Raw genomic sequence first — 71,469 nt, 5'->3', positions numbered from 1 at the left:
AGTGGGGCAGGCTAACGGCCGCACAGCACTTGCGTTGGGCGAGCGAGAAGATATTTTTAAGAGAGATGGGAGAGACGTATAGAGGAGGAGGAGATAGGCTTGTTGGACCGATAGCCTGCGTGTAGGCCAAGAAGCAGCGTCCGATCGAACGGACGTCCGGCCCTGAGCATTACCGAGTAAAAAAACAAACAAAAAAGTGAAAAACAAGTTTACGAGGAACAAACAAAAACAAACACCCTATGTGTGTTCTTTCATGCACCAATTATTGCGTTCAGTAGTTCCGGTCTCCGTGACCCCGCATGGTTGAGCAACTAGTTCAGTAAAAGGGAGCATGTTCGGCTGAATAAACAATTACTTCAGGCTGTAGTATAGTACTCACTCCATCTCAAATTATTTATGATAGGTCCAAATAAGTACTATTAGATTCTTTATTAATTATATGTTCAATATACTTATTTAATATCATAAATTTGTGTACTCTATAATTTTGGTCAAGCTTAAGATGTCTTGACTTTCTAAGAAAGTTAGAATGCCTTATAATTTAGAATATGAAAGGATCAAGATGCCCAAGAGGGGGTGAATTGGGCTAATTCTAAATTTCTTTGCAATAATTAAATCATATGGTTAGCCCAATTAACCCCTTGTGCCTAGAAAGTGTTTCTAATTGTTCTACTGCACAAAAGACTTGCAACCTAAGTTTCAATCCTACTCTAGCATGGCAATTCTATGAATGTAAAGACAAGAATTAAATTGCTTAAAGTAAATGCTCAAAGTAAGTGCTCAAAGTAAATAGAGAAGGAGAAACGCGGTGATGTTTTGCCGAGGTATCGGAGAGTCGCCACTCCCCACTAGTCATCGTTGGAGCACCCGTGCAAGGGTGTAGCTCCCCCTTGATCCGCGCAAGGATCAAGTGCTCTCTACGGGTTGATTCTTCGACACTCCGTCGTGGTGAATCACCCACAACCGCTCCCAACTTGAGTTGGGTCATCTACAAGCTCTCTGGATGATCACCAAGCTCCCAATCACCACCAAGCCGTCTAGGTGATGGCGATCACCAAGAGTAACAAGCACGAACTCTCACTTGACCACGACAAGCCTAATGAGAAGGTGGATGCACACTTTGGTACTCTTGATCTTCACTAATGAGGGCTCTCTTTGGGATTTTCAAATCTCAATCACCTCACTAGGACCTTGCTCTTCTTGACACTCTCTAAGATGTTTCTCAGCTGTTGGAATGAGCAAAAGTACCCACACACACGAGCGGAAGCTGTATTTATAACACCGACTGAAAAACAAACCGTTATGTGCCTCTACGGGGTGACCGGACGCTCCGGTCATGTTGGCTGGACGCACCGATCAGTACACCCCGAACTCCAGTGGTTAAGTGTTGACCGAACGCTGGCCAGCGTCCGGTTAGCACTGACTGGACGCGTCCGGTCATATTTTCCCTTCACTGAAACCTTACTGATATCGACCGGACTCTAGACCCCTAGCGTCCGGTCACTTGCTAAGCAGCGTCCGGTCAGTAGCCGAAACCTGATCAGCGTCCGGTCAGCATTGACCGGACGCGTCCAATCAGGATTCTCCCTCTCTGGGACCTTACTGGAGTCGACCGAACGCTGGCCCTCAGCGTCCGGTGACATGACCTCGCAGCGTACGGTCACTTCTAGACGCTTTCACCTTGGTCAAATGAACTGACCGGACCCTAAGCCAGCGTCCGATCACACTGAAGCTAGCGTCCGGTCAGTATTTGACTCTCCATTCACTTCCAACTCTCGAACATATGTGAATAAAGTTTGCACCACACCTAACTCACTAGACTCATCTAGGTCAAGCTACCCGTCCATACCCCCCTTAATAGTACGGCCAAAGGAAAAACAAAGTCCTAAACTACTCTAAGTGTCTCTCCAACTCCAATCGACACTTAGAACTAGTCCACCCTTAACCTTGTCGTCCATCCTTTGAAAACCGAAATGATTTCCATCGTAGGGACATGACAACCATAATTGCCCAATCGATCTCCATTACCGTGACCTAACTTAATTGCATCTGCAAAACACACGTTAGTCACAGTAATTATGTATTGCCATTAATCACCAAAACCCAACTAGGGGCCTAGATGCTTTCAATCTCTCCCTTTTTAGTGATTGATGACAATACTATCTCGAGTACATGAAAGAGATGAGGTTTTTAACATGCTCGGTTCATGTAAGCTTTTGGCAATAAGAACAAAAGTGTTAGACAAGCTTATACGACTCAAGCCAACATGATGTACTCAAAAGATATGAAATAAGCATGAGTATAAGTAATGAAGCTCATTTGCATCGGAGTAAAACGTGAAAGCAAAGGCAAAAGAGCATAGCACAAGTGATATGACATATAAAGAATTCAAAGTAGAGAGCACACATATCATATATCACGATCACATAGATAGCACTATCACATAAATATAGTAGTAAACATGAATGCATAATGTATCACACACACAAATGTATAATAGTGTATCTCACATATAAAAACTCCAAATGTAATAGATAAGCTAATATAATAACTAAGCTCCCCCTAGATAAGTAGCTCCCCCTAAGCCTAACATACTTGAACCATCTCCTCCTTTGGCGTCAAACACCAAAACCTAAGGGTCGGTCGGCGGGGCTGCAGCGGACGAGTCAGGCGCTGAGGTACGAGGAGCGAGGTGGAACTGGGTGCCATCATCATCTGATTCAGAGCTCTGAGCTATCTGACCCTCTGAAGCTGGTAGTGATGCTGAAGCAGTCTGGGTCAAATCAGGAACTGGTGCTGCTGTAGGCTGGGTTGGTATAACTAAGGCAGCCGGCTCTGATGATACCACTGAGGAGGGGAGCGTCTCTGTCGTCACTGTGATAGGTGCAGCCATAGGACCTGGAGCATGTAGGTATGGAGTGGGCTGCCCTGCCAACTCACTGAAGGAAGCTCCAAGACTCCTGAAGACTGAAGTGTCTGGCACTAGCAGCGATGACGTCTGTGCCGGTGTGAAGCTCGTCTGAAGTGGTGTGAACTGTGGGGCTACCACTGGCGAAGCAAACCACTGGGATACCTGCTCTGTAGGTGAAGCATACTATGCTGGTGGCTGTCCCTGACTCTGAAGCCCACTAGGCTGTAACGCTGGAGTCATCAAAGTGGTGGCAGTCTGACCAAGCTAGGGCGAAGCCTGTGGCGGTGGGGCCCCAATCGCTGTCACTACATGCTGCATGAATCCGAGAAGCTGCTGCTGCATGAGGATTTGCTGCTGATGCATGGCCTGCTGCTGCTGCTGTAGAGCCTGTGTCTGCTGCTGAATAACTAGCTATTATCGTTGGAACTCGTCCTGCCGAGTCTAGAACTGAGCAAATGTAGCAGTTGTCTCCTGAGCCTGTCGTGCCTAGTCCTGCCTCATCCGCTCAAGTACAGCCAGAAGAGCGGGGTCTGTCAGCGGGGCAGGTGGCGCTGAACTAGAGCTACCGGCCTTAGCATCATATCGTCATGGAGGCATCTGAGGAATAGGCTGGTAGTCATCATCAGAACTGTCACTGGGCTCGCTAGTGACCAACCCCTCCTGCTGAGCAAGCTGCTCCTCCTCTATGACTGCAATACCCCTGATAATATCATCCTACTAGGCTGCAGTCTCTAGCACCTCTAGGCGATGACGCGGCTGGCTAGGTGCCTGTGGTGTACTGTGGTGAATCATCTGAGTCAGGTTATAAGTAGGAAACTCTGTAGTGGCACCACTGTACTCAGCAATCATCTCAGTCGACCAAACTGTAACTGCTCTATGGATAAGGAATACGATCCAGTGAGCATAGGGTAGCTGCCTGTGACCTCTGAAGCCCTCAGCTATAGTGTCCTCCATCTCTGACAGAAGAAGATCCCAAATATCAAAGACTGTCTGCTGCATTAGAGAGTTGAGAAGCCATAGCTGTATTTGAGTCAATCCCTCTCTATATCCCATCCTCAGAAGTAAAGTCCTCATGATAGCCTCAATCACGCGAGCAGTGGGAGTGAGATCACTGGGGTTCCTCCGCGATCCCTCGCCAAATGGCTCTGTGAAATAGTGACGAACCAAGTCCGTAGGAGGTACCATACCACCATGAGGGCGTCTAGGGGGTGCGGTCTGTCCATAGCACACCTCATGGAGCCTGACTGGATGCTCCTAAAGCCTAAGAATCTCCCTGACCCTAGTGCTCGTTAGCCGATAGTCTCTGCCACTGAATGCAAAATGTATGAACCTGTGCTGGGGGTCAATCTAGAGAGTAGCATAAAACTATCGAACCCAAGATGGAACATACAGCCCTGTCCGTCCAATAAGATCTGTCAGCCCTAGTAAATAGGATAGGTACGGACGAATGTGCTCTTCAGTTGCTGCTACTATAGACTCTATGTTGCACACTCTCTATGATCTAAAGACTGCTCCACTATTGAGATAGGCATTATAGAAGTCCTCCTGTAAGGGTGTATAGAATCTCTCTGATGCTCTCTCATCCCTCCTAGGTGGAAACCACACCCCAAAGTCCACGAACCTCAGCTGCTGCACCTGCTTGGCCGTGGCGGCCCTTAGGTCAAGATGGGTCACTAGAGGCGGACCCTGTGGTCTAGGCGGTGGACGAGAACCCCTCCTCTGAGTGTCTGCCCTTGGCGTGACTGGAACATGAGTATGACCAGAGCGACGTAACTGTGGCTGTGGTGCCAGCTCTGTCTCCTTGGCCTGCTCGGCTTGCTCACCCTCCTGAGTCTGCTGAGCTGGCTGTGCCTCCTATGTCTGCTCTGCTGCCTGAGGCTACTGCTGTGGCTGCTACTGTGGCTCCCCCTGAGGCTGAACCTCATCAATGGCAACACGTCATCTGCCAATCATGAGAGTCCTAGCTGGACCACTATGAAGGCGCTCAACTCGCTCAAGTGAAGCCCTCGCTTCTGGTGAAAGCTGATCAGCAATCCGGACTCCACTGCGAGCACCTCCTCTCTCGACATGCTCTGTGGCCTCTGCAACTGTGGCGGCTCTCGCTGTATCTGTATCTGTATCTGCATCTGGATACTTGTGCTTCCTTATTGCCAACTTCTTTGTCGCCTTGCCTTTTGGTTCTGTAGGCTGGCGAGGCGGGGGCCTCGGATCCTTGCCACTGGGAGCACCTCTGATATTCTTCGTATGAGCCATCTGATGGATCTGAGATGAATCAACTGCCGCTGTCAAAGATCAACTATCACTTTCGAGGCTTGGCCTCATTCCGTACTCACAAGCTTGGCCCCGAGTTAACTGATAACTACCACTGACACCTCAACAGAACCGGCTCGCTGCACGATGGAATAGATAGGATATACAAATAATTTAGATTATGCATCTAGAGATACGAAACCCTAATAGAGTAAGCAATTAGGTACGAAATTGAAACGTGCGGCTTGCTACCTGACGAACCGGCGAAACGACGAGACGAGGAAAGGATCGGGGAACCACCGAGTCGGCAACGAAGCTAGGGTTCCGGTGAACTTGAGACGCGAAGGCTGAGCGATGCAATGGCGGTGAATCGATGGCTAGGGTTAGCACTAGGCGGCTGGAGGCACAGGGAGAGCGCGGGAGTGCTGCGGTGATGCGGCAGCTCGGCTCAGTGCAGCACAGGCGAGGCTTGCGGCGACGGGGGGGCAAGAGCAGTGACGGCACGTGGGCAAGAGCAGCGGCGGCGCGCGGAGCTGTGGTGGCGCGTAGGCAGGAGCAGTGGCGGCGCGCGGGCAAGAGCAGCGGCGGTGCTGGAAGCTGCAGGGAGGCCCGCGTGCGGCGGCGCGGTGCGGCGGCGGCGTGGCGCTCGGGCGGCATGGAGGCCAGGGCGTGCGGCGGCGTGGAGGCGGAATAGGACAATGCGGCGGCGTGGATGCGGGAAACAGGATACGACGTGGTGGATTAGATTAATATAGGGTTCCCCAACGTGATAGAATAGGAAAGGAGAAAAGAGTCCTGAAAACGCACGTTCCCTATTGACCGGACGCTCCGATGGCAGCGACCGGACGCTGTCACCCCGCGTCCGGTCGATTCCAGAGAGGTCAAATCCCTCTGGAATCACGACCGAACGCGTCCAGTGGACACCGACCGGACACAGCCAGAGTCCAATCAATACAGCCTTCGTCTTCTTCCACATGACCGGACACTGAAAGCCTTCTGACCGGATGCTGAAAGCCAGGGTCCGGTCACTCCTTCGCAGCAAGTTCACCTCCTATGAACTGACCGAACGCTGGACTCTAGAGTCCAATGCAGCGTCCGGTCACTCTTTCTTCAGCAAATCTTCAAAGTCCTTCGTGCTGCCTGTTCCCAATCAAGTTCCAACTCGAATAAGATCCAAATAAACACCAATTATGACTAATATGAGTGACCTCTCTCAAACCCTCAAGTTTTTCAAAATATTTTGCCTTAGGCTGTAATTCTTTTTAAGAAAATAGGCAATAAGAGGACAATTTGAAGACAAACGACAAAACAACATTCATGCATATGCAATGCAATACTTGTAAATAAATCTAGTTGCTTGTCAAGTTTGATCCAAGGTTAAGCTTCTTCACACGCTTTTCGACGGTTATCTTAACCATGATAAACAAGCCCTATATGCATTACGAAACATTAAACATGTTGTATATTACAATGCAATGCAAGGGACAACATAAGCTCATTTTTTAGTGAAGTTACTAAAATCAAGCACATTGAGCTCATTCCGTAATCTATAAAATGTTGCCTCATCTAGCGGTTTAGTGAAGATATCCGCCAACTGATCCTCGGTCCTTACACCTTCTAGTGATATATCATTTTTAGCAACATGATCTCTAAGAAAGTGATGGCGGATATCTATGTGCTTGGTGCGAGAGTGTTGAACCGGATTATTTGCAAGTTTTACCGCACTTTCATTGTCGCACAATAGAGGTACTTTATCTAAAACTACACCATAGTCTAGCAAAGTTTGTTTCATGTAAAGTATTTATGCACAACAAGCACCTGCGGCAATGTATTTCGCTTCGGCGGTGGACAAAGCCACACTATTTTGCTTCTTGGAGGACCAAGACACAAATGATCTACCAAGCAAATGGCACCCTCCGAATGTGCTCTTTCTATCAACTTTGCAACCGGCATAGTCCGAATCGAAATAGCCAACTAATTCAAATATAGCTCCTTTGGGATACCAAAGGCCAATACTTGGTGTGTGCTTAAGATACCTAAGGATTCTTTTTACGGCAATTAAATGAGTTTCCTTAGGATTAGCTTGAAACCTAGCACACATACACACACTAAACATGATGTCGGGTCTAGATGCGGTCAAATATAATAAGCTACCAATCATAGAGCGGTAGTGTTGATGCGGGACCCACGGGATACCCCCGCAAGGAAGAGAGAAGATCTAGTCTAACTAGGTTTCCTTTCATGTAATCCTAGTAATAGTATTATTCTGTAAATCCTACTAGGAACTCTCATTGTAAACCGACTAGGACTCTGACCTCCTGACTGTATAAAGGTGGACGGGGTTCCTAGCGGAAGGGAGGACTTTTGGACAACAACACACAATCAATCCAACGCAAGGCAAACACCGACTGGACGTAGGGCTATTACTCAATCACGGTCGAGGGCCCGAACCAGGATAAATCGACCGTCTCTTGCGTTCGCCGTCGAGTTCCGCATACACTGAAGCCCGAACATACTGCCCCGGGGACCCCCATGGCAGGCTATCGGTGGTCAAACATCAACAGCTGGCACGCTAGGTAGGGGCTTTCGGCGAATTTGCATCCGAGAGCTCGATGGACCTCGACAACATGATCTTCTCAACAGGATCAACCTTCATCTTCGGTTCGTGGATCTGCGAGGCAGGCGACGATGGCAAACTTCAAAGACGTCTTCTTGAAGATTCGGTTCACCATGAAAACTTTCCTATTTCGACGACTATGACGGATCAAATCACCGGAATATTCGCACAGCTCGTGATGTCCGATTCAATTCAGGTTCCGCGGCTTTGCGCATCTGACTCGAATTCAGGCTCCACATCCGAGATGGCGTATGGCCCGAGTTCTTTCAAGAATCTGAGTTCTTTTCCAATGGGGCTCTAGAACGCAGCCTCGGCATATCAAGAATACAACTCGAAGTGCACTCAGAATCTTTCCAAGAAGTCGGATCTTTTTTTGTTTGGACTCCACAACATGGCAAGGGCTTACCAGGCACAGCTCGAAGGGTCCCTCGATTTGGTGCTTAGAATGCCACTAAGAGGAGCTCAGGAAGGTCTCGTGCTAACTATAACATCTCAAGACTGCATTGTCCACTGGCCAGGTTCTATTCCTGAGGATAGCAGTACGCGACTGGTCGGCACGACGACAATAGCAATTCTACCCTACCAAGAAGGAGACTCAATCTGCGACCTTGAAGCCTCTATTGAAGTCATCAGCAACTCCGACAGCGTGGAAACCAACGCCAATAACAGAACAGTTCATGCATGGGAAGTACTCATGGTTCGCCGTCCTCGATCACCATTGATCCCTCTAGAAGCACCCGACGTCAGGTCATCAGATGAGTCTGAGTCCAACATATCACCCTTTGCCTAGGGCTACGATGGTGAGACCGAGAATCAGAGACAAGCCAGAGAAAGAAGAAACAAATTGAAACAAGGACACCAGCGACGTGCTAGGCAGCGCAAGGAAGCTTGGATCAAATATGAGTCAGATCTGGCCGAGTACAATAGAAGAAAATTAGATCAAGAAGTCAAAGAAAGACGTGCGGCGAACACACCCTATAACAGGATCCGAGAAGCAGTTGAAGAACTCGGAACGACCTCGCATCCCAGTGAACAGCAGGAACAGCTCCGAGAACTTCTCCGGACAGCATCCCTAAAGACACACGATGGAAGAACCCGTTCAAGACTACCCACCAGGTCAGCATCTCATAGGAAGGAAGATCAAAATCAAAGGAAGTCCGTATTCGAGAGACTTGGACCAAGTAGAAGTCACAACAGAGAAAGTAGAAGGGACCACAGTCAAAACTACCGAGCTGAACAACCAAGGCAGATCAGAAGCGAAGCACCCATTCGGACAGCCCCGCAGAACTACTCTCACCAAAACGACAGTTGGCTGGAAGGAGGTGCCGAATCAGAATACAGAGAAGCCGAAACGCACGATAGATTCTCCTGTTTTGCAAGTAGACTTGCTTCAATACGACTACCTCACAAGTTCAAGCCGTCCAACCACTCTAAATACGATGGCAAGACCGAACCAAGGCAATGGCTCAGAATCTACTCACAATCGATTGAACTAGCTGGAGGAGACGACGATATCAAGACCTTGTTCTTTCCCATGGCCCTAGAAACCATGCCCCTCCAATGGTTCGATAAATTAAATCCAGGATCAATCAGAAATTGGGAGGACTTGCAAAGGGCTTTCTGTGAAAATTTCGCGGGTATCATTACGCACTCAATCACCCACGCAGAACTAAAGGGACTCAAGCAGAAAGGAGGTGAAAGTCTCAGAGATTACTATCGACGATTTGGCGAATTACGTGCCCAAGTACATGACATCACCGAACGAGAAGTAATCGAAGCTTTCTCTCACGGAATCATGGCTAGGTGGCAATTTCAGGATTTCTGCAAAGAGAACCCGAGAAACAATGAAGACTTCAGACGCACAGTAGAAAAGATGATTACTGCAGAGGAGAAGACACGAGAAAGGTTCCCGGAAAGAAGCAATCGAGACAACCCGGACAGACAAAATCATCGAAACACCAGACATCAGGAAAGGAAACGTGGGTCAGACAACACCGTAGCGATGGCTGACAAGTCAAGAAAGTTTTCCAAACCCAGAAGATATGACGACATTGAAAATATGCAGTGCATCTTGCACCCCAAAGCAAATCACACCATCAGAAATTGCCACACCTTCAAGGAACGATACATAAGAAAAGATAGTAAGGGAGACAATAAAGAAGACAATCAGAAAAAAGATGAAGACAACCACGAAGACAAAGGATTCTAAAAATCCAGGGGAACGGTAGCAGTGATCTTCGCTGGGGTCCCAGATTCCAGAAGCAAACATCAAGAAAAGCTAGCTCTACGAACCATCATGGCAGCAGAACCGGCTACTCCAAGATATCTCAATTGGTCACAGTATCCAATCCAATTTTCAAGAGAAGACCAATGGACTAGCGTGGGAAACGTAGGCCATTACCCACTGGTTCTAGATCCAACTATCGCCGGTATGACTGTCACGAAGGTGCTAATCGATGGAAGAGCCAGACTCAACATCATTTTTTTAGAAACGCTAAGGAAAATGGGACTACAACTCGCCGGAATGATTACACCAACGAGCACTCCTTTTTATGGAATAGTACCCGGCAAGGAAGCCATGCCACTTGAGCAAATCACTCTACCAGTTACTTTCAGAACTCCATCAAACTACCGTACAGAGTTCATCAAGTTTGAAGTTGCAGACTTTGATTCATCATATCACGCAATCCTCAGACGCCCAGCACTAGCAAAATTCATGGCGATACCGCATTACCCATACCTATTGCTCAAAATGCCAGGGCCCAATGGTGTACTTTTCCTCCGAGGTGATCTGAAGTGCGCTTTTGACTGCGACATTCAGGCAATCCAAATTACAGCCAAAGCACAAGCCGCTAGTGGCAGAAAAGAAATAGCCACTATTGCTGCAGAAATGAACCCAGAGGAACTAGAGATACCGGCTAAAAAGCCCAGCATACTTGCACCACCAAAAGAAGCCAATGTCAAGCAAATCGACCTGGGCATCGGTGATCCCTCCAAAACGGCAACCATCAGTGCTCACCTCTCGACAAAATAGGAACTCGCGCTCACCAACTTTCTTCGGGACAACAAAGATATTTTTGCTTGGAAGCCGGCCGACATGCCAAGTGTCCCAAGAGAGTTGGCTGAGCACATAATTGATATCAATGAAGGCTCCAAGCCTGTGAAGCAACGGCTACGACGGTTTTCACCCGATAAGAAGGCAACAATTAAAAAAGAAATCACGAAGCTATTGGTAGCCGGGTTCATATGAGAGATTCTTCATCTAGATTGGCTAGCAAACCTAGTTCTAGTACAGAAAAAGAATACAGATGAGTGGCGCATGTGCGTCGACTACACAGATATCAACAAACACTGCCCGAAAGATTCATTTGGGCTACCACGCATCGATCAGATAGTTGATTCAATGGCAGGATCCGCCCTATTATCCTTTCTTGATTGCTATTCAGGATATCACCAGATCGCATTAAAAGAACAAGACCAAAGCAAGACATCTTTCATCACTCCGTTCGGTGCCTACTGCTACAAGACCATGTCATTTGGACTCAAGAATGCTGGAGCCACCTACCAAAGAGCTATTCAAACGTGCCTTGGTGACCAGATCGACGAAAATATAGAGGCATACGTGGATGACGTAGTAGTAAAAATGAAGAACCTGGACACACTGATTGAAGACTTAAAAGCAAACCTTTGAAAATTTAAAAAGGTGGAGATGGAAATTGAGCCCAAAGAAGTGTGTATTCGGAGCTCCTTCAGGACAACTACTTGGATTCTTGGTCAGTCATCGTGGAATCGAAGCCAGCACCAAGCAGATTCGAGCTATAACAGAGATGGGCCCTCCTCGAAGTATCAAAGATGTGCAGAAACTAACAGGCTGCATGGCGGCCCTCAATCGTTTCATATCAACTCGGTGAAAAAGGGTTACCTTTCTTTAAACTATTAAAGAAGACAGACAAGTTCGAGTGGACGGAAGAGGCCAATGAAGCTTTCAAGAAACTCAAGGCATACCTCACCTCCTTGCCAGTTCTCACACCTCCAAAGAAAGACGAAGACATGATGCTATACATTGCGGCAACTTCTACCGTGATCAGCACGGCGATAGTCGTAGAAAGAGAAGAAGAAGGGTGCGTGTATAAAGTACAACGCCCCGTATACTACATCAGCGAAGTACTGTCATAATCAAAAATCCGATACCCGCATGTACAAAAACTACTCTACGCCCTACTGATCACTTCACGCAAGCTTCGCCACTACTTTGAAAGCCACAAGATTACCATGGTGGCAGATTTCCCACTCGGAGATATCTTACACAACAAAGATGCAACGGGACGTATATCTAAGTGGGCAGTTGAACTTGGTGCTCTCAGTATCGATTTCACCCCACGAAAGGCAATTAAATCTCAAGCCCTTGCCGATTTTGTTGCCGAGTGGACAGAGATTCAACAACCTATCTCAAATACCATCTTTGACCACTGGAAGATGTACTTTGATGGATCACTCAAACTAGGCGGAGCCGGTGCAGGCGTTCTCCTCATTTCTCCAGACGGAAAACAACTCAAGTATGTCCTTCAGATATTATGGCAAGCTACAAACAATGAAGCAGAATATGAAGCCCTCATCCACGGGCTACGAGTGGCAATTACCCTCGGAATTAAGAGATTACTCGTATACGGCGATTCAGCAGTGGTCATCAACCAAGTCAACAAAGATTGGGATTGCACCAAAGAAAACATGGGTGCTTACTGTGCTGAAATACGAAAACTCGAGAAACATTTCCAAGGATTAGAAATTCTACATGTCCTGTGTGATTCCAACATTGCAGCAGATGTCCTCGCCAAGCTCAGATCTGACAAGGCAAAGGTCCCACCCGGCGTATTCATAGAAGAGTTATCAGCTCCCTCTATCAAACAACCCGGAGAGATAACCCCTGAACTCTCAAACAAAGGCACCCAGATTATGGTAATCAACACCTCATGGACCCAAGTTTTTATTGATTATATCAAAGAGAATAAGTTACCAGCAGACAAAGAGGAGGCTACCCGAGTTGTTCGCAGAAGCAAGAACTACGTCATAGTGGGGGACAAGCTTTATAGAAGAGCCGCGTCATCAGGAGTACTCCTAAAATGTGTCTCATTTGAAGAAGGCAAAGAGATCCTAGACGAAATACACTCAGGTTGCTATGGAAATCATGCCGCTTCAAGAACACTAGTTGGCAAGGCATTTCATACCGGATTCTACTGGCCAACCGCTTTAAAAGACGCAGAAGAACTTATCAGAAAATGCAAAGGTTGTCAAATGTTCGCAAGACAAGCTCATGTGCCAACTCACAATCTCATCTGCATCCCACCCGCTTGGCCTTTCTCTTGCTGGGGACTAGATCAAGTAGGACCTCTCAAGAAAGCAAAGGGCGGTTTCGAGTACATCTTCGTAGCAATTGACAAGTTCACCAAGTGGATTGAATACAAACCACTCGTAAAATACAGCGCAGCCAAAGCAGTCGAGTTCATCCAAGACATTATGCACCGCTTCGGCATGCCCAATCGAATCATCATAGATTTGGATTCTCCCTTCACAGCTACAGAATTCCAAAGTTGGGCACATGATTACGGTTTCAGCATAGATTACGCATTAGTCGCACATCCAGAAGCCAACGGACAGGTAGAAAGGGCTAATGGACTCATACTTGCTGGATTAAAACCAAGATTGTATGAAGAACTAGTGGACTATGGATCCAAATGGATTGAAGAATTACCCAAAGTAGTGTGGGGGCTACAAACTCAAACAAGCAGGGCCACCGGTTACTCACCCTTTTTCCTAGTTTACGGGTCAGAAGCCGTACTTTCTGCCGACTTGATCTGGACATCACCAAGAATAGAACAGTATGACAAAGGAGAAGCAGAACACACCAGAAGATTAGAACTCGACAATTCAGAAGAAGTCAGAGTAAACACTACCCTGCAGTCAGCCAGATACCTACAAGGTTTAAGACGCCACTACAACAAAAGTACCCAGCCTCGATCACTCCAAATCGGAGATCTAGTACTAAGAAGAATACAAAAAACTGACGGACGCCATAAACTACTCAGTCCATGGGAAGGTCCTTTTATTATCACAAAAGTCACCGGACCAGGCACGTACAAGTTAACAACCGAGGATGGAAAAGAAGTCAGCAACACATGGCACATCGGCCAACTAAGAAGATTCTACGCGTGAAAGCAACTCAAGGAAGAATATATATTCAGGCCACAAGGGATCAATGTTCATGAGAAATACAGATAATGTTCATCGACAACATATGTATTATTATGGCTTATCAACAATTCATGATCAATAAAGATGGTCTTTTTACACAACATATGATTTTTTCTGAGTTGTTTTCATTGAGCATTCCGGCGGAGAGCAAAAGAGCTGAAAATATGCTTGAGCCCGCCGATGAGGGTAGCTAATAAGCTGACACCCGAAAAAAGCAAAATGGCTGAAACACGCCTGAGCATACCGGCCGAGAGCGCCGATGAGGGTAGCTAATAAGCTGACACTCGAACCAAAAAAGCAAAATGGCTGAAGCACGCCTGAGCATACCAGCCGAGAGCGCCGATGAGGGTAGCTAATAAGCTGACACCCAAACCAAAAAACAAAATGGCTGAAACATGCCTAAGCATACCGGCCGAGAGCGCCGATGAGGGTAGCTAATAAGCTGACACCCGAACCAAAAAGCAAAATGGCTAAAACATGCCTGAGCATACCGGTCGAGAGCAAAAGAGCTGAAAAGATGCTTGAGCCCGCCGATTGAAAGCTCTAGTTTGGTTTTGGTTAATTGATGAAACCCTAAGTGCTAACCTAATTTATCAAAGTGATTATGAGATAGGTAGCACTACTCTAAGTGATGAAGTAATGGCAAAGATCATGACGATGGTGATGGCATGGTGATGGTTAAATGCTTAAACTTGGAAAAGAAGAAAGAGAAAAACAAAAGGCTTAAGGCAAAGGTAAAATTGTAGGAGCCATTTTGTTTCGGTGATCAAGACACTTAGCGAGTGTGATCACATTTAGGATAGATAGCCGTACTATTAAGAGGGGTGAAACTCGTATCGGAATGCGGTTATCAAAGTGCCACTAGATGCTCTAACTCATTGCATATGCATTTAGGATCTAGTGGAGTGCTAACACCCTTGATAAATGTTTGTGAAAATATGCTAACACATGTGCACAAGGTGATACACTTAGTGGTTGGCCCATTTGAGCAAGGGTGAAGAAGATAGAGTCGAAAAGAAGTTAGTCGCGCTGGTTACAGGCTGACTGGACGCGTCCGGTATGGTGACCGGACATGTCCAGTATTTGGTGGCGAACTCAGCGACCGGACGCGTCCGGTCGCCATACCAGACATGTCCGGTATGACTCAGCAAACGCAGTGCTCGGCAGATCAGTTGATCGGACGCTGGCAGCGTCCGGTCTGGTATGACCGGACGCATCCGGTCGTCCATGAGAGCTTACTGTACTCGACCAGACGCTGAGGCTCAGCGTCCGGTCAGTTTCTAACAGACGCGTCCGGTTGGCCCTGGTGGCTTACTGGACTAGACCGGACTCGGCGGTGCAGCGTCCGGTCAATTGAGTTTCTGCGTCCGGTGTGAGCGTCCGATCGTCGGCAAAATGAGCAGCAACGGCTAGGCTGGTTTGAACAGGACACGTGGCAGTCTGGGAGGTACCGGACACGTCTGGTATTCCGACCGGACGCATCTGGTATTCACGACCGGAGCGTCCGGTGCTGCGTCCGGTGCAGTGTGACCGGAGCGTCCGGTCGACGCGCAGTCAGCCCATTTTCTGAGCCAACGGCTCTATTTGATAGGGGCTTCTATTTAAAGCCCCACGGCCGGCTCAAGCTACAACTCTTGCACATTTTCATTGACATTACAACCTTGTGAGCTTAGCCAAAGCCCTCCCACTCATCTCCATCATTGATCCATCATCTTTGTGAGATTGGGAGAGAATCCAAGTGCATTGCTTGAGTGATTGCATCTAGAGGCACTTGGTATTCGTGTTGCGCTGCGGATTTCGCTTGTTACTCTTGGTGGTTGCCACCACCTAGATGGCTCGGTGCAGTGGTGGAGGATCGGCACGAGTTGGTGATTGTTCGTGGCCATCTCCGGTGATTGTGAGGGGAGTTGTACCTTCCCCGGTGGAGTGCCGAAAGATAACTCTAGTAAATTGCTCGTGTCATTGAGTTACCTCACTTGTGGATAGGTTCTTGCGGTGTCCAATCGTGTGGACGAGGTTTGTGAAACCCCTCTTAGCCGCCGAACCACCAAGTGTTGGTCGACACAACGGGGACTAGCGTGTTGGCAAGCACGTGAACCTCGAGAGAAAATCGATTGTCTCGTCTTTGGCATTCTCCCGGTGATTGGCTATATATTCATCTTATGATTGGTTCATCCCCTACACGGCGGTATAATCACCCTACTCACTTATTTACATTCTTGTAAACTTGTTGATACAAGCTCTTTAGTGTAATTAGAATTGAGAGCTTGCTTTATTATTTACATTCATCTAGTTGAGCTCTTTAGAGTAGCAAGATTGAGAGCTCTTAGTGAGTAGTTATATAGCAAGCTTGTGTGCCTAAGTAATCATTACAACTAGAATTGTTGGATAGGTGGCTTGCAACCTTTGTAGAGCTAGAGCAAATTTACATTACGCTATTTGTCATACTAATCAAATTGCTCTAGTTAATTTGTAAATTTTTAAATAGGCTATTCATCCCCCTCTAGCCATACTAGGACCTTTCACCGATGAGGGTAGCTAATAAGCTAACACCCGAACCAAAAAGCAAAACGACTGAAACTAAGCCTGAGCATAAATCAGAGCAATTTCAAGACAAGACCCTCCAGCTCCTTGTTCCAAATAGCAAGAGGCTCGGGGGCTACACTCAGAAGATCCCAAGAAGCGTTACACAGTTTCGCTCAGAAAAGCACTCGGACGACGCTTGTACCTGCTTGGCAAAACCTGAAGGAACAAGGCGAGGCTTCCAGAGCTCAACCATGAAGTGCTCGAGGGCTACACCAGATGCTGACCACATCTCGAGTTAAGCGAAAAAGCTGAGATCGCCGATCCTAAGTCTTTTCAGTACTAACAAGAACACAAAGTTTGTCAAGACAACGATCTACACCGAGTTGTTTTACACGGCGCAGACGAAAGACAGACAAGTACTCGGCAAATCAAGAAAAATTTGTCAAATGCAACGATCTACATACACCGAGTGGTTTATACAACGCAGATGAAAGTCAGAACAAATAACTACTCGGAGAAAATTCTGATCACTTGGACAACACATTTAAAGAATAAGCAAGGATTAGACATCCAGACAAAGAAGACATCAACAAAGATAAAGGATCTTCGTTCAAGAAGAAGTATAAGTATTCTGTTACAAAAGCCGGAGTACAAAGGTCGATTACATTCAAGCATTGTCATCAGGAGTAGAAATATCAATATTAAGGTTATCAACAATCCTACTAGCTAAGTCTTTGACCTTAGGCTCCGCCCTTTCAACAGCATCAACATATTCTCGACTTTCGGCTTCGTCAGCAATCTTGGACAGGGGAAACTCCGGAGAAAGAACCTGGACCTGGGCAAGAACATTCCTAGTACACAGTTGGGCGCACCTCTTCATGAACTCCTGGAAACGGGTCGGAACCCGAGGAATAAACTGACCCCAAGACTGACCATCATCCGCTGAAGTCCGGAGGAGACCGGCTACTGACCGAAATGATTTCCACAAAGCATTCCAGTTTTCAGTAGTCATCGCCAACTTACCAGACAAGTCTTGAATAGTCTTTTGAGCCTGCACAAGATCTCTGTCAGCTCCACGCCTAATCAGTTTGGCAAGCGTGAGTTCTTCTTCAGCACGAGTAATTACCTCCTCAGTCCTGTTGTGACTATTGCGGCGGTGGTCTTCATTTCCTCAAGACCCTCCGAGAGCTTCTGCTTTTCAACTCGGAGAGCTAGACCAGGCAACAGAAACGAGTCAGCGGAAAGGAAAATCAGAGTACAAAAGAAAAAATAAAAGTCAGCAAAAAGGGAAGTCAGAATACAAAAGGAAACAAAAAGAACCCGCAATGCCATTGCACTCGTTCTTCGCAGCATCCTTCTGCTTCTCTACCTCTACCACCCGGGCACGAAGAGTTTTCTCCTCCTTTTGGTGCGTTTGACGCTCGGTCTTCAACTCGGCCCGGAGGAGGTCAAGCTCAGCCTTCAGGGCGCTTACCTCAGAAGACAACTTTTTCTCATTTTCGGACGAGAAAAAGAAGCCGGTATGATCCCGAGAGAAAGACTGAACAAAAAGAGAGAGAGAAAAGGCATAAGAAGAAAACGAAGATCGAACATCCAAAGAAAGAACTCCAAAAAAACTCACCTGAAGCTTTTCACCAAAGGAAGTCGAAAGGCCCCCCCAGGCAGCAGTAACCTCTGACAAACGATGAGTGGCATTGAACTGCAGCAACACATCGTCGTCCAAACGCTGACTGCTGGTTCCAAGGAGGGCAGAGGGAGAAGCCGGCGCAGGCAAAGAAGGCAAAACCAGGGCTGTATCCTGGGAAGCCCCAGCTACCTCCTCAGAAGTACCCACCGCCGTGGCCACGATCACCTCCGGATCAAATTGGCGGCGTAAAACCAGTCGACACGCCAATCCCTCACAGAATCAACCAGGTCATAGTCAAAGAATTTGCTTTTGAAACCCTGGCGAAACTGAATCCCGCAGCCGCCAAGAACATTGGTGTCTTCACGGCGAGGTTGAGGCTTCAGACGAAAGAAGTGACGGAAGAGAGAAAGAGAAGGAGGAATTCCAAGGAAAGTTTCACAAAGATGAACAAAAACAGAAAGATGGAGGACGGCATTGGGAGTAAGATGGTTCAAACTAACCCCAAAATAACCGAGAAATTGATGAAGGAAGGCGGAAACAGGAAGGCAAAGTCCAGCACGGATAAAGGAGACGAAAAGAATAATCTCACCAGGACCTAGAGCAGGGACCCGATGCTCGCCTGGAGGTCTCCATTCAGCAATGTCCTTGCTCTGGATCAAATCATCGCTAACAAGCTCGCGAAGCTGGTCTTCAGTCGTTGTCGGAGCCGGCCAAGCCTTCTGAGCAGCCCTCATGGCCATGAACTCTTGGTTCTCGATCACGGAAAGTGATGACTCCTCATCCACGAAGGCTGCCTGGGACTTGCTCGTGGCTTTCTTTCTACCCATGTAGAAGCGGAAGCAAAAAGACACTAGGGAAAGACGAGGCTAAGACGGCGGCGCTCAGATGATGGCGACAATGGCGGCGGCGGATTTCTGAAAACTAGGGTTTCAAGGCAAAAGCGGAGCAGTAAAGAAGAAGACGAAAGACCTTTAAATAGATTTTACAGCAGTAAAGCACGGCCCACCAGGCCCGTTAAAACACGGTGTGAGAACGCAACGGTCTATTTACTGACACAACTAAAATGACGGAAGGCACAAATCCACACAACGGTACAGTTCAACGGGCAGATTTCGAACTTATTCATCCAGCAAAACGGCAAAGTTGTCACATTGCTACAAAAAGAACTTATCAGCCATGAAGCAACGAAAGGTTACCTCACAAGGAACATAACAACCCGGACCTTACAGAAAGAACTCAGGAATTTTATAAAGGGACATCAGCATAATAAAGAATGACAACTCAAAAGACAAGATTCTTTCCATTACAAATGACTTCGAAAGATACAAGATTACACATCTTACAAGACCCAACGAACTCAGTACTACGACAGGCAAGGTAGCAAAAAGGAACCTGGAAATAACTAGGCTCTGGAACGACTACGTGTTCCAAATTGCTACTCGGTAAAACAAACCGCACTCGGCTACACTATTATCTTCAAAGGACGGACGCAGTGCATCCAAGGCAGAAATCAGCAGCACGGCGGGACAACATAGACCAGGTGAAGCCGGCAGGCATCTGTCTACCTAAGTCCGATGTGATACTGGATATGGTGTTGATCTGCACCGGACAGTCTCAAGACAGGCGGCGAAGATCAACCCAGAACTGCTGGATGAAGGAACGCATCCCACATCACAAGACTTCCTCCAACTACCGCCACGTACTTTCAAGTACAATACCGCTACGGGATTAATCTACCTCTAATCCCTATCACAAGACTTCCTCCAGCTACGACAAGATGTACAAGAACAATAGAATACGCCCGGGGGCTGCTCTACTTCACAAACTATCATATTCATGGCTACGGAGATTTTAAGACCACGCAACAAAATGCTCGATGAATCAAAACAACACACCAGGAGGGTATTTATAACCGAAGAAGCGGTGCACATGGACCAGGAGCATCAATAGAGCAAAACTAACAAAGGACACAGTGAAAAGACAGAATTCAATGAAAGAAGACTTAGGCGTGAAGGAGCAGTACTCAACAAGCATATTCGGGAGAATATACCAACACTGTACAGCCCGTGAACAAAAGACATTTACACTCAACCACCACCATACAACTACACCTGACAACAGCAGACTCTACATCTGAAAGCAGCAGACTCTACATCTAAAAGCAGCAGACTCTACATCTGACAACAGCAGACTACCAGAGAATATACCAAGATTCTGTATCTGAGTTCTTTTTGAAGAATGCTCAGGGGCTGCAACAGGGAAAGTTTTCAGTTCTTTGAACAACTCAAATTCAAGACCCTCCAACTCTTTGTTCCAAATAGCAAGAGGCTCGGGGGCTACACTCAGTGAGTGCACTTTTTCTTCAAAAAAGCGCACATCACCAAGAAGACTTATTCAAGACACACTACTCCCAGACCTCACGATATATCCGAGTTCTTTTTTATAAAGAACCCGGGTATACTCGGCTACTCTTCGGCGAAGGATCAGAGCAACTCCAAGACATGACCCTCCAGCTACTTGTTCCAAATAGCAAGAGGCTCGGGGGCTACACCCAGCTGGATGTGCTTTTTTCTTCAAAAAGGCACACACCACTCGAAGATCCCAGAAAGCACTACATGGTTTTACTCAAGAAAGTACTCGGACGACGCTTGTTTCTACTCGACAAAACCTGAAGGAACAAGACAAGGCTTTCAGAGCTCAACCATGAAGTGCTCGGGGGCTTGTCGATGCGGGACCCGCGGGATACCCCACAAGGAAGAGAGAAGATCTAGTCTAACTAGGTTTCATGTAATCCTAGTAATAGTATTATTCTATAAATCCTACTAGGAACTCTCATTGTAAACCGACTAGGACTCTGACCTCCTGACTGTATAAAGGATGGCAGGGTTCCTAGCGAAAGGGAGGACTTTTGGACAACAACACACAATCAATCCAACGCAAGACAAACGCCGACTAGACGTAGGGCTATTACTCGATCACGGTCGAGGGCCCCAACCAGGATAAATCGACCGTCTCTTGCGTTCACCGTCGAGTTCCGCATACGCTGAAGCCCAAACATACTGCCCCGGGGACCCCCGTGGCAGGCTATCGGTGGTCAAACATCGATAGGTAGAGAGTTTGATCAACCGGGTTACCTCCCTCATCTAGGTTGAGATGTATATTAGTTGGCATTGGTGTCTTGATTGACTTACATTCATCCATCTTGAATCTCTTGAGAAGATCATTAGTATATTTCTCTTGAGAGATGAAAATCCCTTCTCTCATTTACTTATTTGAAAACCAAGAAAGAATATAAGCTCTCCAATCATTGACATCTCGAACTCCTTCGACATCAATTCACCAAACTCTTTGCACGGATCTTCATTTGATGATCCAAAGATGATATCATCAACATACACTTGACAAATGAAGATATGCCCATCAAGCTTCTTGGTGAATAGTGTGGTGTCGACCTTTCCAATGGTGAAGCCCTTCTCAATAAGGAAGTCCCAAAGGCGCTCATACCAAGCTCTTAGGGCTTGCTTAAGCCCATATAATACCTTGGACAACCTATAAACATGATTAGGATATCTAGGGTCTTCAAACCCGAGAGGTTGATCAACATAGACTAGTTTATTAATAAAGCCATTTAAAAATACACTTTTTACATCTATTTGATAAAGTTTTATTTCATGATGTGATGCATATGCAAGGAGGATACGGATGGCTTCTAATCTTGCAACCAGTGCAAAGGTCTCTCAAAAATCCAAACCTTCAACTTGAGAGAACCCCTTTGCAACTAGTCTTGCCTTGTTCCTCACAACAACACCTTGATCATCTTGCTTGTTTCGGAACACCCACTTTGTTCCAATGACTCTTGCACCTTTTGACCGCTCTTCAAGAGTCTAAACTTCATTGCGGGTGAAGTTGTTCAACTCTTCATGCATGGCATTTATCCAATCCGAATGTTGAAGAGCTTTTTCTACCTTAGTAGGCTCAAAGCAAGAGACAAAAGAGTGATGAGCAATAAATAAAGCAAATTTTTGTGATCGAGTCATTACACCCTTTGATGGACTCCCTATGATGAGATCTTGTGGACGATCTTGAAATAGAGGTGTATTTCTTCTATTGACCACTTGAGGGGGAGGTTGTGGAGCATCAACATCTTATGCTTGTACCACCATTTGTTCATGGGAGACATGAGTATCTTTATTTTCTACTCTCACATCTTCTTCACCATCTTGTGGCACACTTGATGAAGAAGGTGGATCAATCACTTGTACATCATCTTCATCATCTTTAGGCTTGATGTCTCCAACCGGAATGTTCTTCATAGCCTCCCTCAATGGTTAATCACCTACGTCATCAAGATTCTCATGTGCTCCTTGGGAGCCGTTAGATTCATTAAATTCCACATCATATGTTTCTTCAACCAAGCCGGTGGCATGATTAAATACTCTATATGCTTTGGACTTTGATGAGTAACCAATAAGAAAACCAATATCACAACGTCTTTGAAACTTCCCTAGGTGTTGCCGCTTCTTGTAGATGTAGCATTTGCAACCAAACACCCTAAAGAAGGAGACGTCCGGCTTCTTCCCATTAAGCAATTCATAAAGTGTCTTGCTAAGGAACTTTTGAAGGAATAGGCGATTTGATGCATAGCATGCGGTATTGATTGCTTTTGCCCATAGAGCTTCGGGGGTGTTGTACTCATCAAGCATTGTTCTTGCAAGAGTGATCAATGTCCGGTTCTTTTTCTCAACTACACCATTTTGTTGAGGAGTATATGTTGTGGAGACTTCATGCTTGATCCCAACTTTATCACAATAGGCTTCTATGTTTGTGTTGTCAAATTCTTTACCATTGTCACTTCTTATCTTCTTAAGCTTCACTTCAAATTCATTTTGTGCTCTCTTGGCAAACTTCTTGAAGCAAGATGCAACTTTGGATTTGTCATGAAGAAAGAATACCCATGTATACCTTGAATAGTCATCAACAATCATAAGACAATAAAGATTTCCTCCTAAACTCTTGTATGTCATTGGTCGAAATAAGTCCATGTAAAGGAGTTTTAGCACTCTTGCGGTTGACATGAAAGCTTTTGTTGGATGGGTATTTGCAACTTGCTTGCCGACTTGACATGCGCTACAAAGCTTGTCCTTCTCAAACTTCACATCATTCAACCCTCTCACCAAATCATTCTTCATTAACTTCTTGAGTGAGTTCATCCCAACATGAGCAAGTCTTCTATGCCATAGCCACCCAAGTATTGTTTTGGTGAATAGGCATGTCTTCAAGTTTGCATCTTCGGAGGTGAAGTCCACTAGATATATGTTGTTGTATCTAAATCATTTGAATATCACATGATCATCATCCTTCTTAGATACGACAACCTCCTTTCGGTAAACAAGCATTGAAAGCCAAGATCACATAATTGTCCAACGGATAGCAAGTTGAAACTCAATAAAGTAACATATAGCACATTGGAGATGGAATGGTCATTTGATATTGCCAGTTTGCCCAATCCTTTGACCTTGCCCTTTGAGTTATCTCCAAATGTGATTCTTTCTTGTCCATCTACTTCTTCATCTAGTGAGGTGAACATACGAGGATCACCGGTTATATGTTGTGTGCAACCACTATCAATAACCCAATGACTCCCACCGGTCTTGTAGTTCACCTACACATAAGAGATCAAGCTTTAGGAACTCAAACTTGTTGAGGACCCTTCACCTTCTCAACAAGTGACTTTGCAACCCAAATTTTATTAGGCCTATTCTTGTTGGGAGGACCTAAGAACATCACTTTCATCTTTCCACTAGAATTATTTCTAAGCATGTAGTGAGCATTGAAAGCAAAAGATCTAGCATGCTTGGGCAAGGGTTGTGGTGGTAGAGTTTGGCACTCATGAGCAAAGTGGCCTTCTTGTCCACACTCAAAACATCTCTTTGACTTTGGCTTGGACTTATATTATTGTTGAGCTTGAGCCTACTTCTTTTGATTTGCCAAGTACCCAATGCCATTTCTATCCATCTTCATGATGGTGTTCATTAGTAGCTCACTTTGAAGATGCTTGTCTCTAGTGAACTTGCTCAATCCAATCTTAAGATGCTATTTCTCCAACTTGAGCTTCTTGTTTTCTTCCATGAGAGCATCATTGTTCTTCTCTTTCTTGAGCTTCTTGTTTTCTTCTTTGAGCTCCTCATTCTCAAGGATCAAGCCATCATCATGAACAATAGTTTCTAGCACAATAGACTTGGTGGCTTTGAGTTCTTCAAGATCTTTCTTGAGCTTTTCATTTTCATTCTTGAGCTTGACAAACTCATCACAGTCATCGGCTTCAACCACTTGTTTGCCCTTGCTACTAGAACTTTGCTCAATGCTCTCAATAATCAAGTCATCACATGATGTAGCTATATCAATCTTAACAACATCGTTAGTAGCATCATGTGGCTCATTGGATAAGAATTCTTGAGCAATAACAAGATTATCATGATTAACCTTAAGAGTAGTATATTTTTCTCTTAGCTTGTTGTGGCTAGTGATGAGCTCATTATGTGTCCTCTCAAGTTTATCATGTTTTCCTTTAAGCTCTTTCTTAGAAGATTTGAGCTCCTTGAGTTTGGATGTTATAGCATCATTTGCTTCTCTAAGCTCAACACTAAGCCTTTTCGGCTATATCACATTTTGCTAAAAGAGCATCATTTTTAGCTTCTAGTTTTTCATTCTTAGCTCTAGTTTTTATAATGATCTTAGTGTATTGTTTTAGTAATCTAGCAAGATCATCATAAGAAGGTGATTCATATTCATCATCATCACTATCGCTATCATCATTGCTAGCATGTTCATCACCACACTATCATCATTGTTCGATACCTTCCGGTCACCCTTGGCCATAAGACATAGGTGTGTAGAGGATGATGGCTGTGGTGGCGATGAAGATGATGAAGAGTTGATAACAATTGCGGCCACATTCTCGTTGTCCCTATCATCATCGGATGAGGCACTAGATGAATCAATGTCCGTGAGCCAATCACCGACAATGTATGCCTTTCCACTATTCTTCTTCTTGTGAAAGTCTCTCTTCTTGTCATCTCTCTTCTTGTATGGCTTGTTCTTCTTATCTTCTTCTTCATTACTTGAGTCATCTTTCTTACCCTTGTATTTGTTCTTGAACTTGTCTTTCTTGAGCTTAGTGTATTGGTATGCTAGATGACCAAGTTCTCCACAATTGAATCAATCCATCTTGGAGATTGGCTTCCTTCTAGAGCTAGTGAAGAACTTCTTCTTCTTGCCATCAAACTTGATGCCACTCTTGCATCACTTGAGCTCTCATACTCAAGTCTTGCCTTGCCTTTCTCTTGGCTAGCTTTGAATGCTAAGTCCTTATCTTTCTTCTTGGTAGAGGATGAGTTATCTTGTGGTGTGATGTGCATGTACATCTCATAAGCATTGATCTTTCCCAAGATTTGTGTCGGTGTAGCGGTGGAAAGATCACCTTGATGGAGCACGGTCACAATATGCCCATATTTATCAATGGGGATGACACTCAAAATCTTTCTTACAACATCAGATGGTTGCATTTGAGTGAGTCCAAGCATATTGACTTCCTCTACAAGAACATTCAAACGTGAATACATCTTATTAGCACATTCTTTAGGAAGCATTTCAAAAGAGTTGAGCTTTTTCATGACAAGATGATAGCGTTCCTCACGCTCACTCTTAGTTCCCTCATAGAGCGCACAAACGTCCGACCATAGTGCATGGACGTCTTTGTGGTTCCTCACCCGAGTGAACACATCTTTGCAAAGGCCTCTAAAGATGGTGTTTCGAGCCTTTGCATTCCACTTCTCGTAATTCACCTCATCGTCTTGTAGGTGAGTAGCATCCTGAGCTTTTAGAAAGCCTTGTGAGGTGGCTCTAAGAATACCAACATCTAGAGCTTCTAGATACGCATCCATGCGAATTTTCCAATAAGAAAAATCATCTCCCTCAAAGATAGAAGGAGGTCCATCCCCGTGAGACATCTTGCTCTAGACGGTTAAGCCTAAATACGTGAGCACGAGGCTCCGATACCAATTGAAAGGATCAAGATGCCCAAGAGGCGGGGTGAATTGGACTAATTCTAAATTTCTTTGTAATAATTAAATCATATGGTTAGCCCAATTAACCCCTTGTGCCTAGAAAGTGTTTCTAATTGTTCTACCGCACAAAAGACTTGCAACCTAAGTTTCAATCCTACTCTAGCATGACATTTCTATGAATGTAAAGACAAGAATTGAATTGCTCAAAGTAAATGCTCAAAATAAGTGCTCAAAGTAAATAGATAAGGAGGAACGCGACGATATTTTACCGAAGTATTGGAGAGTCACCACTCTCCACTAGTCCTCGTTGGAGCACCCGTGCAAGGGTGTAGCTCTTCCTTGATCCACGCAAGGATCAAGTGCTCTCTACGGGTTGATTCTTCGACACTCCGTCACGGTGAATCATCCACAACCGCTCACAACTTGAGTTAGGTCATCCACAAGCTCTTCGGATGATCACCAAGCTCCCAATCACCACCAAGCCGTCTAGGTGATGGCGATCACCAAGAGTAACAAACACAAACTCTCACTTGACCACGACAAACCTAATGAAAAGGTGGATGCACACTTTGCTACTCTTTATCTTCACTAATAAGGGCTCTCTTTGGGATTCTCAAATCTCAATCACCTTACTGAGACCTTGCTCTTCTTGGCACTCTCTAAGGTGTTTCTCAGCTGTTGGAATGAGCAAAAGTACCCCCACACACGAGCGGAGGTTGTATTTATAACACCGGCTGAAAAACAGACCGTTATGTGCCTCTGCGGGGTGACCGAACGCTCCGGTCATGTTGACCGGACGCACCAATCAATACACCCCGAACTCTAATGGTTAAGTGTTGATCGAACGCTGGCCAGCGTCCGATTAGCACTGACCGGACGCGTCCGGACACGTTTTTCCCTCACTGGAACCTGGACCCTCAGCGTCCGATCACTTGCTGAGCAGCGTCTGATCAGTAGCCGGAACCGTCCGATCAGAATTCTCCCTCTCTGGGACCTTACTGGAGTCGACCGGACGCCGGCCCTCAGCGTCCGGTGACATGACCTCGCAGCATCCGGTCACTTCCAGACGCTTTCACCTTGGTCAAATGAACTGACCGGACCCTGAGCCAGCGTCCAGTCACACCGAAGCCAGCATCCGATCAGTATTTGATTCTCCATTCACTTTCAACTCTCGAACATATGTGAATGAAGTTTGCTCCATTGGATCAAAGGGCAGTCGTGGAGCTACCTAGTGCTAGTTTTAATAAATGTGCACCGCACCTAACTCACTTAGATCAAACTACCCGTTCATACCCCCTTAATAGTACGACCAAAGGAAAAACAAAGTCCTAAACTACTTTAAGTGTCTCTCCAACTTCAATCGATACTTAAAACTAGTCCATCCTTAACCTTGTCGTCTATCATTTAAAAACCGAAACGATTTCTATCGTAGGGACATGACAACCATAATTGCCCAATCGATCTCTATTACCGTGACCTAACTTAATTACATCTGTAAAACACACGTTAGTCACAATAATTACGTATTGTCATTAATCACCGAAACACAACTAAGGGCCTAGATGTTTTCAGAATACAGGAAGTATAAAAAAGTATACTTCAGTACGTTCGCAAAAACTAGCAGGCCATAAGGGCCTACGATTGACAGTTGTGAAGCAAGAAAATTCTAGGAGGCAAGGGAAGCTAAAAAACGATACTCCATTTCTGGAAGACAATTCATCTGTAACAAATTAATAAAATGGAAGTTTGCATTTACTAAGCTGGTGAGTTCTGCCAAAGGAAATTGGAGGGGAACCTTCAGGAGGCTTCAGGATTTCCTCGTCATAGTTAACCGACATGAGACACAATCCATGTGGTGGTGCTGACAAGGCCACCTTCGCCAGTTCTTTGCGGTCCCTGACCGCAATGATCGCTGGAACGATATCAGGAGGCAGTGCTTCCTTTCCGACTTGAAGCAGCAAAGCAACCTGCATCATACAATACATCATACTCTATGGGTGTGCAAAGTAAAAAAAAAAATGTTTTAGAGCCTCTCGTGGAGATGATTTGTCTCAAATAGAAACGCTGAATGCACCAAATATTGCATTCGGTGCAAATAAACAATTTAACAGAAGTAGAAGCCCTCAAACTTAAAAAAAAAAATTGCACACATTTTTATTCTGCCATGTCGTCCAGTACTGTAGATGCCCATTATACTCACTGGTGGAGTAACTAGAATTTGCTAAGTTCAGGCTACATTTGAATTGATCATCTCCAAGAGATTAGTCAAATCGTTTTCTAAAGGTAAATTTGGCTATTATTAAAGGAAAAACGTCTCCAAGACTCTGTAAATAACTCTAAATTTAGTAGGTCTCTATCCCACCTCATTCGCTCTTTACTTTTGGATAGCCTACTTCATTAGCCATAGCCTCTTGTTTTACGGAGTCTGTTAGAGTACTCTAGTATTTTTTGTCAAATCTATTTTTGAAGTAGCTAAATCGGTAAATTTGGCTAGTCTTTTTTGCTAGTCTCCTCTTAGGGGGCGTATGTCATGCGCTGTGAGGACCGCTTCTGAAGGAGGGAACAGCTGAGGAAGGCTGCATGGCCAGTCCACGCAAGGACCGTGTCTGATGCTGCATGGCCAGTCCACGCAAGGACCGTGTCTGATTGAAGGGCGCGGCTGAGGTGCTGCATGGCTGATCCAGCATCCAGGCCTAAAAATAGGTGTGACCGCGTGTGATGGAGGGACACGGCTGGGAGTGTTGCATGGCCAATCCAGGCCTTAATTCTAGGCGTTTCTTTCCTAAGTGTAGAGGCCGACGGCTGGGAGTGTTGCATGGCCAAATCTAGGCCTTAATTCTAGGCGTTTCTTTCCTAAGTTTAGAGGCCGAGAGCCTATTTATTTCTCTTAATAAGGATGTTCAGAATCAAGCAAGAAAAGCCATATCTCTTGCTCGGTCGTCGGCAAGGCCCCCGGCCGGCCCCCATCTAGCCATCTCTCCCTCTCAACCTGCAATGAAAAATTCGGGCACGGCCACAACCGCGTCTGCCAGCGCATCTTCCTTTTTGACCTGGCCGCCGCAGATGATGATGACGACATCAAACAGGCGGACAACCCGACCCCAGATCTCCCTGCACGCCATCGTGGAGGACCGCACCAGCGAGACGATGCGGGTGCAATTGCAGCTGGGGGCGCCTCCCTCCTTGCACTCCTCGACTTGGGCTTTCACCCACAACTTCATCTCTGAGGAAGCTCCAGGCCGCACCACTCTCCAGCTCCATCCCCGGGGCAAGATGCTGGTCACGGTGACCAACGGCGAGCGTGTGCCGTGCCCAGGCATGTACCACGGGATGCCCTTTACCATCGGTGACGAAGACTTCACAGCAGATTTCTTCGTGCTTCCCCTGGCGGGCTACGACGTCGTGCTCGACACGCAGTGGCTGGCGTCCCTAGGCCCAATCTTGTGGGATTTTGGCGCCCTCACCATGTCCTTCTGGCGCGCTGGGATCACAAGGTCTGCTGGCGGGGTATCACGAGTCCGGCCAGCCCAGCCCAACAGGCCTGCTCAGGCGACGACCTTGCTCGACGAGTCCGCCACCATCTTCGCCGAACCGACCGGCGCTCCAGGGACCACTGCATCAACTTGGTTCCAGGTCAGCGCTGGTGGCTGTGCGCCCCTATCGCTACCCACCTCCCACAAAGACGAGCTGGAGCGCCAATGCTCCACCATGTTGTCCCAAGGGCTGATCCGGCACTGCACTTCGGCGTTTTCCTTGTCAGTCCTGCTGGTCAAGAAGGTCGACGGCACGTGGTGTTTCTACATCGACTACCGCGCCCTCAATGCCATCACCGTCAAGGACGCGTTTCCCATCCCGGTGGTCGACAAACTTCTCGACGAGCTGCACGGTGCCCGTTTCTTCACCAAACTAGACCTCCGCTTCGGCTACCACCATACCCGCATGAACATCGCCGATGTGGCCAAGACGGCATTCCAAACACATGACCAGGCACTCGTAGAGGCCCGTCATGCGTTCGGAACGTTGTCTTGGCGACATCGGTGGTGTTCATGCGGACCTGGTGGTAGCCGGAGCGGAGGTCTAGCTCGGTGAAGAAACGGGCGCCGTGCAGCTCGTCAAGAAGTTCGTTGACCACTTGGATGGGAAACGCGTCCTTGACGGTGATGGCATTGAGGGCGCGTTAGTCGATGTAGAAACGCCACGTGCCGTCGGCCTTCTTGACCAGCAGGACTGACAAGGAAAACATCAAAGTGCTGCGCCGGATCAGCCCTTGGGACAACATGGTGGAGCATTGGCGCTCCAGCTCGTCTTTGTGGTAGGCGGGGTAGCGATAGGGGCGCACAGCCACCGGCGCTGACCCCGGAACCAGGTTGATGCAGTGGTCCCTGGAACGCCGGTCAATTCAGCGAAGTTGGTGGCAAACTCGTCGAGCAGGGCCGTCATAAGGTCATCACCCGAGCAGGCCCGCTGGGCTGGGCTGGCTGGACTCACGATAAGTGTTAGAGGCGTATGTCATGGGCCACGGGGACCGCGTCTGAAGGAGGGCGCGTCTGAGAAGGCTGCATGGCCAGTCCACGCAGGCCTAAAAATAGGTGTGACCGTGTCTGATGGAGGGAGGCGGCTGAGAGTGTTGCATGGTCAATCTAGGCCTTAATTCTAGGCGTTTCTTTCCTAAGTTTAGAGGCCGAGAGCCTATTTATTTCCCTGTAATAAGGATGATTAGAATAAAGCAGGAATTAGAAGGAAACCTTCTCTCTTGTTCAGCCGTGGGCAAGGCCCCCAGCCGGCCCCCATCTCTCCCTCTCAACCCTAGCCACCACCATGACATGAATCCTTGTAGCTTCCTAGTAGAGCTTCAAAGTAATCGGGTGCCAATTTTCAAAACATGTTGACCATGTATGATAGCCAACTTTCATTCCTATAAAAGGCTAAAGGTTTATTGACCAACATTGAAGTAGATGGAGATATGACTAGTTTTCCACTTACATTATGACTACACTAATGTAGAAGTATGAAGGCGATTTCATAATTGATTTCAAATTTCAACTATTACGTGTAGGGAAAATAAAAATATAAACAAGGTTGCTATAAATGGGTTCAGTATTGTTTATTTGTTTTTCCCATGCATCTAAGATAAATAAATGTTGGAGAACACATTATGATTTAGGACAATGGAGGACTCGCAAAAATGATAATAATGTATAAATATGTAAACCTGAAAGAAGCTAAATTTGAAATAGGCATTTACACACAACGTTGAACTTACCATGTTCCTCACTTGTCTGTACAGAAAACCGGTGCCTTCAACCTCGAGCTGTAGGACAGCACCCTGTAGAGTATATGAACAAAAAAGAACATGTCAACCAACACCAAAAGGAAGCCCACCAATATGAAAAGATAAAACCAATACTGAACAGCACACTAAAAAAACAGAAGTACCAAAAACATTTTATTTTGGTTTGGAAATCAATTACCATTTCAGTAACATCAAAACGTGTTATCTTCTTTGTGGGTCTGCGCTCACGATCATTATGTGCAGCATTAGCAAAGGATGTGAAGTCATGGGTTCCAACAAAATAATTTGCAGCCTCCTGCATGGCATGGGGATTAAGTTTATAAGCACTATGATAAGCATAGCGATTATGAAAGGGATCCATGATTGCTTCATTATAGATCTTGTAGCGATAGACTTTGCTCTTTGTGGATGTGCGAGCATGGAATTCAGGACGTGCTGCGCTAATTTCCCTGACTCGAATCTCAGGAGGAAGGAGTCCATTCATTGCAGAATGAATACTATTGAGGCAACGGTAACTGAAGGGTGTAGTAAAATGTGCCACCTGAAAACAACAAATATGATAAGTGACCCCCCAGCATTTCATATAAAACATAACACTGACATTTAACAGTGCAGGATACGCAAACCAGATGATAGATATCAATTTAAGCTTCAGTTTACAGTTATGTAGTATGTTTATTAAACCTGACCCCACGCATGAACACCTGTATCAGTCCTGCCTGCACCGACCAAGCACAGTTTCTTCCGATCCAGCTTAGTGATGCATATCAGTGCGTCCTCTAGAAAGTATTGTATTGTTGGAATTGATGGTTGATACTGCCAACCTGTGATATAATGGTAAGAATCATGTTAAGTTGCAAAATTACACTGTTCTCGTGAAACCTAAGGGATGTACATGTGAAATGTGAAGCAATTTAACTAGATAGTGGTTGATAGCTTGAGTATAAGGGGTGGCTATCAAGCTAACAGTTTTTGGCCGAGCATTGTTCAAATTCGGAATATTCTGATTAGTGATTATGGACCATCTTATTTATTTATTCAGAAGTAATTTATATACCAGGTTAACACGCTGAGGCGCTGAGCCTAATCAAGCTGACATGTAGTTGAATCCATACCAAATTGGAAATTTTTCTTTTCGAGCAAAAACAAGTCAATCAGAGCAGGAAAAAGAGAATAATGTCCAACCTATTATTTCGCAACCGTTTAATTAATGCTTGTGCAGCACCTATGCATGCACATAGATACTTCAAAAGAGTAAAACTTAAATAGAAATTCTAGGGTCATTGGACCATGATAACTAATCATATATTCACATCTAATCGTGATATCTGACTAACAATTTTGCATAAAATATTGATAACATGAAGATAAACCCAAATAAAATCCAAATATGAGGCCTGGACTAATTACTTAACTGGAATTCAATTTTACTCAGTTTGTGTATGTTGTAACCCAAATCAAATCCAACTATTAGGCCAATTTCAAAAAAAAAAAATCCAACTATTAGGCCTAGACTAATTTTTTTTCTCGAACGACGCAAGAGAACTGCGTGTCACATTAAGAAGAAAAAAATTACATCAGAGGGACAAGAGTCCACTCCTAGTACAGGGGAGAGAGGCTCCCGGACACCACAAACACCAACAGTACAAGAATTACCGTGAACAAGGACTACATGACCAGGGCCAAAGAAACACACAGAGGCTCATGGCTATGTGATTAGCGACTGAAGGAGCAGTTCTTGAAGAGCAGAGGCTCCAGCCATACACCATAAAAAACCTCTTGGACATTAGGAGAAGTTCCTTCAAACACACATACATTGTGATGCTTCCAGATTTCCCAAGCGACCAGGATAAATCAAAGAATTCAGCCCCTTTCTCATCTTTTTATCAAACCCCTTGATTGCTTTACACATAGTTAGAGAAATGGGTCACTCCCGGCTCAGGAGCAATAGCTAGAAGTCCCAATCTAATTAGAATCACTGTCCACACCTATCGCACAAACACACAACTGACAAGGGTGCGTTGAATAGTTTCTTCTGCCTGGTCGCGAAGAGGGCATGAAGCAGGATGGGGCAAACCCCTTTTGGCTAACCTGTCAGCTGTCCAGCACCGGTTCTTAACTGCTAGCCATATGAAGAATTCGCATCTAAGAGGTGCCCAGCTTTTACAAATATGTCTCCAAGGCCTGGACTAATTACTTAACTGGAATTCGAAATTACTCAGTTTGTGTATGTTGTAACATTTATTTATCTTCCTGCAATAAGATTAAACCACTCATATGTGAAGGGAATAAACTCCATACCCAATATGTACTGAAAAATACTTGTGAATGTTATAACAGCTAAAACATGGTAACTAGTGCACTAAAGTTGCAGTAGACTATTAGCAAGCTGCTGCTGCAGCCTGATAAGTGTAAACAGTAAAACAGTCATTTAAACCTTCTGCAGTGATGAGCCCCTCCAAGAATCCCATTTTTATCTCTGCTTTATACTCTAATATATCCTAAAAGGATGGCCTCCTATATGGGGCCAGACCTCTAGAAGTCTTTGCCACCACAATTAATACCCCCAATCTTAGAAAATAATTTTGACGCACAATTAAGAAGAGAATATTGTACCTTGGCAAATTCAGTTATAAAGATTAGAGATTATAAAGATGACCTACTGTTGTGCATTGTTACAATCCAAAATAGCAGAGCTATAGAATCTCAAAATTAATCAAATGGGCCTACAAAGAAATAAACACATAGATGCCACAAAAAACGTTACCTCACTCCTTTCCATCTCAATAATTATTCAGACATACAATGTCTTCATCTACAATTCAGCACATCACATCTACAAAGGCTAAGATGAAGCGTTGAAGCCTAACACTTTCTCTACTCTTCAAGTTATCGGATAGTACCATGTACGGAAATAATCACCACAAAAGCCTTAATATGCTAAGATAAGGCACCAACACCATGAATCAGTAAAGCGCATATACGAAGGAGAGCTGTGTCATGAGTGACTATGGCCCTGTTGGTCACTGCTTAAATTTATTTTTCAGCCAGCATCTTGCCAGCTGTCCGCATAAGCAGCTTGTTGAAAAAGCTGGCTAGATGAAAAGCTACGTTTGGCACTCCGGCTTATCTACAGCTTACTTCTCAATGCTCAGCCATGGGACCCATATGTCAATGGGTGAGGGAGGGGCTGCCGTCATGGTTCCCGTCACTAGAGCTACCACCATGGTTGCAAAGAGGGAGGGGCGCGCTAACAAATCTAGCACGGTTCAGAGAGCACATTGACCAAGTTTATACAAAACCTATTAACATGTCCAATAAATACACTATTAAATTACAGTTCATGGTGGGTTTAATAAAAATAATTTGATGTTTTAAATGTTAGTGTATTTTTCTATAAACCTGGCTGAAAACTAGAGAAATTTAACTTAGACAAATAACTAAAATGACCTCTGATTTGAGACGAAGGGTGTATTACGGTAAACCAATGTATTAATTTTAGATGCTATATCAGGAATCAAATCAAACCTTTGAACTTTGTTCCATCGTAGGCGATGACCATCCTCCACTTGTGCATATTCTCCGGCTGCACCGTGTCACCTTCGGCCGCCTCTGGCACGACAAGCGAGAGCTGGCCGCCATCGGCGAACTGCTGCTGCCCGTCCGAGGGAGAGAACAAGACATCATTTCACGTAACATGAAAAAGGAGGGGACGAGAGGAGGAAGAGAGAGGAGGAGAAGGCGCGGGGCTTTACCGAGGTGTTTCGGCCGCAGGCGGTGGCGGAGGCGCGGATAGGGAGAGGAGCAGAGCGGAGGGGTGCTAGGCCCAACATATCCAGTTCTCAGAGCAGCGCCAGCCGCGAGGAGCGCGTCGGAGCGGACTCAGCAATGTTCCGCGGAAATCCAACCACTAGCGGCAGGCCTTCTAGACCAGCCCTACATAGGCCATGGAAAGCGGAGGGGCGTGGAATGGACGGCGGCGACGGGCGGCAACTCTAGGAGGGGGAAGAGACTTGCGACTGCGAAGGGGCGGCGAGAAGAGACCGGGGCCGGTCGGGTGACGCTCGAACAGGATTACAAGAAGGAACTAGGGGTACATTTAGGCCGAAACCAGCGCCGGCCCGTCCAAATTTGACCGCTGGCGAGCGTCGTGTTTGGATTGAGGGCCGCGATTGGGCCGCTCCGGTCCAGCGGTCACTGCGCGCCCCTCTTCCAAAATAAATACACATTTCACTTATCGAGAAGTTAAATTTTTTAAATTTAACTATAAATTTATACAAAAACATATTAATATACTTATGATATATAATAAGTATCATTAGATTAAGCATGGTGTATATATTTATAATAAATTTATTTGAAGATACAAATATTAATATTATTTTCTATTTTTTAGTCAAACTTTAAAAGATTGACTCCTCAATAAGCGAGATATACATTTATTTTAGGACAAGAGAGTACTTCATTTTTAAAAAGTTGTCTCATAGTAACTCATAATTTCTTAATTTATGCATAGAATAAAAGTAAAGTTGTGAGTTGCATGACAACAACTTTGTTTCATAGTCCAAAGTTTTAGGTCATGAGGTCGTTTCCCTCTTTCTCTCTCCCCTCTCTCTTCCCTCCGTATCAGCAAAAATCTTATGTAGCACTATATAAGACCGCTGACATGTAGCAACCAAACAGCCACAGCCACATCTGGTGCTTGCCCTCGATGGGTGTCGGGCTAACCGGAGCTTGCAAGGGACGCGACAGCCATATGGAACGCCGAGCCCTCTCGAACGGTCAGGTACGCTAGCGTTGTACCTATGAACAACTTGATTTAGGGCATGTTTCCTAATTAATAGTTGGAGATAAATTAGCTCAGGTCAAGTTGACTAACAATTAGTTGTAGACTTGGCTCACAAATTATCCCACCTACCAGCATCTTCAAGAATCGTTCTTAAACCTACTCTTTAAATCATCATTTAGATCATTTGAATAAAAATGTTCTCTATATCTTTTCACCTTCCAACAATCTCTCTATATACTGTGTACTCTAGAGAGTCAATCTTGATTTAGATCATTTGAATAAAAAATGCTCTCTATATCTTTTCACCTTCCAACAATCTCTCTATATCTTGTGTACTTTAAAGAGTCAATCTTACTCTCTATCTTTGGCTAGCGAGAAATTCAGAATAGAGAATGATAATATTTGAAGATCTCGTTAAAAAAGCTCTTGAAAGGTATTTTCTCACCAAAATATCTATTTCCATCGAGAAGGTAGGTTGGATATAGAGAGGTCCTTGGAGTTTAGCCCCCTGTTTGGATTGGGTTTGGCTAATTTTTAGCTGACTAATAATTTTCTCTTAGAGCATTTCTAAGAGTCTTCTTAAACTCACTCTCTAAATCATCGTTTAGAGAGCCATTTAAATAAAAAGCATTATCTATATCTTTTCACCCTTCAACAGTTTATCTATATTATGTGCTCATTCTAGAGAGTCAATCGTGCTCTCCATCTTTTGGCTAGCGAGAAATTAAATCCAAAACAAACAATGCCAATATTTAAAAATATATGATTAAAGAAGCTATTTGAGAGATTATTTCACCAAAATCTTTATTTATATTAATAAGAAAGAATATAGACACTCTTGGAATTGCTTCTATACTATCCAAACATGTCCTTAAAAGTACCGGAGATCCAACGAATATTAGAACTAGGCGACGTGGAAAAATACGGTGCCAGAGTTCAACCTGAAAAGAAGAAATGATTTGTCCGCATCGAGACCAATACGAACTACGTATTGGTATCGAATTCGGTGGTACACAACTGATCCCATGCATGATGCGTTCCTATAAGTACACCGCAAACTGCAGTCGGTGGCTGAGGTTTTGGTCGTCGCGCAGGCGCTGTGCATGCGCTCGTCGGCGGCGTCGACGCCGCTCGTCGAGCCCGCCGGCGCTGGCTACGGCTGGTGGCAGGCGCTTCTCGTCGCGCCCGTACTATACTCGGCGTGGGCGTCGCCGTTCGAGCTGGCCGTGGAGAGGGCGTCCACCTTGCCGCTCCTCGTCGCAGACCTGGTCGCCGACGTGTTCTTCGCCGTCGACATCGCCGCCTCCATCTTCGTCGCGTGCCTTAAACTCCGCGGTTCGTCCTCCACTACCAGTCTCTTCTACGACGACCGCAAGAAGGCTGATGTGAGGCACCTGCGCCCGTGGACGCTCGCGATGGACGTGGCCTCGACGATCCCGTTCCAGGTGATCTACCACCTGGCCACCGCCTGGGGCGCTGCCGCCGCGTGGTCGTCGCCGTGCCGGTTCCTGAGCCTCCTCCGTCTGTGGCGGCTGCGGCGCGTCAGCGAGCTCTTCGCGAAGCTGGAGAAGGACGTCCGGCTCAACTACTCCTGGACGCGGCTCGTCAAGCTCGTCGGCGTGACGCTCTTGGCGGTGCACGCCGCGGCGTGCGTCCACCTGTGGATGGCCTCCCACTACAGCGGGCCCAAGGAGCGCACGTGGCTCGGCCGCGGCTTCGAGACCCGCAGCGTCTGGGCCGGGTACACCCGCGCCGTGTACTGGTCCGTCGCCACCCTCACCACGGTCGGCTACGGCGACCTGCACCCCGCCAACCCCGGCGAGATGGTGTTCGCCGTCTTCTACGTGCTCTTCAACCTGGGCCTCGCCGCGTACATCGTCGGCAACATGACCAACCTCGCCGTGAGCGGCTCCACGGCCGCGCTCGCGTTGCGGGACACGCTGCGCGGCGTCTCCATGTTCGGGGCCATGAACCAGCTGCCGGAAGCGCTGACGGAGCTGATAGCGGAGAGCGTGCAGCTCAACTTCGACATGACGGAGCAGCTGCTCCAGCAACAGCTTCTGTCCGAGATGCCTAGGGCCGTGCGGTCGGGGATCGCGCAGCACCTGTTCCGGGACACCGTCGAGGGCGCGTACCTGTTCCGGGGCGTCTCCGAGGGCCTCGTCGTGGACCTCGTCGCCGACGCGACGGCGCAGTTCTTCCCGGCCAAGGCCGACATTGTCCAGCAGAACGAGACCCCGACGGACTGCTACATCATCGTGTCCGGCTCCGTCGACGTCTTGGCGACTGCTGCCGACGGGACGGAGACGGTCGTATCAAGGGCATGTCGGTGCGGCATCGCCGGCGAGATCGGCGTGATGCTCAACATCCCACAGCCGTTCACCGTCCGGTGCAGGAGGCTCACCCAGGCCGTGCACGTCAGCCAAGGCCACCTTCTGCGGGTAGTCCGGCCTCACACCGCCGACGCCGCCAGGGTGTTCTGCAATTTCGTTCAGCACCTTGGATCTCCCGTGTGGAAAGTTGCAAGGGAAGAAGCGCCATTATTCAGGGAGATCGCAGATCAGATTGAGGCCGAGGCCGCCACCGCAGCGTCAATGTCGAGGCGGAGGAGCGAGATGTTGAACCCGGAGGGACTGGAAGAGGCTGATCAGCTGAGAATGTCGCTGCGTAGAGAGGCCAAGCGGCGAGTGGTTATCCATCAGAAGTCTGAAAATGCTGCAGGGAAGCTTTTATGCCTTCCTGGTTCCATGCGGGAGCTGAGGAGTGTTGCGGAGGCCAAGTTCAGGAAGGTGGTGACGACGGTGCTCACCGTCGACGGCGCCGAAGTTGAGGACATCGACGTGCTAAGAGATGGAGATCACTTGTTCGTATGTTAGTGCTTTGCAAAATAAGAATGAACACGTATGTAACAGTGTTGACACCCAGAAGTGTTGTTAGTGTAAGCATGATGTGTTCCCAGGTGGTAGACACGCTGTGGTGTAACCGGTTAGGGAGAAGCTGCAGCATAATTTGAACTACGCCGTTGGCGGGAACAGTTACTCGACAGGGTGGAGCGGGGTGACCGCGCCCACGACATGTGTCTCTCTCTGACAGTTTGTTTTAGCCAACATGTATCAGTGTGTAATTTGAATTTGCGTGTTGTAAGTGTGCTCATTAGCTACTGGTATAAGTAGCAGGGAGTTAGAAGTGTGAGTAAGAGCTTTGGAACACTTGTATCTGTGTTTGTATTCTGTTTAATAGAAGGTGATAAGGGGCACCGTCACCCTGGCGGTTACCGTGTGTGTTCATCCGATTTCATCTCTGATCTAGCGTGATCTTGTGTCTAGGCTTAGCCACCGTGTGTACACGCTTGTGATTGACGATCTATTCCCAACATTTGGTATCGGAGTCGCAATCACTAAGCATTTCCACCGAGAGTTCATCCATGTCCTTGACGGTTGCTGATGGAGGTCGTGGGAGCGGCGACGGCGGCGGGTACCGACAGGTGTTCCCGACGCTGACGGCGATGAACTTCACCAGCTGGAGTATCCGGGTGCAGACGATCATGGAGGAGCAGGGTTGGTGGGAGGTTGTGGAACCGCCGGAGGGCAGTTCGACGAGAGCACTGACGGAGGCGGCGGTGGGGAAGGACAAGAAGGTGCGGGCGCACCTGTTCTAGTGCCTGACCGATGAGCTGTTGATGCAAGTTGCCAAGAAGAAGACATGGAAGGAAGTTTGGGACTCGTTGAAGGCAAGGTTTGTGGGGGCAGAGCGTGTCAGAGATGCGCGGCTGCAGACCTTGAAGGCAGAGTTTGATGCTCTCAGGATGAAGGAAGAAGAATCCATCGATGAGTTTGCGGGAAGATTGACGACGATGTCAGTCAGATACAGCAATCTTGGAGGATCGTTGGAGGATTCAGCCATGGTGAAGAAGTTGCTTGACACTGTGCCCGATCGATTCATCCAAATCATGGCTGGGATCGAGCAATTCTGTGATTTGAAGACCTTGGCGTTTGATGAAGCCATTGGCCAGCTCAGAACATTTGAGGAGCGCACCAGGCGGGGAGCTGGTGGTGTGCGCTCTGAGAATGGGCAGGCTCTCCTCACTCAAGCAGAGTGGGAGGCGAGGCAGAAGAAGTTGGGTGGCGAGAGCTCTGGTGGTGGGAGATCACAGAGCAGTGGCGGCCGGGGAAGAGGCCGTGGTCGTGGAGGCGGCCGCAGTGGCCGCGGTGGGCGCGGTGATGCAGGGAGAGAAGGCACAGAGAAACGTGACAAGAGTCACATCAAGTGCTTCAAATGCCATGGCTATGGGCATTATGCTAATCGCTGTCCGGGATAGAAGAAGGAAGAGGAGGCGCATCATGCAAGGGCAGAGATGGAGCCATCAGTGCTGTACGTGGAGTTGGAATTGTCTGATCCACTACAGTTCTCACCATAGAAGATTCAGAAGAAGCAGTGTCTGAGTGGTGGCCCAATGCAGCCGGAGCTTCACTTCACCGGCAATAGAGAGCCCACTGGAGAGATCTGGTACCTCGACAACGGTGCCAGTAACCACATGACTAGAGACAGGAACAAGTTCAAGGAGATTGATCCATCATTCACTGGTAAGGTGCGTTTTGGTGATGGTTCTGCAGTTGAAATTCAGGGGATAGGGTCCATTGTGTTTCAGGGTAAAACTAGGGATCAGTGGGTGCTAAGAAATGTTTATTTAATACCAAAGCTTAGAGCAAATCTGATAAGTCTTGGGCAGTTAACTGAAATTGGTCATAGAGTTGTGATGGATGATGATGAGATTACTGTTTCTGAGAAAAATCCACCTAGGTTGATCATGTGTGTTCAAAGAACTGCAAATAGGCTGTATAAGATAGAGCTCAATGCTGTTGAACCTGCTTGTTTGTTGACAAGTTTGGGAGATCAGGGATGGTTGTGGCATGTCAATTTTAATTCTCTGAAACAGTTAGCAGATAAGGAAATGGCAGGGGGTATTCCACTAATTCAGAAACCTGATCAAGTTTGTCAATCCTGTTTGGTTGCAAAACAAACTAGGACACCTTTTCCTCATTCAACACATTGGAGGGCAGATGAGCCACTTGAGCTAGTTCATGTGGACTTGTGTGGTCCTATCACACCTTCCACACTAAGTGGGAACAAATACTTCATGTTGCTTGTTGATGACTGCACTAGGTGGTGTACTGTGTATATGCTGAAATCCAAGGATGAGGCAGTGTTAGCCTTTGCAAAGTTCAAAGCTCAGGTTGAGAATAACTATGGGAACAACATCAAGGTATTGAGATCTGATAGAGGAGGTGAGTTTCTGAATGGTGTGTTCCAAGGAATTTGTGATGAGTCAGGCATCAGGAGGCAATTCATAGCTCCATATACACCTCAGCAGAATGGTATAGTGGAGAGAAAGAATAGAACAGTTATGGAGATGACAAGGGCTTTGATGAAGAGCATGAAGGTACCTGGCAGGTTTTGGGCAGAGGTAGTGAGACATTCTGTCTACTTGCTGAATAGGTTACCAATAAAGGCTATGGGGTATAAGACACCATATGAGGCATGGAATGGCAAGAGACCACATCTGGGGCACTTGAGGATATTTGGGTGCAAGGGTCATGTCAGATCAGCAATGCCACACTTGAAGAAATTGGATGATAGGAGTGTGCCAATGGTATACTTTGGCATTGAGGAAGGCAGCAAGGCTCACAGGATGTTTAATCCTCAAACCAACAGAATTGTGGTTAGCAGGGATGTAGTTTTTGAGGAGACAGTGATGTGGGACTGGGATGCTACAGATACTGAAGGTTTTTCAGTTGAGATGGAGAATGGACAGTGGTACTCTCAGAAAAATGCTGGTGTTGAGATTGGAGATAATGCAGGAGCTCAAGATGATCATCCAGCTGATCAGAGTATAGAAGACAGTGGTGGACAGCATTCAGTTGCAGGGGGAGGCATGGAGTCAGTAGATACTGAAGGCAATTCATAATCTGTTCAAAATCCGACAACAGGGATGCAGACAGAGTCACCACAGCAGTCAATTCAGAGTTTAGGCTGGGATCAAGAAATGATGGAGGCCATGGACAGTGATGATTATGATGAAACACCAAAGAGGTTCAGAAGCGTGAATGAAGTGTATCAACACTCTCATGTAGTAACTCTTGAACCAGAAGAAGATGATTAGGAATATGCAGGCTCAGATGAGCAGGGAGATGTAGTGGAGGTAGCTGCATTGCTCACAGTTATGGAGGAACCATCATGTTTCAGTGAAGCAGTTGATGATCCAAATTGGGTTCAGGCTATGGATAGTGAGATACAATCAATCTGCAAAAATGGAACATGGGAACTTGCCACTTTGCCACCTAGGCAGAAAACAATTAGGCTGAAATGGGTATTTAAGCTCAAGAAAAATGCAGATGGTGAAGTTGTGAAACATAAGGCTAGGCTGGTAGCAAAGGGCTATGTGCAGCAGCAAGGTGTAGACTTTGATGAAGTGTTTGCTCCAGTTGCAAGTTTGGATACTATCAGAATAATTCTAGCATTGGCAGCAAATAGAGGATGGCAAGTTCATCACCTTGATGTGAAAACAACATTTCTGAATGGAGAATTGGAAGAGGAAGTGTATGTTGCACAGCCTGAAGGTTATGTTGAGAAAGGCAAGGAGAAAATGGTTCTCAAATTGAGCAAGGCATTGTATGGGCTCAGACAGGCTCCAAGAGCCTGGAATGTTAAGCTTGACAAGTCATTGAAGATGCTAGGTTTCAGTAAATGTGCTAGTGAACCTGCTATTTACAAAAGGGGAATTAGGAAGAATGCAGTGATACTTGGTGTATATGTCGATGATCTAATTGTGACTGGTGAAGATGTTTTAGAGATAGACAGATTCAAGAAGCAGATGACCTCACAGTTTGAGATGAGTGACTTGGGTTTATTGTCATTTTATCTTGGGATTGAGGTGGAGCAACTTGAGGATCACATCACAATTAGACAGAGCAGCTATGCAAAGAAGATTTTGTCACAGTTTGGGATGGCAGATTGCAACCCAACCAAAGTCCTAATGGATTCTGGAGTCAAACTTGATGCAGATAAGCAGGGTGAGAGAGTGGATGCTACTGAATACAGGAGAATTGTTGGTTGTTTGAGGTACTTGCTGCACACAAGACCTGACCTTTCTTACTCTGTTGGCATAGCTAGTAGGTTCATGGAAAAACCAACTGTGAAGCATAGAAATGCAGTCAAGCAGATAATGAGGTATCTCAAAGGTACCTTGGAGTTTGGGTTGGTGTATACTCAGACCAAGTCAGAAGAAGTACTGGTGGGGTACTCTGACAGTGATGTGGGAGGAGATCTGGTTGGAAGAAGAAGCACTGGAGGCATGTCATTCTATTTGAATGAGGGTCTAGTTACTTGGAATTCCCACAAAGAAAAGACAGTAGCTTTGTCATCATGTGAGGCTGAATTCATGGCAGCAACAGAGGCAGCAAAGCAAGCTTTATGGCTGAGAACACTGCTAGGAGAGTTGACTGCAAAGAAGCCAATGAAGGTGACATTGTTAGTGGATAACAATTCTGCTATTGCCTTGATGAAGAACCCAGTTTTTCATGGCCATAGCAAGCACATTGATATTAAGTATCATTTCATTCGTGAATGTGTTGAGCGTGGACAGATCTTGGTGAAGAAAGTCTGTACCAATGAACAGAAAGTAGATGCCCTGACCAAGCCATTGGCTGTAGTGAAGCTAGCAGTGATGAGGCATTTGTTGGGAGTTCGTGAACTGAGTCCACATCAAGCTTAAGGGGGAGAATGTTAGTGTAAGCATGATGTGTTCCCAGGTGGTAGACACGCTGTGGTGTAACCGGTTAGGGAGAAGCTGTAGTATAATTTGAACTACGGCGTTGGCGGGAACAGTTACTGGACAGGGTGGAGCGGGGTGACCGCGCCCACGACATGTGTCTCTCTCTGACAGTTTGTTTTAGCCAACATGTATCAGTGTGTAATTTGAATTTGCGTGTTGTAAGTGTGCTCATTAGCTACTGGTATAAGTAGCAGGGAGTTAGAAGTGTGAGTAAGAGCTTTGGAACACTTGTATCTGTGTTTGTATTCTGTTTAATAGAAGGTGATAAGGGGCACCGTCACCCTGGCGGTTACCGTGTGTGTTCATCCGATTTCATCTCTGATCTAGTGTGATCTTATGTCTAGGCTTAGCCACCGTGTGTACACGCTTGTGATTGATGATCTATTCCCAACAAGTGTGCCAACAGAAGAATTGGGCCACACCGATAAGTTGCTGGCATCAAGAAGATATTGGAAAATATTTGGTATGACAAAAATCAAAGCTTGATCAAGAGTAGGACAAAATTGGGCTTGGCCGGTTTGCCAAACCGCCTAGGCCGGTTCCCAAAACAGCTAGGGCGGTCCCCCTATTAGTGTGGCTCAGCTGGAGAGCCCGGCCCCATGAAAACCGGCCACTGTCTATTTTGAACAGATTTGTTTCCAAATCGTTTTCGGATCTATGTTCAACGTGGAAAACTTGGAGATTGCGTTCTGAACTTGTTTGCTACTAGAATAAGACCACCCTCTCTCTATAAACAAGAGGATCATGGTCGATTGAGAAATGCAACTTCTAATTGTAAAACAAACACGAATTGCCCATTTGCTCGGGCAAAAGGTTAACTTGAAGCGACCTGATTTCCACGAAGGGAAATCCACAGAGTCGAAGTGTAATAAGACCGTTGTGGATCATATTACCCAAATTCCAGTCGAATACCACATCCATACAACGATAATATCAGAGTACAAATAGTGTGGAATTACATAATTTATTACATCGCCGCATTGGCGGAATCACAACTAGCATTCATTCAGAACAACTTGAGGATAAGATCGCCAAACTCGAGCATAGGCATGAACCCCTCAACCGTCAAACTCCTCGGAGCTATACTCCTCAGCAGAACCTGTGTGCCAAAATTTATCAGTACGATTTGTACTGGCCACTCCCGCCCTATGAGCATTGCTTTATGGAAATTGGATGCAAGTTGGATATAATCAAAAGGAACCTATAAGGCTGGGGTTTCCTATGCAATAGCATATCAAGTATATAATAATAGTTGGTCAAGTTTTAACACCATTCCCACACCCATTCCACCCCATTTCCGTCTAGAGCCAGGTTTCGATCCTGGGACCGATATACCACCATCCACACCATCACCATACCATCTCTCAGACGATAGGCCAACTCCCTCTTGGCACTGTCTCAAGGCCCGTAGCCCCTGGCTACGACCGACACTCTCTCATAGGGGAAGAAGAGAAGGACTCATCTCGCTATCTAGTTTAAGCGAAACCCAGGAAAGGTCCATAGCCGACAAGTCGGCACATGTATCGATCGATCAACCATACACTCTGTAGAGGTTTTACATAACCATAAGATCTACCTTCTTCACTGACCGTCGTCAACTGGGCTGATTCCGACCGCTTGCTAGCCTAGGATAATGTCACTCTACCATTCAGCCCTAGTACACCCCAAGTCTAGTCTGGGGTGGCTGAAACTGTGAGTCATGAGCTGGGTCCACAAGGTCTCCATGAAGTCTCAGAAGGGTGTGGGGGAAATCCTCCACACCCCGTACCTCCTTACACTGTCCGCTATCAACCTAGCAGTAGTGGCAATATCCTATCAAGTAGTCTGGCCGTCCCGCACCATATAGGGCGAGTGGTACGTAAGGCTTCCCGGTGAATCTGAGTACTAGTAAGTCCTTAGGGATGACCAAGCCAGAATGTCTTCATCGGGGTTTCCATTTTCCATGCCACCACAGCACCTCCATCCCGGGCTCCTCCCATCATAGGTTCACACCTAGGACCACCTCATATACCATTTACCCACCACAGGTATCTATTTCCAGGGGTGCCTAGGTAGCACCCCATGGCAAGACTTGCCCCAGGCTCGTCGTATACTCCAACTTGGTCGATACAACCCTCACCCTCCACACACCCAAGTCACACACGCAGCACTCTCCCCATAGTCCAGATAACACTAGTTTCCACCACGCATTTAATGTGGTATAAGCGTAGTAGAAGTATAAGCAATGAAATATAGCAGTAAGCGTGTGTCTAGCCTAATAGCAGGGTAAGTAGGGGTAAGGTTGCGTCAAGGTAGAGGCCATCAAGTAAGCATACTACCATGCAGTCCTATCATAGTATGATTATAACAGTAAGGTAAAACAATAGCAGTTCTATATTAGCCATGCGTAATAGGTGCTACGAGATTGGGTGGGATGTGGCACCTTCAGTGATGTCGTCTTTGTACTCCTCACGTACTCTCGGTCCTCGTCCGTCTGGTTCCCCTCCGAATCTGCATACGATCGAATTTTAGTCGCGTTAGCGACGTCTATAGAATAGCACAAAGAAGCAATGAAAATTCAAAAGAGTCAAATGCACTCAAACATGGGTTCATTGCGTAAAGCTCGATTTTAGATGAATTTTGGTCCTAGTTTCGTATTTTTCTGAGGTCATATGAATTAGTTATGAATTTTTGAAGTTTTAATCATTTCTGAAAATGGAAAAGGCTGAATTAATCCTGGGCTGACACGTGTCACGCTATGACTAGTCCACGTGGCATGCTGACGTCAGCATGACATCATCGTCTCGGTTCTGTACTGATAGGTGGGGTCCCGCTGACGTCATCATGACGTCAGTATGACGTCATCTCGGCTGTTTCATCCTTTGACAAGTGGGTCCCGCATGGCGGTGTCACTGACATGTGGCCCCAATCAACGGTCAACGTTTGACCGGTCAATGGTCAATACAGACCGGGCCCAAACTGGGCCAGTTGGGCCTGGATACGGGTTGGGCTTTGGCCCGCCACGTGTCGTGCGTTGGTACGGCCGCGTCGTCCTACTGGGCCACAAACGGGCCATGGTCCACGGGCGCAGGTGAGGCGCGGTCCATGGTGAACCCGTCTGCGTTGGTCCATAGACCGCAGAGCCGGTCTATGAAGGACTTGGTCCACTTACTCCTTCCTAGGGTTCGGTTCACGTGCACGACGTGGTCGTGGTCGGAGCTCGGCGGAGCTATGGTCGACGCGGTCGTGGTCGGTGCTCAGCGGAGCTGCTCGGGACGTGGTCGACGCGGTCATGGTCGGTGCTCGGCGGAGCTGCTCGGGATGTGGTCGGTGTGGTCAGTGCTTGGCGAAGCTGCTCGGGATGTGGTCGGCGTGGTCGGTGCTCGGCGGAGCTGCTCGGGACGTGGTCGTGGTCGGCGAGGGGAAAATCCCCTGCTTCTTCCCCGACGTGCTCCCGCCGGTGGTGAGGTCATACTATATGCGGAGCTCATTTAACAGAATTTCCTCCCGTAGTGCTGGGTCAGATGGAACACAGATTCTGTCCTTGAACTAGATGGTTCCTTGTTCATCTTCTTGGTGGTTGGTCTTGTAGCCTAGTTTCATTAGACCACGGAGATATTCGATCTCTTCACAACTTTTCTGAGCTTGACGGATACGATCTGTGAGATCATACTATATGCGGAGCTCATTTAACAAGCCATGCGGTAGTATCTCAAGTTGGAAATCATCAATCTCTTCCTTGAGCTCCGGTGGTACGGATTCAGTTACCAAAGTGTGACAGTAACTCTTGCGACTGAGAGCGTCTGCAACTACATTAACTTTTCCCGAATGATAGTGAAGTTCCAGGTCGTAGTCCTTGATCAACTCTAACCATCGGCGTTGCCTCATATTCAAATCTTCTTGAGTGAAAAAGTACTTCAAGCTCTTGTGATCAGTGTAGATATCACACTTATTGCCTATCAAGTAGTGTCTCTAGATCTTTAAGGCATGCACAACTGCTGCTAACTCAAGATCATGAGTAGGGTAACAGTTCTCGTGTTCTTTCAACTATCGGGAAGCATATGCTATCACTCTTCCACCTTGCATCAATACACAACCAAGTCCTTGATGGGGTGCATCACAATAGACCACGAAATCTTTGCTGATATCAGGCAATGCAAGCACAGGAGTTGTGGTAAGCTTCTATTTCAATTCCTGGAAGCTTTGTTCGCATTCGGGCATCCATTCAAACTCCTTGGTCTTCTTCAGAAGGTTGGTTATTGGACGGGCTATCTTGGAGAAGTTCTCAATGAATCGGCGATAATATCCAGCCAATCCCAAGAAACTTCTGACTTCTGTCACATTACGGGGTTGATCCCACTCTTTCATAGCTTCAATCTTGACCGGGTCAACTACGACACCTTCAGCTGATAGTACATGGCCTAAGAAGGCAACTTCCTGTAGCCAAAATTCACATTTACTGAACTTTGCGTAGAGCTGATGTTGGGCTAGTTTCTCAAGCACCGTTCTCAGATGATGTTCGTGTTCTTCGGCGGTGGGTGAATAGACAAGGATGTCATCAATGAATACTACCACGAACTTATCTAGTTCATTCATGAAAACCTTATTCATCATGTTCATGAAGTATGCGGGAGCATTCATGAGTCCAAAGGACACCACGGTGAACTCAAACTGCCCATACCTAGTCACAAAAGCTATCTTCGGGATGTCACTCTCTCGAATCTTCATCTGATGATAGCCAGATCTAAGATCAATCTTGGAGAAATACTTGGCACCTTGAAGCTGATCAAGCAGATCATCAATTCTTGGCAGGGGGTACTTGTTCTTGATGGTGACTGCGTTCAAGTTCCGGTAATCAATGCACATCCTCATTGAGCCATCCTTCTTCTTAACAAATAGAACAGGGGATCCCCAGGGTGAAGCACTAGGTCTAATATATCCCTTCGAGATGAGCTCATCAAGCTATTTCTTGAGCTCGGCCAGTTCATCAACTGACATGCGATAGGGTCTCTTGGCAATAGGTCCTGTTCCCGGCAAAAGATCAATGATGAACTCTACATTATGGTCTGGTGGCATACCTGGTAATTCTTTAGGGAATACATCGAGGTAATCTCTGACCATAGGCACATCATGAACTGTCTTATCCTCTTTCTACGATTCTAAACTCGCTTTAAGGGCACATAGGATAGAGGTAGACTTTCCGGATTGGGGTTCACACCTAATAACTTGGCCTGATGGGTGGGTCACTAGGACGTATCTAGGTGAACATGATATGATACCTTGGTGAATGGTTAGCCAATCCATACCTAAGATGACATCTAGGTTCGTGGATGGTAATAGGGTTAGGTCGGCTTCAAAGACAAGACCCTCAATGCTAAGACTCACTCCCTTACAGATGTGGGTGCATTTTAGGTCTCCTAAAGGTGAACTGGTGATGATAGGCTTTCCACGTGAGGTTACAGGTAGGTCATGCTCTCGTGCAAACTTGGATGATATGTAAGCACAAGTTGCTCCAGAGTCAAATAGAACTGATGCAGTATTGCCATTAACTAAAAACATACCGTACACAACATCAGGGGCTGCCTGTGCTTCTTCGGCGTCTAGATGGTTGAGACGTCCATGGGTAACAGATCCCTTGAGCTGAGACTTTTGAGCAGCCGAGTTCTGTGGGCACTCAATGGCTTTGTGACCTGGTTGGCCACAAGCGAAGCAGGTGAAAGGCGCACCGCCTGTAGGGGTTGATGCGGGTGCCTTCTAGTTTCTAGGGCTTGGTGCGGAGCGGTTCTGTGCTGGGCGTTCATTCGCTGAGCGGGGACAGTTGAAATGGTCCTGAGCATAACGGTCCCGGGTGTAACGATCTTGAGCAGGGCGGGAGTATTTGGTGGTGTAGCCTCCACTACCCCTACTCGATCCAGGGTTGTCATCCCTGTTGTGGCGAGAGCGTTCCCTGGATGGGGCATCTCTATGGAACCTCTTGCGATCACGGCCACAGAGGGACTCCTCAGGCTTACGCTTCCTCTCCCTATACTCTTCTCCAGCTTTAGCACGATCCTTCTCGATCTGAATGCAGCGATCCACCAGAGCACGCAACGTGTTACTCTCAATACCGCCGAACTTCAGCTTGATGTGCGGGTTAAGTCCCTTGCGGTAATAGTACAGCTTCTCCTTCTCAGAGTTCACAACATAGGAAGGTGCATAGCGTAGAAGGTTGGTGAAACGAGTAGTGTACTCAGTCACCCTGTTCTTCCCCATCTTGATGTTGCGGAACTCCTCTGCTTTGGCCTCCATGATACCCTTGGGAACATGATACTCGGTGAATGCTTCGGCGAACTCATCCCATGAGATGTTGGCAGGGTCCTCATGGGAATCACTGAAACTATCCCACCAGGCGTGTGCTGCACCTATGAGCTGGTGTGTGGCAGCTCCAACACACTCATCGTCGGTGAAAGTAGTGAGGTCAAGCTTCTTCTCCGTCTCCTTGAGCCAGTCATCGGCTACAAGCGGGTCAGGGTCAGTGCCATCATAGGTAGGTGGTCTTAGCTTCAGAAATCCTTCCAACTTCCTTTGGAAGTCATTCTGCTATCCTCCCTGGCGACAATTTGCTCCATCTACAAGAGCTGCAAGAAGCTGGGTCTGTTGCACCATCACCTCTGCCAGGGTCGGTGGTGGTGGTGGCGGGATGTTCTCCTCAGGCGGTGGGGTATTCTCCAGGTTGAAGGGTATCCCTCCACGTCCATGGCCATAGTTGTTGCCACCACGCCCCCCATTTGGTTTGACTGGTTTGGGGGTGGGCGCACGTCCACGGTTCATTAGACGATTAGATCGGCGGTTCGGCATCTATAACACGGATCATAGGAATCTTAGTGTTTGTGCCATAAGTGCTTATAGTTTAGTATGATTACATGATTTTGACAATTTAAAGAAAAACACTTATACTATCCAACACTCATTACAAGGAAGCAATAAGATCCATAAGATGCAATAAGATCCAAAACATTCATTACATGGGTTTTATTACATAGCATCATCTCCAGTAGCTACACTGAAGACTTGCAAGAATCGTACTACGCATAGTGTCTCATATTACATCTCATAAGGGGTACATCATGGGGTACAGCTTATGGAAGCCACTGACATGACTCATGACCTCGCAGGGTCATCTACTCTAACTCGTACACCGCAGCTGGGATACGACTGTTCTTGATCTCGATCTCCACGTCAGACTTGTGAAGTCGGGACATGTACTTCAAGGCCTCGGCGAGCTCCTCAGTAGTCTTGGCTCCAGGTAGGGTAGGGCAGGCGTCTAGGTTGAGGCGAGTCGGGGCTAACTCAAACTCCTCTATCCTAGGCTTCGTTTTGCTACGAATCTCCTTAGGTAGCTGGTCCCACATACCCTTCATCTCCCTGAGGCGCTTCTTGTCAGACTTCTGCCAAGCCTGCCAAGTCCTCTCACACTTATCCTATAGGTACTTGTTCTACCTGAGTGCCTTGATCAGGTGACCCTGGTTGCAAACGGCCTTCTTCCTGAACTCCTCTAAATCCTGAGTCATGGTCTTGTTCCGAGATTGGATTTTCAGCATATCAATCCCCTTGGACCTCTCTCTGTCTCCTCTGTGGTTGAACTTGGCCTTCTTGTCGTACAACTCTCTTTGCAACTCCAAGACCTTGCTGTCGAGGTAGCAGTTCCTGTTGCCTAGGTCGGCGGCTTTGTCCTATAAGTCTGCGACCTCGGTTCTGTGGACTTCTTCATGACGGTTGAGCTCGTCCTGCAGCTTGGCGACTGTCCCAAGTAGACTAGCTCGCTCATGTGCTCCCTGCGAGTCTCGCTCCTGGTACTCCCACAGAAGGGCCTGGTCCTAACGTCTCCTTTGCTCCAGCTAGGTCATGTACCTGTCCTACTCCAGTAGGTGGATAGCCGAGACGCGAAGGCATCTGTCCTTCTCGACAAAGATAACTCTACCAGCTGCGAAACTCTGCTCACTAGGGGTAAGGCTGAGGTTGAGGGCCTGGGGAAGTAGACGGAACTCTGTCGTCTTCAAGTGCTCGTAGTTGTCCCTCATCAATCTACTAAGTGCCTTGTGTGAGATAGCTTGCAGTCCATCCTCAACTGTGTCCTCTATAGTCATCTCGGTGAAAGCTGGGACAGAAGGTAAGGTAGTGCTAGCCGGGAACTCGACTGAGGTGACAACTGGTCCTTCGATTCCTCCTTCCTGAGCTGGCTTCCCGGTGCAGGTGACCTTAACAAGCTCGTCGGGGACTCCTAGCGTGACGAGAACTCGGCAGAGGGTTTGTGCAAAACCCCCGAGCTCACGTAGGTCAAAGGTAAGCTTGGCATGGTCCAGAGGCAGCTGTCCTAGAGGCGGCCAGTCGACGTTCGTTGCCATCTGCATGTTTTATGGAAATAGGTGTTAGCAGGTCAATAACAGATAAGCCTTGCATAAAAGTAAATGCAGGGTTGGTATATAACCGAAAGAAGGGCGGTTCACGTCCTATTCTATCGTCCATTTCTGAGGGTTTCGTCCTATGGTCAAGTATGGCTCTGATACCAACTGAAGCGACCAGATTTCCATGAAGGGAAATCCACAGAGTCGAAGTGTAATAAGACCATTGTGGATCATATTACCCAAATTCCAGTCGAATACCACATCCATACAACGATAATATCAGAGTACAAATAGTGCGGAATTACATAATTTATTACATCACCGCATTGGCGGAATCAAAACTAGCATTCATTCAGAACAGCTTGAGGATAAGATCACCAAACTCGAGCGTAGGCATGAACCCCTTAACCGTCAAACTCCTCGGAGCTATACTCCTCAGCAGAACCTATGTGCCAAAATTTATCAGTATGATTTGTACTGGCCACTCCCACCCTATGAGCATTGCTTTGTGGAAATTGGATGCAAGTTGGATATAATCAAAAGGAACCTATAAGGCTAGGGTTTCCTATGCAATAGCATATCAAGTATATAATAATAGTTGGTCAAGTTTTAACACCATTCCCACACCCATTCCACCCCATTTTCGTCCAGAGCCAGGTTTTGATCCTGGGACCGATATACCACCATCCACACCATCACCATACCATCTCTCAGTCGACAAGCCAACTCCCTCTTGGCACTGTCTCAAGGCCCATAGCCCCTGGCTACGATTGACACTCTCTCATGGGGGAAGAAGAGAAGGACTCATCTCGCTATCTAGTTTAAGCGAAACCCAGGAAAGGTCCATAGCCGACAAGTCGGCACATGTATCAATCGATTAACCATACACTCTATAGAGGTTTTACATAACCACAAGATCTGCCTTCTTCGCTGACCGTCATCAACTGGGCTGATTCCGGCCGCTTGCTAGCCTAGGATAATGCCACTCTACCATTCAGCCCTGGTACACCCCAAGTCTAGTCTGGGGTGGCTGAAACTGTGAGTCATGAGCCGGGTCCACAAGGTCTCCATGAAGTCTCAGAAGGGTGTGGGGGAAATCCTCCGTGCCCCGTACCTCCTTACACTGTCCGCTATCAACCTAGCAGTAGTGGCAATATCCTACCAAGTAGTCTGGCCGTCCCGCACCATATAGGGCGAGTGGTACATAATGCTTTCTGGTGAATCTGAGTACTAGTAAGTCCTTAGGGATGACCAAGCCAGAATATCTTCATCAGGGTTTCCATTTTCCGTGCCACCACAGCACCTCCATCCCAGGCTCCTCCCATCATAGGTTCACACCTAGGACCACCTCATATACCATTTACCCACCATAGGTATCTATTTCTAGGGGTGCCTAGGTAGCACCCCATGGCAAGACTTGCCCTAGGCTCATCGTATACTCCAACTTGGTCGACACAACCCTCACCCTCCACACACCCAAGTCACACACGCAGCACTCTCCCCATAGTCCAGATAACACCAGTTTCCACCACTCATTTAATGTGGTATAAGCGTAGTAGAAGTATAAGCAATGAAATATAGCAGTAAGCGTGTGTCTAGCCAAATAGCAGGGTAAGCAGGGGTAAGGTTGTGTCAAGGTAGAGGCCATCAAGTAAGCATACTACCATGCAGTCCTATCATAGTATGATTATAACAGTAAGGTAAAGCAATAGCAGTTCTATATTAGCCATGCGTAATAGGTGCTACAAGATTGGGTGGGATGTGGCACCTTCAGTGATGTCGTCTCCGTACTCCTCACAGTAGTCTCGGTCCTCGTCCGTCTGGTTCCCCTCCGAATCTGCATACGATCGAATTTTAGTCGCGTTAGCGACGTCTATAGAATAGCACAAAGAAGCAATAAAAATTCAAAAGAGTCAAATGCACTCAAACATGGGTTCATTGCGTAAAGCTTGATTTTAGATGAATTTTGGTCCTGGTTTCGTATTTTTCTGAGGTCATATGAATTAGTTATGAATTTCCGAAGTTTTAATCATTTCTGAAAATGGAAAAGGCTGAATTAATCCTGGGCTGACATGTGTCACGCTGTGACTGGTCCACGTGGCATGCTGACGTCAGCATGATGTCATCGTCTCGGTTCTATACTGATAGGTGGGGTCCCGCTGACGTCATCATGACGTCAGTATGACGTCATCTCGGCTGTTTCATCCTTTGACAAGTGGGTCCCGCATGGCGGTGTCACTGACATGTGGCCCCCGTCAATGGTCAACGTTTGACCGGACAATGGTCAATACAGGCCGGGCCCAAACTGGGCCGGTTGGGCCTGGATACGGGTTGGGCTTTGGCCCGCCATGTGTTGTGCGCTGGTACGGCCGCGTTGTCCTACTGGGCCACAAACGAGCCATGGTCCACGAGTGCAGGTGAGGCGCGGTCCATGGTGAACCCGCCTGCGTTGGTCCATAGACCGCAGAGCCGGTCTATGAAGGACTTAGTCCACTTACTCCTTCCCAGGGTTCGGTTCACGTGCACGACGTGGTCGTGGTCGGAGCTCGGCGGAGCTGTGGTCGACGCGGTCGTGGTCGGTGCTCGGCGGAGCTGCTCGGGACGTGGTCGACGCGGTCGTGGTCGGTGCTCGGCGGAGCTGCTCGGGACGTGGTTGGCGTGGTCGGTGCTCGGCAGAGCTGCTCGGGACGTGGTCGGCGTGATCGATGCTCGACGGAGCTGCTCGGGACGTGGTCGTGGTCGGCGAGGGGAAAATCCCCTGCTTCTTCCCCGACGTGCTCCCGCCGGTGGTGAGGTCACCGGCGAGCCTCTCGAGCGGTACTGGTGCGCGATTAAGGTAGCCAAAAGCGTCGCCAAGCCTCGGCGAGTGCAGCGGTGGAGTCAAGGTGGCGGCTAGGGCTTCCTAGGGTCCCGGCCACGGTGAACGGCGGCGTGGGTTCATCGGGGTGCATGGACAGGGCTACAGTGGTAGCAGGGGCCTAGTTGGAGGAGCATGTGAGCTCCATGGTGCTTCTACGGCCATGGTGGGTGTGTTGAAGGAGCTCCTGGTGCTCCCAGTGGCTCTAGCCACGGTGGTGGGGGCAAAACAGAGGCGGTGGCACTCCGACAAGGTGCGGTGCGGCAACGCAGGGCTCCGGTGGGCTTCTTCCTCGGCTAAGGTGAGCGCGGCGTGTCTCTCGTCAGGGCGGGACCAGTCAGGTGTCAACGTTGCCTTTTCCGTGACATAGAAGACGCGGTGGTCTCACCACGGTTGTGCTCTCGACCATGGTGGGCATGCTCGTGCATGTGTGCTCCTGTTCCGATGTACATCGTCATGGCTGGGGTCCTCCTTTTGGCTGATGGCAGCGCGCACGGCACGTCCTGGGTCTCAGCAAGCGTGGCCATGGCGGTCTCCCTAGCTAACCAGTTGGGCTAGGCCAGAGCTCAAAGCTTCAGCAAGGTTTCGATCATGGCGGTGCACCTTCCATTTGGCTAGAGAGGTGGTCTTAGCAAGATGGCTCACCGTAGGGTTCGTGGCGGTAGGATGGCGGTGCAGTGGCGAGGCGAGGCCGTGATGAGGCGATGCAGTGCCGTGCCGAGAGCTACGTCGCTGTAGCTGATCGGGGCGGCGTTCCTGGCTCCAGTGAGGTCCTCCCCGTAGCGGCTTCCTTCTCCACCTTGCTTCTCCCTCCTCCCTCTCTCTCGGTTTGATGCTGCGTGGTGCTGTGCCACCAGCGGTGGCGGCGAACGGGCTGAGGGTTAGGGCTCACGGACATTGGCTTTTATAGCCGAGCTCTAAGGGCTCCAATGGCGGACGGTGATCGGGCGGTGGTGATACGTGCGGCGCATCCGACGGCTCATGTGCGGTAGCGTAGGCGCGGCACAAGGGGAAACAAGGTCATGCGGGCCTGCGTCTGCTCCGCGGTTGGCTCCCGGTCGCGCGGGGAGAATGCGTGGGCGAGGGGAAGAAGACGCTACTATGCTGACGAGCGGGGTTGGGTCGTTAGGCGCTTGGCGCGATGTGGCTGCGTGCGGCGCGTGATGGCTGACGAGCAGGCCTGGCTTGTCAGCGGCTGTGCGCGTGCGGGCGGCGATGCTGGGCCGGCTTCGTGGGCTATGCGTGTGGAAGGGCAGGCGAGGCTGGCTAGCTGGGCTGGTCGAGGCAGGCTGGGCTGCTGTTGTTCCCTCTTCTTTCCTATTTCCTTCTCTTTTATTTGTTGCCAATTTGGTTAGGGTTTATCATAAATATTAAGTAAGTTAGTTAATCATCACATAAGGCAAAGAATCCAAATCACAAGTAGGTCTAAAGATGCATGCATGATTTATTTATTTAGGAATTTAATTACACATGTGGCATAAAACCAAACTATGCTTATGATTTTAACCTAGTTGGGTCACAGCCAATCCAAAACTAGGGTTGGGGCTTCTACATGTGTCACTCAATATCACATAGGGTTAAACAAAAATTTTGTAGTTGTGATTTTTGGTGTGTGGATTTTTGGTTTGTTACATAACTGATGTGTTTTTTGATGATTGGAAGTTGGATTTCTTGTTTTAGATGGCCTTGCCGACCCTAGAACAACCTCTATGTGCTCCTCTCCGACGGATCTTCCTGGGAGGTGTTCGGGAGTCTACCAGCGAAGAATGAGCTTCAAATCGGCCTAACCAGCTTGTTGGACGGTTTCGTCGATTCGTTGCGTTCTTGCTATGATCAAGGTCGTGTGTGACCTCGGATGTGCTAGCCCTTACCGGTGTGTGACCCAAATTGGCATTAACACACTTTTTGGCGACTCCGCTAGAGAAAGAGAAGATCCAATATACTAGCAGCAGGTCTGACGATGATAAGCCTAAGGATAAGGGTGATCACACTGATCTCTTTGACCAAGGGAATATCAAGAATTCGACACCAATCGAAGAGCTTCCTGAGGATCTTTGTCAAAAGATCAAGGTCAAGTTCTCCGTAGATCTACAGGTGTTCCTTGCAAGCTGCATTAAAGATTGGCGGGGCAAGGCTACTCAATATCGTGAGCCCATCTTCGGTGATCTAGACGCTTCTACATCCGTTGCACTGCAAGTAAAAACTAATGAAGAGGTAGAAGATCCTTACCATACTCATGCTGATAAGATGTTGCATGATCAAAGGACGATTACTGATAATAATCTCATGACTGCTGTTAATATGCTTATGGCACGCATGGATAGGGTAGAGGGTAAGACGACCGATTATGGCGATGCATATGCTAACGAATCGGCTTCTAAGCAACCTCAATAAGCCATGCCTTACAACTTTTATGATAATCGAAGCTTGTACGCAGCGGCTAACAAAGCCAAATTGGCCTCTTTGGCGACTAAAACCAATAAGGCCAATTTAGGTGGTGTTAGCACATCTATGTCGTTGGTCACTTTTGCTTTAAGTTCGGCTCGTAACACGCAAGCCGATCATGGACCAGTTGCGAATCGAGCTTCGGCGAGGTATAATACAGTTCTTCCTAACCCACCAAAGTCATTGAGTCAAATTCCTATGCTTAGTAGTGCACACGTGGCTCCTACTACCGATTTTAATGAAGCTATGAATAAGTTTATATATGAATTGTCCAAATCTATTGAGAATAGCTTGAGTGTGCAAATTAAGTCAAGTAGGACTACTATCATAAGTCATACTCTTCGCATTTTGATTTCTTGAAAGCTCTCAATAGTTGGAGGGTACCAGAATTTTATAAGTTTAGCGGTCAAGATAACAAATCTACCATGGAGCACATTAGTTTGCTTCTTGCTCAAATGGGTGAAGCTAGTAACTTGGATTTTATGAATGTTCGGCATTTTCCTCTGTCCTTTACCGGTACAGCTTTTTCTTGGTTTACATCTTTACCCATTTGTTCCACTAGTTAATGGGCTCAATTGGAAGAAAGGTTTCATCAGCATTTTTAATGGAGTTCATGAAATGAAATTGTCACATCTAACATCGGTTCAACAAGAGCGTGATGAATTTGTCCTCGACTTTGTGAAATGCTTTAGATACATCAATCACCGATGCTTTCATTTGGCAATTTCAAAAAAAAAAGATTTGATTTATTTGGCTTTGAATGGTTTGCGCTTTAGCATTAAAGAAAAACTTGCGCATTATGAGTTTCTTACCATTAATCAATTGTTGCAAAGGTCGTTGCATTGAAACTCATTGAAAGTTTCTCGTGATGTTCATAGGTCACATCATTCTAATATGCTCGCACGATGAAACCAAAGAATGCAACTTTGCTGAATTTATTTGGCCTGCGCAAAACAGATCAGTCACTTGTCCATCTTTGATACTGATTCATAAGAATCAGCAAGAGGATATAAAAAATAATTTTGATCCCCCTAAATGTCACCACATTTTTTACGAATTGCTTACAAATGGTTACATTAAATTGTTTCATGCTATTCCATCGCTTGAACGGTTGAAAAGAAGGGTATATTGCAAGTGGCATAACTCTTTTTTCTCATGCAACTAATGATTGCAATATTTTTCGTTGGTAGGTCCAATCGGTTGTCAATGAGGGACGATTTAGTCTTACTGAGATGCAAGTTGATAAAGTTCCTTTCCCGGCCAATATACTTGAAAAGTGAGAGCCCGCTGTTTTGATGCGTCCGGAACAGGCCGATACAACCATTGGCAAGAACGTGATTATCGGCAAGCCTCGAGAAACACCAAAAGTTGAGAAGGTTTCGGGGCACAAAGTTGTGCTTGAGAAAGATGAATGGCAAAAATAAACTCAAGATCACGGCTGGGTCAGCAAAGCATTTGAGGAGCCGCCCAGCCCGTTCTGGCACTTCCAGTGGCTCCGGTGTCCATGTTTTGCGTACTTTTATGCCACGCCGACCTGAGATTGACACTTGGACAAGTAATGAGGTGAAGAATGCAGGGAATGTGGTGAGACGTCAATGCGCCTTTGACAAGTTCATGAGCAAACATGAGAAAGAGAAGGCCGATTCTATGAATCGGTTGTTAAAAAAAAGAGCCTACACCTCCTAAGCAAGAAGAGTCATTCAAGCAAATTGTGGTGTCACAAGTAGTGACTCCATTGTAGCAACAAGTTGTTCCACATGTGTCTCGTTGGGGTCCTTCCGCTCAACCTATTGTACAACCAATGTGAGGGTTCTATGGAGTTTGGGTGCCATATATCCGGCGGCATGGGGAGAGCCTGCCAGTTTTTGACGGGCGGCCCACTCTTCTTTCTCATCTCTGGCAGGCTTAGATGGGGTTCGGGGGGAGGCAGACCGGTCAGGCAGTGGGGACGGCGAGAGGGTGGCTTAGGGTCCTAGCGGCGGCGGAGGTGGCCGGGCCAAGGCAGAGCGGGCACGTCCATGGCCACAGCTCACCGCAGAAGGAGATGGGGACGGGAAGAAGGCTGCCACCACAGGTGCGCTAGGGGTTTGCCGGTGCTCCGTGGCTACGGAGCTCCAGCAAAACCCTAGTGCTTCGTGGCGGGGCGGTGTGCAGCAGCGGGGCGAGGACAAGGAGGAGGGCGCGGCCGCCGGTGACGCAGGCGGGGGTGGGGCACGAAAAAGAAGCGAGCGCGAGAAGGAGGAAGAAAGATGGCACGAGGAGGAATACGACTGACAATGTCAGTCACCTGCCGCCGATACATACCCTTTCGATCTAAGCGGATAAAACATCGCCTCGATTCGTATGCCTCCTATGTTATTTACAGGAGAGCAGGCCGAAGCCGAAGCAGCAGCAAACTGAAAACTGCAAGCGAAAGAAAAATTCGCCATACGCATACACACTACCCAAAGGCAAAGTTAAAAGGCACACTACACAGCAGCACTAGTACACACACGCACGCAGCGATCAATTGTGAGTCTGACATGCGTGCCCGCCCTACACGTCCATTCCTTCGACGGCCTCCGTCACGGCGACGAAGTCGTCCATCTCCTGCGCGGCGCCGTCGGGCGCCACTGCCGCCGGCAAGTTGCTAGCCTTGTACTGGTGGCGCCTGGCGAAGACGATGAAGACGGCGAAGTTGGCGACCCCGAGCACGGCGAGCATCCAGTAGAAGAGGTCGAGCCTGCCGCGGTCGAGGTTGTTCCGGATCCACGCGCCGCTGGTGGCGGCGTCGACGGCGAAGACGAGGAAGCTGCTGAGGAAGAAGCCCATGGAGAGCGTGACGAGGAACAGGCCCGTGCTCATGGACTTCATCCGCTCGGGAGCCTCGCGGATGAAGAACTCGAGCTGGCCCACGTACGCGAACGCCTCGCCGGCCCCGACGAGGAAGAACTGCGGGACGAGCCAGATGGCGCTGATGGCGGCGTGCCCGGGTCCGTTGGACGCGTCGCGGCGCTTCTTCTCGACGAGCGCCGAGACGGCCATGGCGGCGACGGAGAGCGCGAGCCCCGTCCCGACCCGCTGCAGCGAGGTGAGCCCCTGCGGGCGGCCCGTGAGGCGCGCGGCGAGCGGCACGAGGAGGCGCTCGTTGAGCGAGGTGAAGAGCAGGATGGAGATGAAGAGGAACACGGAGAGGGAGCCCGCCGGGACGGCGAAGCGACCGGAGCTGGCGCCGGAGCCCGGGCGGAGGCGGCGGTCCATGCGCGTGGCCTGCTCCACCGAGAAGGTGGTCATCTGGGAGTAGACCGTCCAGAAGAGGATGCACGTGGACCAGATGGGCAGCAGCTTCACCACCATCTTCACCTCCTCCACCTCCGTCACCGTCGTCGCCGCCGCCGCCGCGCTCGCCTGCTGCTGCTTCCCCGCCGGCGCGGACAGGTCCGCCTCCACGATCGCCGCCTTGTCAAGGCACCTGCATGATGCATTCACGGCAAGTGAGAAAAATCGATCAGCGATCAGGATGAGCAGCACGTACTGTACTGTACAGAGTACACATCTGTCGTGAACTGAAGCGCGAGTGATACTACACACACGTACACGTACTCTACTACGGCACAGTACTGTACATGATAGCTACTCCTACGTACAGATGTTTGGCCGGTGCACTGATCCGACTACTCGGACTCATGAGCTACATACTGCTGCTCAGTCTCATTGATTGGAGCCGGGACACCGTGTCCGTGTGTGCGTGACTCATCACACGCCCGTGCTGTCACCACGGGCTAACTCAGCAGAGAGAGAGGCCGGCACATCGACCAGTTTTCGGCCGGAACAGTGTACGGGCTCTCGCGGCACGTCTACCTGTCTAGATTCTTTTGCTCTTTTGCGTGTTGTGTTACCAGCTGGCGATGAAGGGTACCCTCTCGGCTCTCGGTTACCCGTTTCGGCTTCTCCATCTCTGGTGTCCACATTTGAGCCGTGACACTGACGAAAAAATTGCAAAAATAACACTCGAAAGATTGACTCCTTAACTATAATAACACTCGGGTGAATGAAAATGAGTGTATCTGCGTCTATGAATATGGGTTCAGTGTCAAATCTACAAACGACCAATGTTTCGAATGCTATTTTTACAAATCGGACACCGACACGAGGTTCGGACAAGTGGCATGTGATCGTACTAACAATAGCCCTGCCCAACTCGCTCCGTCATGCTCATGCCTGCTACACTTCCTCACCGTAGGAGGAGTTTCATGTGGCTGGCCAGCTGGGGCTTACCCTTGAGCCTAACAACAACATACATGTGTGATGCATACTCCTATCTCGCTTGCTCTGCTAGCTGCTAAGACAGAGACATCGTCGCGGAACGAACGCGACGGCAAATTAAAGGCGACCGAAAGGGATGTAAGTAACTGCGTTTGCGTTACCTGAGCCTGTACGTGTGGGCGACCTTGGCGGCGGCGAACCCGTGGAGCTCGGCGGCGTCGGCGGGGAGCGGCAACCGCCGCTTCCTCCACGCCGTGGCGAGCACCCGCCCGATGACCGTGAGCGGGCTGCCCTGCGGGCGGCGGTACCGGTACCTGGGCGTCCCCGCCACGAACACCGCGACGGCGAGCAGCATGGCGACGGCGGAGACGCCGTACCCCCACCCCCGGCCCACGTTGTCCTGCACGTACACCAGCACGGTGATTGCGAATAGGGAGCCCAGGCTGATGCAGAAGTAGAAGCGGCTGAAGAAGAACACCATGGCGCGCTCCTCCCGCGGGTCACGCGCGTCGAACTGGTCCGACCCGAACCCGGACACGTTCGCCTTGAGACCGCCGGCGCCCGCCGCGATCGTGTACAGCGCCGCGTACAGCAGCGCCAGCTGCCCGCCTCGCGCGGGCACGCACTCGTGGTGCGCCCGCGGGCCGCGGGCGTTCGCGCACGCCGGCGGGCGCATGCTCGGCAAAGTCGTGTCCACCGTCAGCAGGCTCACGCCCTGCCGTCAATTGTCATCAACATGTCATTGTTATTTGTTAGAATAGTCGTCGTGCAATGCGACACCTGCGGCCAACATGTACATGTCACGTACGGTGGCGGCGATGGTGGCGCAGATGGCGATGGTGAGGTAGCGGCCGAGCTTGGCGTCGGCGAGGAAGCCGCCGACGAGGGCGAGCAGGTTGAGCGTGCCCATGAAGTTGGTCACCACGTTGGCGGACTTGGAGTTGGACAGGTGCAGCTCGCCCACCAGGTACGTCACCAGGTTCATGGAGATGCCCATCACGCACACGCGCTCCGCCAGCTCCGTGCCCAGGATCAGCCCGGCGCCCACCCAGCCTCCGGTCCTCGACTTGTCCACCGGGTTGCCCCGAAAGTCCACGGCCTCCTGGCCGCGGTCGCCGCCGTCGTACCCACCACCATGACCCCCGGCGGAAACCTACACACAAACGTTCATCAGAGAGCTGAGCAATAACAACGTCCTTGAATCGAAACTAACTAATCATGACGACGAGAGGGTGCGGCGGTTACCATTGCTGTGCTGCTTCTGTAGCTGCAGCTAGCCGTGCCTAGTGCAGGGCTGCAGGCAAAAGGGGACTAGGGAGCGAGGACGACGAAGAGGAAGGAGAGGAACGTGTGTGCTGTGAGCTTGTCGAAGAGGATGAGGCCGGGCGAGGATTTATAGGGCGTGCGGCGCGGGCACACATGACATGATGAACCAGCCAGCATCAAGGAAGAAGGGGCGTGGCTGCACCTGCCACTGCTGCTCGGGATTCTCCTCTTGTTACCACTTTTTTTCCCACTGCAAATTACATCACATTTACTTGCTGGATTTGGGTAGCGTAGGTGAGGTGGCCAAACTCCAAAGTGAGGATGACGACTGGCGGAGACGGGAGAGACTGTGCTGCTGCCCTCAGCCCGCGCGTTCGGCACTTCTTCGCCCGAGGATGACCTGGCGGGTTCCGTGGTGGGTGGATGCTGGCCCTGCCAAAAATCTCCGGTACGTGGTGAAGGGGAATTTCCATTTCCCACCAAAGATTGCAGCTGCAGTGGCAGATCCTCTGCGCAATGCTCGTCTTTGGGGAAGGGGGTGGGTGGCCTGGTTTTAGCCAAGCCACTGTATGCTTCAATGCTTGTCAGCCACATAATCCCCTCCCGTAACGTCTAGATCTAGCCCCATGTTACATGATTAGTATCTGTATCTCGACAAAAGCATCTTTGGATCTACGTTGGCTGAGTGAGTGCTTCTGAAGTGGTGCACAGGTCATGTGTCGCGCATATGTCACTACAAAGCAGTAAAACCAGATTTAGTCAGTTGATTTAGCCTATCGATTTATCGAAACGATGAGATATGACGCCTCATCTTTATCCTTTGCTGTTGTGCTAATGAGGGTCTCACCATCAACGCAGGACATGGCACAAAAGCTAGTACAAGATGATAAGCTGGATGGGGAGGGCATTGTATCGTAGATTGTAGATTAGCTGATGTATCTTGAATCCCCATAACGATGGATGGATGTGTCCAAGCTTTGATGCTGTTGTTTCCGAAAGGAGACATGTTCTGTTCTCATTCTCACCCCTTGTGCACCTCCGCACCGTACGTCGGCATCACACTTGCCCACACGCGCATTACGGCGCACAAGATTCCGATGATCAGGAGTGTTAGATAATCTACGGTTTTCTGGTGTGAACACACAGCAAGGGAAGGCGGCGCCGAAAAGGCTCCTTGCTGTGGTATTCGGCTTGTTCGCTGGTTGGTTTCTGGGCTGGTTTGGGCTGGTTGGTTTCTGGGCTGGTTTGGGCTGGTTGGTGCTGGTTTATTGTGAGAGGAAAATACTGTTGGCTGGCTGGTTTAGGCTGGCTGAAACCAACAAGCGAACAGGCTGACTGTAGCCATATGCAGGGACATACGCAAAAGCCAGTCCTGTTGTGTTATCTAGTCACTGTTGCAGCATGGGAGCTGTACTAGAACTATATGGATAGAGTTGCATATATAGTTTATCACTGTAACTCAACAAAGAGAGCCCAAATTTGCAATTCCATACAGGGCTTCAGCCAACGCTGGTGCTTATATTGTGTGTATGCTCTGTTCTCCCTCTTCTTCTACCTCTGGCTATAGTGTGTGGTCGAACAACGCTTGTTTATGATCGACATAGCTAGTGAGTGCTCGGCAATACTAGCGGGTGCTCGGCAAGACTGGTGAGTGGTCGACTCACTTGAGCCGGTGACCCAGGAGTGGTGACGAGCTGTCCAGGAGTAGTGCTGAGCACTACAACCGGGGTGTCGAGCACTCCAGGTGCTGTGCTGAGCACTCAGGCGGAACAATAAACTCCATCAACACTGATCGAGTTCGCCTCACCTTCAAGTGACATCACTGAGTTCGTGGATGCCTTCCACAAAGGTGAGGAGGTGCGGTTCCGCAGGCTGAACGACATCATCGACGACACAGGGCCCTCAGGCCTGGCTGATCGGCTGCTCAATGATCAAGAGCTGCTGCTCGTCAGCGTAGAGGAACCACCCACGTTCGCGCTGGCTGATCGGCTGCTCAATGATCAATCTATCACGCCCGCGGGCATCTCCTCCCCCCACCGCCGATCGAGACCACGCATAGCGCCTGCGACGTGAGAGGAAAGGAAAGCGCAAGCAAAAGGCAAGGAAGGGCACGACAGGGAGCACAGCTAGCCGACACGTACCTTGCTCCAAAGTACAAGTCCAAGAGTATAAGAGTATTATATAAACTACAATTACAAGTCCAATTCATAAGAATATATACAAGACCAATATAAACTACAATTACAAGACCAATGTCAAATTTTATACACATTGTTATCAACAGCCTAGAGCTAGCCTTTCAGTCTCACAAAGATGTTGGTACTGAGGATTTCTACCTAAGCCAGAATCTCGGTCATGGTAGGTGCCATTGACGTGTATAATCTGGTCCAATATGAAGTTGCAAAGGTCACCAACGAGCTCTAAGAGTTGGTCATCCTTGTATGTGTATCTTTTCATTTTTTTTCTCTTCTTTCCACTACAAGAGAACAAGTTTCGGTTTAGTATTTCATACCATGTGTGAAGTTTTTATACTACGGGTGAAGAGGTTCAAACTTACCCTTAAGGGGTGTCTCCTATAGGCACCGGTGTTACTCGTCATAGAATATACATAGTATCCACAATGTACACTCTTAGGCTTCTGCTTGGGGCAGTGTGTGTTTTGCATATGAAAATGTTAAGTAATGCTTTTGACAGCCATGTAATAGAGTACTGAAGAAGTAAGTTACACTTACCGCACATAGTGTTTTTATAGCCAGCTTTTCCTTCCTTACTGGATCATGCCTTCCGTGATGTTTAGTGACATAGAACCTAAATGCCCTGTTCAAATTATTTTAGCAAATACAACTTGTTGATATCAAAAAATGAACGTTACAAGTATGTATACAAACATATAAGCTAATGAGGATTGTCGATATGTATACATCTTGAGAATCAATATGAAGTCTTTGTATGTCACCGGGTCCCTATCTATTGAATCAAAGACCCATGCCATGCTCCTCCCGACATCGACGCCTATACAAATCCAGTGGTTGCTGCATGGATTTAATCATAGAACTAGATAAGCTCTTTTGCATTGAATAAAATATATCGAACAAAGCTTTAAGTATAGAGTTGAACTTACTCGAAGTTGTATGGTAGCCATATAGTAGAGTGCTGTTGGAAAATTTTAAAAGTCAGGGCAATGTATGCCGAAACCTTAAGGGACTCTTCCCTTAGTTTCTTCGTACGGATATGCTCTTTCTCCCGAAGGGTCTTTTCAGCAGCTAGCTCTTTGTCATCCAGTTTCCACTGTTTAGGGTAATTAAAATTTGTTTGTGCTATAGCTTGAGGGTTTATATACCCGACTTTCACACTTGGCATTTGTTTTATAATGTGCACTTGCATTCTATAAATCACGGCATGGGTTAGTTACAATAAAATTCAAAGATTACATTCATATCATATCGGGAGGACAAGGACTTATAGGTACCACGTCCGAATTAGATTCATCTCCATTGCTCCGAGGTGAAAGCATGTCTGCTTGTCATTGAAGTCAAAGATAATTTTCCCGGCTGGGCTTCCAAATGTGCCGGTGGGGAAGCATGCCTGTACGAGGTCTATGCTCGTTGGGAGAACACGCAAGTACCAATCATGGAACCTTCTCATTTCAAGTGGTAGGCGCTGAATGTCCCGGTTTGGTAGGAAGGGCTTGCCTCTTTCATATGTTTTCAGGCAATCCTTTGACCATTTGATGGCATCAACATTTGGATACTGCTTTGCTGTTTGGTGGAGTTTGCTAGTGACGGCCTCCTCAGAAGCCCATGATGGGACTTTTTTAACTTGGTTCTCAGGCTTGAACTGGTCTTGAGAATACCACTTGTGCACCGACGAGACGTCTTTCATCAGAACATAAATTGGTCTTATGGTGATTGGATGCTTCTTTCGAAGTTCCCATTCAGGCATGTCCTCATCTTCTTGTGCATCACCTTCTTCAAGAGGCACTCGTTGTTCATGTATCGGCTATGCTTGTTGAGAAGACTGTGGCAACTCATTATGCACTTGCTTGGTACGAGCTAGAGAAGGTTGTGGCTTATCAGGCACATGCTCGCTAGGAGGCGGGGAAGAATGTGGCATCTCAGGAATGTGGTGGTCACGAGATAGTGAAAATATCTCCTCGTCCTCAACAACTCACTCCAAATTTGGGAGAGGGGGAGGCGGCGAAGAAGTAGTCAATATAATGTCCCATTTGTGCCAGAGGATGAACTACCCCATTACGTCTTCGAGTAACACCAGCCCCTCGGGAATTGCATAGTCTATCCTCCACTGCATGAACTTGGGCTTCATGGTATGCACCTCGACCGTAGTGTAGTCTGGCGGTATCTTATTATTATGGTGTAAGCCACCGGGAGGATGTGCCACACCCATTACCACCTCCATCATAATGTTCTGCCGACCTCTGAGAAACACCAAGGTGCAACTAGTTGGTTCCCGTATGCGATCGATGAGGGTTGTGGCTGTAGTGGAACCTTGGCTGCTAGGAACTTTTGGAGGGCTACCAACTAATGCCAGTTCAGCCTTCAGTTGGAGCTCAAGATTAGCCTCCCGGTCTATGCCATGTTTCCTGTACATGTGTGTGTCCTCTTTGAATCCATGCTTCTAGGTTGTCCTTTTCCCTAGCCCCCTGGTGTGGCCTGTGTGCTCCTTGTTTCCCAAGCCAAGGCTAAGCTCATCCATCTCTCTAGAAGGATTGAATGAGCCCTTCTCCTTGTCTTCAGCATATTTTAGTATCCTTGATACTGCCTCTTGGGTCTTCAGCTTATCAAACTTAAGATTACTACCGGATGATTCTGTACTCCTCGCATATATCCAATTCCTTAAGCGTACCTTCAAATTCTTCACATCGATATTTCCAGTAGCTGTGGTCTCTTCATCCATCTTCCTAAACTGCTCTTCCTTGGCATAGTAGCCACCGGGGCCTAGATGATGGTGGTGTCTGTTCCTCTTCGCCAGCTCGGTGTTATGGGCACTAAGCTCCAATGCCTCTGGTGAAGTCTTCTGAGCCACGAGCTCCTCCCATTGACTAGGAGTTATGTTGCCGAACTCGTTGAAGGGAGTTAACCCCTTTTGGATATACTTCTTGTTGAGCTCCGACCTTCAACGTTGGAATGACTCTCCCATGATCCTAAAAGTATTTTTTTACCAGTTCGTGTTTACCCTTTGGATATCTAAAATTGAGCTTCAGCTACCTATCCCATAGTTCATCCTTTTTCTTCTCTGGTACCTCTTGCTAGTTAGGGATTGCTAGGTTCAATTTATCTCTTACTAGGGCCCCGATCGTATTACGAAATCATCCTCTGAATTCCTTTGGCTCAAGGATCTCCCCTGCTAGCCTGACCTCCATTATCACATAGGATGCCTTATCTGGATATTGATTTGCTTTTCTATCCCCTTGTTTCCTCTTAGGCTTGGTAGTTGTGGTTGTGTCTTGAGGTTGTGGAGCAGAGACCTCAATGTCTGTCTCTGTGGCTGTTGCCTCTGCTCTCCTTTCCTCTACTTCATCTTGTCCGGCGAGATGTCATGGACATCAACGTTGTCTTTTCTGAGTTTCAGGAGAGACCTATATATATGACAGGTCAAAGTGTTAGCAGAGGCAACACAGCCAAAGCTTTAGCAAAATTTACAAGCTAATGCTTTTTCCCTACCTCCTCGTTTGGGTCAAGATCCTTGTCCAAATCTTCCTCCATTGGCCTCCTTCTGGCTTCACGTGAGAAAGGATCCTCGGGACTTACATATCCCTCTTCTGAGTCTTCATCCTCTTCTTCTTTGCCTTCAACAGCCTCTCTTGCTCTTCCTTCTGCTCCACCTTCCTCCTCGTCACACTGCTCCTGAGTAAGCATCACTTCTAGATCCTTTTCTAACTCATTATCGAACTGCTCCTGAGTAAGCTGGTCCTCTGGTGCTTGTTTCTCATAGGTTGGCTGCTCATCATGCTTGGGGCATTGGGCTGCACTGTCTGGTGTCTGCGACATTATTTCACGCTTTGTTCTAATAGATGCAAGAAAGTGTGCTTTAGGTACGCGAGAAGGTATAAGAAATAAAAAAGGTCTATAAGCCAAAGTAGTCCTATAAAACAACAATTTATCAAAAAAACGAGTAGTAGCAGTAGTAGAGGCCTCAGAAACATGTCAATCATCATCTGATCATGAACTTGGAGCATCAAGGCATCATAACAGAGAAGAGAGGAAAAGGTAATGTAGGGGTGGCTGCTAATGATGCCAAGTTCCTCACAAGTTCTTGATCATCAGCTCATATTCCATATAATGTATGGACTTGGACAATTTCATCATCGATAAAACAAAGGAGAGGAGAGGAGAGGAGAGGAGAGGGGAGATTTGGCAAAAAAAGCAACAACTGCTTAGCAAACATAGAGCAAGTTAATACATAGGGATGCATAGTAATGCATAGTACCAGGGATTTAACACATAGGAAAAACAACAACCAGTAGTACTAGTAGTAGGACAACAGTAGTATTAATAGTAGGACAACAATAGTAAGTAGTAGAAGTAGTTGGAGTAGTAGTAAGACAATAATAGTACTAGCAGTAGTACTAACAGTAAGCCAGTAACTTGCAAGTAGTTGGAACTGAGCAGGAATTGAAAGTAATTGCCAAAGAATAGCTACTGATGATGAAATGTGCTTTTCACAGCTACTAATATAGAACAATGAAAACTTCCTAATAATAACATTGTAGGAATCACTTGACAGATGAAGCCAGCTACATGACGTTCTAAGGAAATGACAAAACTGGTGTACAACTTTAAAGTGCTCAAACCCTAAGGCTATCAAACAAACATCCATTGTTCTTCATTTCATTTTATCCAAGAACTACAAAGCCATTGGTTGTTACCTTCTATCATCACAGGACAGAGGTATTGCCAACAAAAGTATGTAAAACAAAGTGGTCAACTGTAGTCATGATATTAAGGTCAACTACAAGGTTATCGAGCAAGCCATATCTCACATATGACAAACACCAAATGAGGCAATTGGCTAGACAACAACGCAAGTTATCACCTTAGAATGAAGCATAGCAATAGAAAGGTAAATCATTTCTCCAGCTCATGCAATATAAATAGATACACTACTTTGAACTATCCCAAAGCAAGCTTATTCCAGCAACTGTATTGCTTTAAACTAGCATTTGCTTCTATAGTATTAAGGTAAAGTACATCTGGTAATGAGCCAGTTCCATCGCCTGATTGGACCTGTGCTCGGACGGTCACTACAAACCACTAGCATGCACGTTGCATAAAAAAATAGATTAGACTAGTATAGTGCCAGGTAAGTACAGAAATATCTGAGAAGGATTATTGGCCTTACTATTTAGCTTTCAGGACATTCCACAAGCATGCAAATATTTAACTTCGATACTATATCACCTGTGTGCCCGTATCTGTTCCTTACTGTTTATCAAATAATTGTGTTTTGATGTAGTAATGCACTTGTTGCTTGTAATTCTAATTCTGGCATAACAAGTGAACTAACACATACCTCAAATGCTAAAGCAAAATCGCTGGTCTTAGGGATAAAAAACCTAATTCTTAGCAGGTATATGTCTTACATGTAAGAATACATGTACCATGAGAAAACTGCCAAAACAACAGGCACATTGCATCAACAGAAACATCGATTCAACCTACGGAGTATATGGCAGCTAGCACGTAGCAGCGTGTCCTTATCCACATCCTACTAACGAAAAGCTATAAGCAAAAAAGATTCATAAATTAGACTCTGTAACACCTCGGTGTTAAGCATGCATTAACATTTTGCAAATCATGAGCATAATCATTATTATGCATTCATAAGCATGACATGAAATATAGAATTGAAACATACTAATGAAACATGTATGTTGCATAGTTTTGTTTTAATAGATTGGATGCTATGTTTGTTTTGCCATGTGTGTACCTTGGTTGATCACTTAGACCACTTAGAAGTAATTAGGATGCAATTTGGATCAAGGTGTATATTCAAAGTTTTCTCAAATTTTGCTTTTAAAAATAATCTTCTAAAATAGGGTTTTTGATTTAAAATAACTTTAAATCTATAGTTCAAAATCTAATTGGATTTTGGCCTTACTCTTTTTGGCAAAGTT

General features: G+C 47.4%; 4 protein-coding genes across 6 annotated transcripts; 2 read left to right on the top strand and 2 right to left on the bottom strand.

The window, feature by feature from the left end:
* Positions 1–27,789: 27,789 nt before the first annotated feature.
* Positions 27,790–35,591, bottom strand: LOC136463659 (uncharacterized). Of its 3 annotated transcripts, none has more exons than XM_066462632.1 (6): positions 35,295–35,591; positions 35,068–35,194; positions 32,224–32,363; positions 31,718–32,080; positions 31,510–31,572; positions 27,790–28,213 (listed from the first exon to the last, which is right to left on the bottom strand). In XM_066462632.1, the coding sequence occupies exons 1-6, from the start codon at positions 35,370–35,372 to the stop codon at positions 27,977–27,979; spliced, it is 1,008 nt and encodes a 335-aa protein (XP_066318729.1). In that variant the 5' UTR covers positions 35,373–35,591; the 3' UTR covers positions 27,790–27,976. The 3 variants fall into 3 exon arrangements, with proteins under 3 accessions (XP_066318729.1, XP_066318730.1, XP_066318731.1); XM_066462633.1 differs by having other exon boundaries at positions 35,068–35,191; XM_066462634.1 differs by having other exon boundaries at positions 35,068–35,188.
* Positions 35,592–37,431: 1,840 nt separating this feature from the next.
* Positions 37,432–39,204, top strand: LOC136463658 (potassium channel KAT4-like). Its single transcript, XM_066462631.1, has one exon. The coding sequence runs from the start codon at positions 37,432–37,434 to the stop codon at positions 39,202–39,204; it is 1,773 nt and encodes a 590-aa protein (XP_066318728.1).
* An 803-nt stretch (positions 39,205–40,007) lies between these two features.
* LOC136465790 (uncharacterized) lies at positions 40,008–40,646 on the top strand. The gene has a single exon (XM_066464389.1). The coding sequence runs from the start codon at positions 40,008–40,010 to the stop codon at positions 40,644–40,646; it is 639 nt and encodes a 212-aa protein (XP_066320486.1).
* A 19,492-nt stretch (positions 40,647–60,138) lies between these two features.
* LOC136467219 (protein NRT1/ PTR FAMILY 6.4-like) lies at positions 60,139–63,657 on the bottom strand. The gene is made up of 4 exons (XM_066465820.1): positions 63,315–63,657; positions 62,878–63,222; positions 62,231–62,784; positions 60,139–61,275 (listed from the first exon to the last, which is right to left on the bottom strand). Exons 1-4 carry the CDS (start codon positions 63,315–63,317, stop codon positions 60,360–60,362), a joined length of 1,818 nt encoding a protein of 605 aa, XP_066321917.1. The 5' UTR covers positions 63,318–63,657; the 3' UTR covers positions 60,139–60,359.
* Between the last annotated feature and the right edge of the window lie 7,812 nt (positions 63,658–71,469).

This window comes from Miscanthus floridulus, chromosome 7 (genome assembly GCF_019320115.1).
Source record: "Miscanthus floridulus cultivar M001 chromosome 7, ASM1932011v1, whole genome shotgun sequence".
Lineage (NCBI taxonomy): Eukaryota > Viridiplantae > Streptophyta > Magnoliopsida > Poales > Poaceae > Miscanthus > Miscanthus floridulus.
The sequence above is the reverse complement of the archived record's forward strand: the minus strand, read 5'-3'. Positions and strand labels throughout refer to the sequence as shown.

Bases quoted from the DNA above. Each gene is read 5' to 3' on its own strand.
- LOC136463659 (XM_066462632.1), bottom strand. From the start codon at position 35,372: ATGTTGGGCCTAGCACCCCTCCGCTCTGCTCCTCTCCCTATCCGCGCC. The intron at 35,195-35,294 runs GTAAAGCCCCGC...TCGGACGGGCAG, and splicing joins CCTGCGGCCGAAACACCTCG to CAGCAGTTCGCCGATGGCGG. The intron at 28,214-31,509 runs GTAAGTTCAACG...TGTATGATGCAG, and splicing joins ACAGACAAGTGAGGAACATG to GTTGCTTTGCTGCTTCAAGT.
- LOC136463658 (XM_066462631.1), top strand. From the start codon at position 37,432: ATGCGCTCGTCGGCGGCGTCGACGCCGCTCGTCGAGCCCGCCGGCGCT.
- LOC136465790 (XM_066464389.1), top strand. From the start codon at position 40,008: ATGCAAGTTGCCAAGAAGAAGACATGGAAGGAAGTTTGGGACTCGTTG.
- LOC136467219 (XM_066465820.1), bottom strand. The intron at 62,785-62,877 runs GTACGTGACATG...AATTGACGGCAG, and splicing joins GCGCCACCATCGCCGCCACC to GGCGTGAGCCTGCTGACGGT. The intron at 61,276-62,230 runs GTAACGCAAACG...TGCATCATGCAG, and splicing joins GCCCACACGTACAGGCTCAG to GTGCCTTGACAAGGCGGCGA.